At 45.3% G+C, this 71,822-nt stretch overlaps 2 protein-coding genes across 4 annotated transcripts in view; one reads left to right on the forward strand and one right to left on the reverse strand.

The window, feature by feature from the left end:
- Positions 1 to 429: 429 nt before the first annotated feature.
- Positions 430 to 22,129, forward strand: PROSER2 (proline and serine rich 2). The gene is made up of 4 exons (XM_012642187.1): positions 430 to 488; positions 11,996 to 12,213; positions 18,871 to 19,123; positions 20,745 to 22,129. Exons 2-4 carry the CDS (start codon positions 12,076 to 12,078, stop codon positions 21,773 to 21,775), a joined length of 1,422 nt encoding a protein of 473 aa, XP_012497641.1. The 5' UTR covers positions 430 to 488; positions 11,996 to 12,075; the 3' UTR covers positions 21,776 to 22,129.
- A 28,680-nt stretch (positions 22,130 to 50,809) lies between these two features.
- Positions 50,810 to 71,822, reverse strand: part of UPF2 (UPF2 regulator of nonsense transcripts homolog (yeast)) — a 137,625-nt gene continuing 116,612 nt past the window's right edge. For all 3 annotated transcript variants that reach the window (XM_012642200.1, XM_012642199.1, XM_012642201.1), the window contains exons 19-22: positions 69,139 to 69,306; positions 59,889 to 60,030; positions 58,053 to 58,173; positions 50,810 to 52,095 (exon numbers count right to left, since the gene is read on the reverse strand). In XM_012642200.1, coding sequence (XP_012497654.1) covers positions 52,086 to 52,095; positions 58,053 to 58,173; positions 59,889 to 60,030; positions 69,139 to 69,306 — 441 coding nt within the window. In that variant the 3' untranslated portion in view covers positions 50,810 to 52,085. The remainder of the gene's footprint in view (positions 52,096 to 58,052; positions 58,174 to 59,888; positions 60,031 to 69,138; positions 69,307 to 71,822) is intronic.

Consider the following 71,822-nt stretch of genomic DNA (forward strand, 5'->3'; position numbering starts at 1 on the left):
CGTATCCAAGGGTATAAGAATTCGATAAATGGCAGTTAGTGTTATTATCATCAAATATAAAATAACCTCTCAGAGTAACGATAGTTAATAATGATAATAATAATAATAAAATGAAAGTCGAGTCTCATACAAGCCGCAAACGCACATCCCTATTGCTTTTCTCCAACTGGGTAGCTCGGTGGTGGGGGCTGTCACGCGGATCGTCCTCCAGTTCACACCTCACACCTGGACCGAGCACCCCCATCCTCACCCCCGATTCCCTCCAGGCGGCCGGTAGGGCGCAGGGCCTGTCCCTTTAAGTGCCGCGGGCGCGCGCAGTGCGTGTCCGGGGAGCCAGGGCCCCGGCGGCCGGGGGAGCGCGCACGGGCCGGGAGCGCGCACACGGGGCGAGGCGCGCGCGGGCGGCCGGGCTGGCGGGCCGTGTCTCAAGGGCTGCGGGCGGCGATCGGCGCGGGCACCTGCGGTCCCCGCGCGGGGGCTGGCGCTGGGTGAGTGCGGACCCTCGGACCCCGGCAGGGCTGGCGCGCCGGGAGGGCGTCCTGGCGGCGGCGGCGCCAGGGCTGGAGGAGAGGGGGGCGCGCGGCGGGCCGTGTGCGCCCCCTCCCCGGCCCGGCTGCGCGCTCCCCGTGCGCCCCTTCCCGGCGCCGCACCTGGGGGCGCCGCGATCGCCGAGTGCGGGCCACCCGGTGCTCGCTGCGCGCCTTGGACCCCGGGCTCCGGGGTCTGGGGAGGGACGCGCTGTTTCCGACTCCGCCGGGGTCTTCCGGGGGGTGGGCACCGTGGTTGTGGCGGGTTTTCTAGCTGTGGGCACGGAGCGTCCCCGCTGTCCCCAACGCCCCGTGCCCGGAGCCCTGCGAGGGACCCGGCGCCGCACTTCCCACCGGGGACCCCTGTGGGTCCGACATTGGCGGGGGGCCGTGGGGGGTGGCCGGAGCCACCTGCTGACCTGACCTGAGGTCCTGTGCAAAGTGATCCGTAGGTTTTCGTCCCCCCCTCCTCGCGCCCGCAGCAGGTAAATGAATCACGCGGGAACGTGTAGGATCTGCCCAGTGATCCGGGGCGGGAGGGATTTAAAAAAAGAGAAGAAAGTGTGGCTAATGTGATGAAATTTAACAAAAGCCAATAAAATAAGCTCCAGTATTTCTCCAAGGCTTTGAAAGTTTCCCAGTATTGTTTTACAGAGTCTAAATTTAGGCATCTAGCTTTTTTCCCCCCTCTTAACCGCAGAAACTAACCTCAGAAAACTTTTTAACTCTTTGGCAGAACCTGGTTGGTGCAGGGCAGAAAATTTAGAGGACAGGAACATGACTTTGTGTGTCTGTTTTTCCCCCCTGAACAGAGTAAAATGTTCAGATCTGTCGCTGGAGCCGGTAGGAAGAAGGTTTCTTCTGGCCTCAATTTTAATGGAGAACTTTTTTTTTTTTTTAAATCTGTACTACTGAAAGGTATAGAAACACCAAACCAGGTATAAGGGTGAACTTGAGGGAAATGCTCACAGGAGAAAACTTTATTAAAAATACTTTTCTACTTCATTTTTTAAAAAGCACAACATACTGCTCCAGCAGGCACTAAAAAGTTTGCCCTCAAAGTTCCATGTCTGAATGTTACTGATTGTTTTTCTAGGTGGAGGAGGTATTTTCGTTCATGAAGCCAATGTGGAAATACAAACAAATGCCCTATTTACTTGGGATTGGGTGGGAAGGATGGAAGCTGTCTAAAATCTTTCTTGCCAAAGTCGACAGCGTATGTATGGAATCTTGTATGTTTTCTTGCCCAGACTAGTAATAGCCATTTTTAAGTGACTGGGTATATTTCTTGGTAACAACACCTTCAAATGAGCTTCTCTTTGAAAATTTTGGACGCTGATGATTTAGAAGTAACACATTTTCTCTATCACTAGAAATAAGAAATCCAAAATAAGAGTGATAATTGAGAGGAAGCTGGAAACAGGAGGGATGCTTTTAAAAAAATTCGAGTATGTTTGACTCCTCTGTCAAGGGTGGGGAGTTGCCTGTTTTATTGCAGGTCTGGAGTGCTCATTAATTCACTCAGCAATATTTGCAGAGCGACCACCTACGGTGTGCTGAGCCCTCGCTGGCCACTGGGCATACAATCATTTCGTAACATAACAGCCATATGGTCCAAACTGATTAAAATCAGATCAAGTAAGCCTTCATCAGGAGCTGAAGAGATACCTGGCCCTGGTTCCAAAGTTCTCAGACACCTAAGGAGGCTAGAGTTGGCACCCCGTGTTGACTGTGAAGATCATCTCAGATAACTCCAAGAGCTACAGCTTGGAAGCCCAAGGGAGAGAGGAGAAAGGGTTGGGTGGGGCAGAGCTGAGAACCAGGGATCCTCTGGAACAAAAAGTTCAAGTGCATCTTATCTGCATTGTTGTGGGACAGCCGCCAAATGGCCCAGAGGAATCCAGGGGAATCCTAGGAGCATCCCAGAACCCGAGCTCTTTTCTCCGATGGTGAAGGGCAGCGTTTCGTTTCAGTTTCTATTGCACTTTCTGGTGGCAGTGTAGTAGCTGCATAGCTGCCTGTGTGCTCTCAGAGGATGTCCCTGGCAACTCTGCCCCTGAGAGACCACGGCCTTCCCCCATTGATGCTGAGTGGTCTGTTGGCTGCCGCCGGAAGGCCTCTGTTCACGGTGGCGCTGCCCTCCGCACGGCCGTGCGCGAAGGCATCACTGATAACAGCCTCTGTCTGTCAAGACCCACAGGGAAGCCGTACTTCTGAATAATGCTTTGTCCCCCTGCTAGACTCGCAGCATTCACCTTGAAACCTAAGAGTATTTTAAGAAAAGTCGGTGCTGGGTTTATAATCTGTGCAGTCAGTATTGGTAGTAAAGGAATGTGCAGGGCAGAACAGTCTGCCTTACTGGCCAGGAATGGGAGAGTTCTTTACGAATGAGTATCTTCAGCCTGGATACATCCAAAGACCCCTAGCACTGTGAAGACGCGACTCTCTTTATTTTTTTATTGTAGTGAAATACACACAACATAAAACTTACCACTTTAGCATGCACAGAGCAGTGGTATTAAGTACATTCCATTCGCAATGTTATGCAACCACCACACTATCAAGTTCCAGAACTTTTTCATCACCCCAAAAGGAAACCCGTACCCATTAGGCAGACAATCCCTTTCCCCTCGCTGCCCCAGCCCCTGGCAGCCACTAATCTCTTTCTGTCTCTGTGGATTTTCCTATTCTGAACGTTTCATACAAATGGAACTTTCAGTATGTGGCCTTTTGCATCTGGGTTCTTTCATTTAGTGTAATGTTTTCAAGATTCATCCATATTGTAGCATGTATCTGGTCTTCATTCCTTTTTAGGGTTGGATAATATTCCATCACATAGATATATCACATTTTGTTTATCCACTCATCAGTGGATGGATATTGGTTGTTTCCACCTTTTGGTTATTGTGAATAGTACTGCTGCAAACAATCGTGTACAAGTTTTCGTTTGAATACCTGTTTTCAATTCTTGGGTCTATACCTGAGAGTAGAATTCCTGGGTCAAATAGTAATTCTATGTTTAACTTGCTAGACTGTTTTTCGCAATGGCTGCAACATTTTGCATTCCCATCAGCAATGTGAGAGGGTTCCAGTTTCTCCACATCCTTGCCAACACTTGTTATTAATACTTCCTTTTTCTTTTTTTAAATTATGGCCATCCTACTGGATGTGAAATGGTATCTCATTGTAGTTTTGATTTGCATTTCCATAATGACTAATAATGTTGAACACCTTTCCACAGGCTTGTTAGCCACCTATATATCTTCTTTAGAGAAATGCCTATTAACTTCTCTTTTGTATTAGCTTTCATATCACCAAAGTTTACGTGTGAATATAAGTGCAGTTATTTTCATAGAGCTCGGTTTGTTTATTATATTCCTTCTCAAGCCTTCATTCTGTTGCGGGCATTTTTCTCCCCTGCTTTCTCTTCCAGGCTTCTAAGAAGCCAGTTGTCTGACTAGTGCTTTGAAATATTTCATATTCTGCCTGTTTTAGTTATGGATCCCAAGGCGGGGTGTCCATCAGTTCATTCGGCAATACAGTGTTTGCTGCCTGTTTGACGACCCACAGTTTGCCGAGCCCCGAGCAGGGCGTATGGACACACCGGTCCTCATATACTTCTCTCTCTGATGCGCACAGATTACATTTTATTCTTAAAAACAGGTTAACAGCACCTAGGGAGAAAACACAGTACTGCACTGAAGGCGGAGGGGAACCCCCTCGGATACTCACCAGATAGTCGTGTGACCTTAGGTTTCACCACTTTACCTTCTGGAACTTGATTTTCTGGTCTCTAGAATTTGGGGCAGGACCCAGTGACTTCTCAGGCCCTTCTCAGACCCTGAAACCGGAGATTCTAAATTACCGATTGACCACAGTTTTCCTCTATAAACCTAATTCTGAGGGTATTTAAAAATAGTCTGTTTTGCACAAATTACTTAAAGGAATTATCTGTGTGGGGGAAAAAAAAGTCTGCGCTCCTTTATAGTAGGCTATAAACAGGTGACAATGGCTGCCTCCCGAAATGGTGCATTTGGTATTTTCTATAAAGAATCAGGCCAGGCGTGGTGGCTCACCCCTGTAATCCCAGCACTTTGGGAGGCCCAGGGAGGAGGATTGTTTGAGGTCAGGATTTTGAGACTAGCCTGAGTGATATAGTGAGACCCTGTCTTTACAAAAAATAAAAAAAATTAGCCTGGCATGGTGGTGCGTACCTGTAGTCCCAGCTACTCGGGGGGCTGAGACAGGAAGATCTCTTGAGCTCGGGAGTTTAAGGCTGCAGCGAGTTATGATGATGCCACTGCACTCTAGCCTTGACAACAGAGTGAGACACTGTCTCAAAAAAAAAAAAAAATCATAGAGTTTAGGGAGTTTTCATGAACATTGGAGTTCCAAACATGCTAGGCATAATTGGGAACATAGAGGTGAATAAGCTATGGTCCCTGCTCTCAAGAAACTGTGGTCTATGTGATGCGAGGAACAAATCAGGTAGGGGAAAAAAAAAAAAAGAAACTATGGTCTAGTAAAGGAGATAAGATAAATATCAAATATGAATTGTTAACAAGAGGCTCACAAGTCCTTTGCGAACAGAGGACAGAGATGTCAGAAACACCTCCTGGAGAATGTAACATTTAAGCTGGGCCAACAGGGGCAGGATAGCGGAAAATCAGGCTAACATGGTAGAACTGTGGATTTGATTATCATGCTGAGAGTCTGGCCTTTAATTTGGGGGCATTAACCTTCGCAGGGTTGTGAGAGGAAGGTGGTGATCACAGACCTCGGCGCCTGGCTCTGCTGTGCCGTAGACATTGGCAGCTGGAGGCAGTAACTTGAACAGGATGGTCAGGATTGAGGAAGGGAGGACAAGAACATGAAGATATAAGATGGCACGAACACAGGGAGACACCTGAAAATGTCAAACAGAATTCTTGGTACAAAAAATGTTTCTAGAAGCATTACACTAGTGAGCTACAACGAGCTCTGTGGGACTTGCCCAACTGACGTAGAGGCTTTGTGCCTCAGTTTCCTCAGATGCTAAAGATACATTGTCCTCCATATAACTAGATAACCTGTGAATTTATTGCGTGAGCTCCTCCTAATGCAATTAGCAAATCCACTTTATGAATCAAGAGTCTTTCAAAAGACTGTGAGGTGAGTGTGTTCATTTCTTTCCCCTGTCGACTCCTGTTTTGATTTTAGAGATATCTTCTGAGGAAAAACATTTTATAGTAGTATCAACATATAATAAAATCACACTTAAAATTTTATTTCAAGGAACACTTCCCGTTTTTACAATGTTAATGATCAATTCAACCATCAGAATGTTAGGTTAACCGTATAAAATTACCGATACTCAACGATGACCTACACAAATGACACCTTCGCGCGATGTGGTCCAGTTGTCGGGCCTTCCCTTTGCAACCACTGTAAGAATTTCAAGTCAGTGAACTTGGAAAGTCACAGAAAAAGGCAGTATATTTAAATATTGTATTTCTTAGCAGATTCTCGTTTCATCCGGAGGTTAGTTTTGTTTTTGTTTTCCCAGGTGCAGAGGTTTATGGCCATAGCCCTTTCCATTCCTTGAGTAATTATCAAGCTCTGCTCTTGGCAATCCTTGAACTTCTGAAAATAACAACATCTTAACTGTCTGTTGGAGTCATACAGTTTCTTTTTTTTTTTTTTTTTTGAGACAGTCTCACTCTGTTGCCTGGGCTAGAGTGCCGTGGCGTCAGCCTAGCTCACAGCAACCTCAAACTCCTGGGCTCAAGCGATCCTCCTGCCTCGGCCTCCCAAGTAGCTGGGACTACAGGCATGTGCCACCATGCCCGGCTAATTTTTTCTATATATTTTTTTAGTTGTCTAGATAATTTCTTTCTATTTTTTTTTAGTAGAGATGGGGTCTCGCTCTTGCTCAGGCTGGTTTCGAACTCCTGAGCTCAAACAATCCGCCCGCCTCGGCCTCCCAGAGTGCTAGGATTACAGGCGTGAGCCACCGAGCCCGGCCCATACAGTTTTTTTCAACCAACATTTAGTTGCCCTATTTCTTGAAAAAGTGCTAAAAACCCCTTGCTGCCCCCAATCCCCAATTAAAATGGGGGTCTGCCTCTGTGCCCACGGGCCTGGAGTCGGAGTGAGTGGTTTGAGTTTGTCAGTGGGCTCCCAGGAGGTGCAGGGAGGAGAAGGGAGGCTCTGTGTGTATTCATCCCCACGTAAAATGTTCTTAGTCCTCTGCCCTGAAGTGGGCTAGCAAAGAGATTTTGGAAGATGAGGTTAAAGGTTTGACACAGGAGGTTGACGCAGCAGGAGGTCTTGTGTGAGCTTAGCTCTTCCCCGGTTTGGACTGAGATCTGTTCAACTTGAGATAAGATATGTAAATCAGATCAGGGCTGCCAGTCTAACCAGGTGTTATAAATACCATTGCTAAACGAGCGTGCTCTAAGTCAGCTTTATTTTCATTGTAAGGGTGAACTAAAAAATCAGCCAAGAATTTTGAGCTTCTCAGGGAGAAAAAAAGCACTGTAAAACAATAAAGTATAGTTATTGCTTCCAAGTAAGAAGTACGACGTTTTATCTCAGCAGCGTGGCACATATTGTGTGCTCAGTAATGCCTGCAGAATAAGGGAAGAGAAAGCACACAAACTTGTTTTGCAAAAGAATACCTTACACTGGAATTTTCTTTTCTTTTTTTTTAAATTTGCTCAAGAATCCAGAAATGTAATAGGCATATTGACTGATGAGCTAAGAGGAAAAATTTGCGGTGTCTGTCTTTGCAATCATTTCATCAGCTAGAACTGTTCTCCCAGCTAGATTTTGTTTTTGTTGATAACTCTGTTTGCTTCCTTGTGGGGCGTTACTTTTTGTCACTAGGAACCAGTCAGACGTAGGGTCAATCCAGACAACCAATCTCAGGTGAGATTTGACTTTAGGAAAATCTGATTTTCATATCTGATTCAGGGATGGCAAACTGGTAATAGGAAACTTCTTCCCTCAGGGCCTGTTAACCTGGCCTACCTAGGTATGGTGACCTGGTGAACTTGTTTGCTTACATGTGGGCGAACCAATTGCTTTCATGTGGTGTTCAGCCCTGAGTAAATTATCGCCTCCTAGTCATAGTTGAAACTATACACAATAGAGACAGTTTGAAATCAACTCTTGTTTTTCTACATTGTTCAAAAAGAGCTTTTCAAAAAATAAATACATGAAAGCATGATCATCCTTCCAGGAAGTAAAATTACCAGCCTTTTTAAATTTTTAATTGTACTTAATACGCTTGAGTGCCAGATAGAGTTTAAGGTCCGAAGTTCTTACATAAGAGTTTCAGAAGTAAGAGGAAACCCGATTCAGAACAAAATCATAGGAAAAGGTTGCTAAATAGTGACCACGTCAATATTTTAAAACTCGAGAACAAAACTAACTCCACCACGAGCACTCCCAACAAAACCGGCTTCCAACGTGGGGTTTTTCTTTGATCTCCAGGGCTGGGATGCAGTCCTAGTTTGCTTAGTGAATACTTTTGGAAGCATTCTTTTCTTTCCAAGCTTTTTTTCCCTTGAAATAGAGAAACAGCCCAAACTCAAGAGTAATTCCTACATATTTACTTTGCTTCAACCTGTTTATGCGCAGGCCTGTTTTGGAGGTTAATTGGTCATGGACTACACATTGACATTTATTACCTGTCAGTATTGGGAGGCGTTACTGGTTTAGTGTGTTTAATGAATTTATTGGTGCCAACTTTCTAATCTATCATTATTTGTGAAAGCTGAGTTAAGCATCTCTTCTGTGGCTGTGTATAGTCATTCCCCTCTTCCTCCCCATTGGCCCTTGATTGACATCCATAAATTGATTGAGATTAATTTCTCTTAAATTTGAAGGATTTGATCTTTAAGTATGATACAGGGAAAAACGATGGTTACTACAACATGAACGTGCTTGAAACCACTTCAAAGGGTTTAAGCTTTTCTTTTAGATCAAAGGTCTGTTTTTAGGATGCTTTCCTTTTTTCTCTATGTAAGATGTTTTTAGGGTTTTTAAAATAGGAATTTCGGTTAGGTAATGAATATTGACTGTCTGTATTTTGTGATGAGTGTTATCCAAAATGTTGGGGCTCTATTTTTTTTTTTTTTGAGACAGAGTCTCACTCTGTTGCCTGGGCTAGAGTGCCGTGGCTTCAGCCTAGCTCACAGCAACCTCAAACTCCTGAGCTCAAGCGATCCTTCTGCCTCAGCCTCCCTAGTAGCTGGGACTATAGGCATGCGCCACCATGCCCAGATAATTTTTTTTTCTATATAGTTTTAGTTGTCCAATTAATTTCTTTCTATTTTTAGTAGAGACGGGGGTCTCATTCTTGCTCAGGCTGGTTTCGAACTCCTGAGCTCAGACAATCCTCCTGCCTCAGCCTCCCAGAGTGCTAGGATTATAGGCGTGAGCCACCGCGCCCGGCCTGGGGCTCTATTTTTTTTAAAAAAGAGCTTTGCATACAAATGTATCATCTCATTGAGGGGAAAGAAGAAGAATTACATGCAGAAACCTGATGTGATTGGTCGTCTGTGAGTGACAGAGATGGCCCGTTAATGAGTAAGCGGTGGAGTGGCACAGTGTGCACGGAGGTCAGGGGGAGGGGCAGGGAGAGGTGGAAGCGGGAAGGGAGGTTTGGGGGGTGTGGCACAGGCATTGAACTGGGGGTTCACACTAGGAGGAAAGAGACCACACTAGGAGACTCTGCTCATGATATAGAAAGTGAGGTGGAAGAGATGGGAGAGGAACCCTAGACCATATGTATATAAATTTTCTTTTTCAACCTATCTTGGTTTCAGATGAAACAGAACTTTTGGAAATTTGCGTTTTGCACAGTTTTGCCCTTATTCTAGAAAAAATACTTTTTATAGTACATACAGGTCTATTTTGATGGTTCTTTTCTCAGTCTTTTGGTTTCCATTACCGCTGTTAGAAGAAGTCAGTCATCACTTCTTTGAAAATGATCTGTCTTTTCGTTGAATGTTTTTATAACATCTTATTTAGTTTTTAAATAGGTAATACATTAATATGGTTAAAAAATAAAAGGTATTTATATTTCTAAAAACTCTTCATTCAACTCTTCCTCCATTCACCCCTTCCCCTCACACCTAGCAATTGTTCGCAGTTTCTTTATGCATATGACAACAAATACAGATGTACGTTCTTATGCCATAATCCCTCCTTTTTGCACAAAGCATAGTATTTTACATATGGTCCTAGACTCTGCATTTTTTACCTAATAATATACGTGGAAATACTGTACTTAGCAGCACACAGAGAGCTTCCTCCTTCTTTTTACAGCTGATTAGCATTCAGTTGCATGGATATACCCCTGGTTTATTTAACCAGTCCCTTACAATAGACACTTAGGTTATTTTCAGGTTTTTTTTTTGTTATTACAAATAATCCTGCAGTGAATAACTTTATACATAGATCATTTTGCATGTGTGCAATTTATCTGCAGGATAAATTTTCCCCAGTGGAACTGCTAGGTGCATAGGGATTTGTATTTTACATTTTTGATAGATACCTGATTGCCTTCCACAGGGTTTCTACAATTTATGCTCCAACCAGCAGTGTCTCTGAGTACCTTGTTTCCCTCAGTCTTTTAACTCCTGCTTTGTGGCTGCTTTAAATTTTTCTTGTGTTTGGTGTTCTGCAATTTCATCCTGAGTGTCTAGTTGTATGTTTTTAAAAAAATTTATTCTGTTTGGGACACCCTGGAATTCCTCAATCTGTGGACTGATGTTTTTATCAGTCAACAGGACACAGACGGTCCACTTGAAATGAATAATTGAGGGAAGTTGAATAAATGGATGATTTACAAAAATGTAAGTAGGGTTTAGGGAAGGCAACAGGGGATGGCTCAGGATAGCGATGGGGCAGAGGGAGGGAACCATTGCTGGAACTTGGGGGCAGGACCTGGGTGATGGGGACATCTGACGGGGCTGTGCTCTTAGCAGAAGGACAGACCACCCTGCAGGACCTGGGAGAGGGGAGCGGGACTCAACGGCGAGCAGGTGGCCGGGGTGCTCACTGGATGTTCCTGCTTCCCAAGGCAGGGCAGGAAGGCTCCCGAAGAAAGGAGGATGGATCTCGAGGGGTGGGGCCCTCAGACTGAAAATGTCCCATATAGCATCTGTCATCGATTCTGAACAACCCTCGGCCATCGCCTGCTGAGACATAACTGCTGCCTCTCCAGCTCCCCTGCCCTGGGCAGCTCCGTTAAACATACAGCTTTGCACCCGGCGCTGTTTCAGCTTCTTGTAGCTTCTCACATCCCTCTGTGCTGCAGTCCAGACAATGCATGGATCTCTTCACACCTCCCTTCCTTCCTTCCTCCTCTCTCCAGCTATACTGAATCTTCTGTTTACCCCACCCATTGAGTTTTTAAATGGTTACTACATTTTTCTCTTTAAAAAGTTCTGTTTGGTTCTTTTTCAAATTACCTTGGTTATTTTTATGAGGATAGCGTTTCCTTCTGCCCGACCCTGGAAGAGGTAGTGGTCACAGGTGTCCGTATTTCATCCAGCAGTGACACAACTTGCAGCAGGCTGTGTGGCCGCCGGGCTGTGTAGCCCCCAGCCTGCCAGAGAAGGGTTTTCTCTCTGGGGTTTTTACCTCCTCTTTTCCCCAGTGTCTCTCCCCTTAGCGCTCTCTCTCTGTCTCTCTCTTTCTCTCTCGGCCATGTGATACTTCCGCCAGGCTGTGGTGCAGCAGGAAGGCCCTCACCAGATGTGGCCCCTCGATCGTGGACTTCCCAGACTCCAGGATCTTGAGCCAAATAGATTTCTGTTCATCATAACTCACCCAGTCTCAGGTGTTCTGTTACAGCAGCACAAGACAGAACATGAGGACCGTGGCCCTGGCAGTGATGCAGGCAGGCGCTGGGCAGCCCTGAGCTAGGGAGAGGGGAGGAAAGGAAGTGGACGCAACGGACGTAGCAAAGGAAGAACCTGCAGGGCTTGTGAGCTGCAGGGACGGGAGAAGCCAGAGGGGTCCCCACAGCTCGTTTGTGCGACGAGGGGCTTGCAGGGGTGGGTTTGACCAGCTGATGGAGCTTTGGAGTCTGAGTGTGGAAGAGTGTGGAAATATAGACCCTCGGTGCCCAAGAAGGGGCCAAAACATTATTCTGTCAAATTTCCAGCACCAAAGTCATTTTTAATACATTCATTCTTTCCTTAAAAATTAATTCAGCCTGGACAACAGTGCAAGACCCCTTTTCTAAAGAAAAAAATTAAATTATTTGTATGTCTTGTGGCTTCAGAGTGGGTAACACCATACAGGAGAAACGGAAGCCAGCATCCCCAAACACACTGACTCAGGGTTTCCTGGTGATTGAGCCTGTGAATCGAGATGACTCTCGCTTGTGCAGAACCTTTTCTTTCTGAGGGATGAGGCACTTTGCTTACTAGGCTCGCTAACCAGTGTCGCTTTCTGTTTGATTTCTCCAGACGTGACCCACTCCCTCAGGATGGGATACTGACTCCTTCTGCACGTCCTGCGATCACGCCGGGAACGGGTTTCTGTGGGGATGCCTGTGACCCGCCAGAAGTCAGACTCCTCGGGGATGGACTCCGACACGTCCCCCGGCTGCAGGCTCAGGGATGTGAGCAGAGGTGGGAGTTTGGAGAGTGGAAGCAGCAGTTCTCGGTCCAGAAGTTTCACATTGGTGAGTAGCGCCTGTCTTTGGAGCTTCTGTGTGCTCTGGTCAGTTGACTCTGCTCCTTCTCCCCATTAGGGAATAGCTTACAAAATCCTTTTGGGTCAACTAGCTGGATGTTTTGGAATACTTCTCTGTGAAATGGCATTTCATTTTTTTTTTTTTTTTTGAGACAGAGTCTCACTCTCTTGCCTGGGCTAGAGTGCCATGGCATCAACCTAGCTCACAGCAACCTCAAACTCCTGGGCTCAAGCAATCCTTCTGCCTCAGCCTCCCGAGTAGCTGGGACTATAGGCATGCGCCACCATGCCCGGCTAATTTTTTCTATATATATTTTTAGTTGTCCAGCTAATTTCTTTCTATTTTTTTAGTAGAGACAGGGTCTCGGTCTTGCTCAGGCTGGTGTTGAACTCCTGAGTTCAAACGATCCATCCGCTTGGCCTCCCAGAGTGCTAGGATTACAGGCATGAGCCACCGTGCCCGGCCAGCATTTCATTTTTAATCATCTTAAATTGTGCACAAACCCAGAGCATCGCCCACAGCAGTGGAGCAGATCTCTAGCTGTGGCCGATAACTTAGGGCTGCCCAGACCTCTGAAGGCGGAAACAAACCCAGTTCAGTGACTGGAGGAAGAGAAGCATCTCACAGGATGGAAACAATTTACTTTTAAACACATTTTTTTACTGCTTTACAAACAGAAATGGGCTTCTATTTTCTTTTGTGTCCGTTTTTCTCAGAATTCAGACTCTGACATAGCTTTGGGAATTTCACAAGAGTCTTTGGCTAACTTAGCCCCCAAAGAACTAAGTAGATAGAAAATGAGGATAAACAAAACAGCAGCTTTCTTGGGGAAACAATGAGTTGGAGAAAACATGTTTGTCCCCATTGATTTGGAAGGTAGAAGGCTTACAGCAAAAAAAAAAAAAAAAAAAAGAGAGAGAGAGAAAATCCCATCCTATAAATAGTGTTTTTAAGGTACCAGTTTGGATTATGGAGAAAATAGAAGCCCTTTAAGGCTACAAATATCCAGATGCTAAAAGAATGATCTAGAAAACCATACCTCACCCTTTCTGTACCACCATGCTGACTTCAAGAAATGTCAACAAATCTGAGGGAAACATTGCTTTGCTTCAAGAATGAGAGAAATGTATATTTCTACCTAATGTTGTGATTTTGAAGAAATAATTTCTAATGCATTCAAACCAGAAAATCCAAAATGCCACATATACTAAGGACATTCAAATGCACACCGAACAAGCCCCGGCCTAGCTGAAGTCTACTCGCTCCTGCGCAAAGACAACAGAAGAAAGGGTCTTTCCAGCCCCATTCAGGCTCTGAGAAGAACATCCAGATAAAAAGTTGGATGACAAACTTTTAAAACACATGCCAACAATAGTAACACAAGTCAACAATCCTAGATTTATCTGTGTTAGTACAGATTTGGGATAGGAGTTCTGTTTTTAGGGAAATAGAGAAGAAAACATTTGGTTGAACAAAAAAGTTGAGAAGGCTTAAAATGCTCGGACTAAAATAACCCCTACCTAAAAAAACGACTGAATCTTGCTTCAATAATTAAGTTCTTAGGCTTTTTCCTTTTCTGTTTTGCTTTTTCTTTTAAACAAAGAAATTTTAGTTTAACTGCAGACTATAGACAATTGTGGCAACTCCTTGCGAGGGATTAAAAAAAAAAATCAGCAGAACTCATCTCTATTCTAGATCATAAAAACCATTAAAAAGAATTATGGTGGCTAAGACAATTTCTCGAGATGAGCCAAGCATCTCTTAATCACCAGTCTCCTAGGTAGGCAGCCCAGGGCATTTGTTTTGGCAGAGTGTGATTTGATGTTCACATCTTCTTATGGACACCAAAATTATCTCCCTGACACCGGAGCAACACTTTATTGATTTCATAATCTAAGGTGATGAGAGACCATCCCCCGCAAGCTAAAACAGGACAGGGGCAGAGAGAAGAAAATAAGCCCCTTCTTGCATAGTTTTAGTGTGTGCACTGCCAAAGCAGGCGCCCTTCTTGCCCAGCCTTAAATATCGTTAAATATCGTGTCCCCGTCAGCAACCTCGTAAGAGAGACCATAAGTGCGCGTGGCGCTGCCCCAGTTTCAGGATAAGGGTTTAATTATGGTTATTTCTAACTAGACACTATTGTAATTTTTCACCAGGGCTAACTTAAACCTGTACTTGGGGCAGGAAGGAGACACAAACAGACCAGGGAGGGATGAGCTATGTGTACAGTTCTGACTACAGAACTAAAGAAAAACGGCTTCCAAGGCTTGCAGTGAGGGTCCTGCTGCCTTAAACTGGCGACATGGATCCGGACCCCTCATCCGTCTCTCTTACAAAGGGACCTCTACTAAGATGGAAACACCTCGGGCGTGTGGTGCTACAGGTGTTCCGAGACCCTCCTGAGCTGTAGCACGTTGGCCTAGCTCTTCAAGGGCAGTATTGCCACTGTGTTGTGAGTTCCTAAAAGGAGTAAAACAAGTTCTGTTCCATCATCTCATCAACTCTTGTATGTAGCAAGCATTTACAGAATGTTTACTATTTAGCTATGTCCTAAAATAGCTGTCTGACCGGGCCAGTTTTGATAGGATCTGGGTGAGAAGTCAGAGGAAGGCAGGACTGGGTTACTTACTGACCAGTCGGCTTCTCCCTCCTCCCTCCTCTGGTTCCACTTCCTCTCCTCGCGATCACAGAGCAGATGGCCATCAGAGTCCTAGTGTCCTCCGAGCCTGTGGTCCGCCCCAGCTATGGGGAAAGCACCCCCATGCTGGCTCTACCGTCTATTCCCTGAGTGATAGGTGAGGCCAGAGACGTCGAATGCTTTAGAGAAGGAAGGGGGTGACTCAGGAGCTGGCACCTGACACATCATGTGACTGTGGGGCCACAGCATTTGTCAGCTTCGGGAGAAGGGGGGGTTTCAAGATAGCTCATTGGACAGTGTCTTTGCCCAAGTCAGAAGTAAAAATGAACAGGGAGTATGCCTGGGATGTCCCCAACCCACTCGCCAAGAAACAGACCCAGTATTAGAGTGAAACTTCAGGACGGTGTGTGTGAAGAGCTTCCCACTCTTCTCAACCAGCCAAACCGTTCCATTTTCTTTTTTTTTTTCGAGACAGAGTCTCACTCTGTTGCCCTGAGTAGAGTGCCGTGGCATCAGCCTAGCTCACAGCAACCTCAAACTCCTGAGCTCAAGCGATCCTCCCACCTTGGCCTCCCAGAGTGCTGGGATGACAGGTGAGCCACTGCGCCCGGCCCACCATTCCATTTTCTAGAAGAAGCTCTAGTATGTCTGAAGGGCAGAGCAGACTTCAGGAACACACTTAGAATAAAAACCTATGAATACCAGCACCAGGCAGCACTCCGTCCTGGCAGCGCACCCAGGGGTTTTGTGAAAGGGTGTGAGCACAGGAGACACCAGCCTTAAGGGTTAAGAATGTAGGTAACCTGACACCCAAAGCCTCCTTTAGTAGCCTAAAGAACTATCACTTATGAATGTCTCTTAAGCCTCTTGAACCTTTTATTTTCAGTCTACATCACTTCACAGGGTAGTTACCAACTTGGCAAAGAAGTGCTGCCCTGTTAAGGTATTAACAAGCATATAGTGTTAGGTTATTAAGTATGAAATGTCCTATTTCCATAAGTACTAAGTGTGACAGTTGATATCTCTGACATTTCACTTTGACACTTCTTGTTTTATTTTTATTGTGAAGGTACATCCTCAGTTCTTCAAACACATAGTTTGGCTTGTGATTATCTTTCAAATTTTTTTTTTAGAGCAATTTTTGTGAAACCGTGAATAAGTCAAAAATTTGTGTTGTTTTCAAATATGAGTTCCATCGTGGAACTAATGCAGCACAGACAGTTCGAAATATCAGTGAAATGTTTGGGAAGGATGTGGTTAATGAACGCACAGTATGTTGATGGTTTGAAAAGTTCCATTCCGGTGAGTTTAATCTTGAAAATGAGCCACGTGGGCGACCTGAGACCAAGGTGGATAATGATGAGCTGAAAGCTGTAGTGGAAGCAAATCCATCTCAACCTAGGTGTGAATTAGCAACACGGTTTGACGTTACTATTCCAACAACACTGGACCATTTGAAACAAATCGACAAGGAAAGAAGCTGGATAGATGGGTTCCGTATGAATTAAACCACCGTCAGAAGAGAAATCGTCTTGAAGTTTGCCTTTCTTTGCTGTCACAACATAAAGGCCAACATTTCTACACCGTATTGTTACATGTGATGACAAATAGATTCTTTTTGACAATCACAAGCGTTCGGCACAATGGTTGGATAAAGATGAAGTGCTGAAACATAGTCCAAAACTGAATATTCATCAAAAAAAGCTAATGGTGTCTGTTTGGTGGTCCAACGCTGGTATTATCCACTATAGTTTCAGAAAACCTGGTCAATCGATTATAGCAGATGTCTGCTACAACCAGTCGGATGAAATGATGAGGATGCTTGCGATTAAGCAGCCGAGATTGGTCAATAGACACAGGCCAATACTCTTGCAAGATAATGCTCGACCCCATGTTGCACAAACAACGCTGCTCAAACTACAGCAGCTGGACTTGGAAACTCTCTGTCATCCACCGTATTCACCAGGCCTTGCACCAACTGACTACCACTTCTTCCAGGCTTTGGACCACTTCTTGCAAGGAAAAATATTCAGTTCTCAACAAGCTGTGGAAAATACCTTTCGCGATTTCATCACCACTCGCTCTCCAGGCTTCTTGTTGCTGGCATAAACACGCTACCGTTAAGATGGCAACACTGTGTCCATAGTTTAGGTGCCATACTTGGATTAATTGTACTGTTTCTTATTTGAGATAAAATAAACTACACTTTTGATTCGAAATTAGACACTTCATATTTAATGACCTAATGGAATGAAACGTAAGTGATTATCTTCATGACCACGAAGTTGGTAGCGGTTTCTTAAATAGGGCACAGAAAAAGTTCTGTGAAAGAAAACATGGATACATTTATACTACATTAAAATTAAGGAGTAGTATCAAAAGACCCCATAAAGAGAGAGAAGAGCTGAGATACTGAGCAAGAAAAGATATTTGTAATAAATGTATCCAACAAAACATTTGTATCTAGGCTATATAAAGAACTCGTATACATTGTATTTTTTAAAGACAAGTTGGTAGAAAAATAGAAGAAAGACGTGAACAGGCATTTTATTAAGAGGATCTCCCGTCGGCCAGTAAGTCAGGCTGAGCATCTGTATAAAATCTGAAATGCTCCAGGATCCGAAACTTTTTGAGCACCGACGTGACGCCACAAGTAGAAAATTCCACACCTGCCCTATGTGATAGGTTGCAGTGGAAACACCGGGACTCAGCACACAGTTTATTCAGTGTCCCCAAGGGAAAAAACTCTCCCAGCCCCGCGTAGCTGCAAGATATCTTTTCTGTGTGTGCCAGATACGTATGTCTTATTTTTTACTGTTAAGGACGTGTGTGTGCATAAGTGTAAGAACATGATAGCTGAGCAGCGTGTAAATTCGGAGTCAGGAATGATGGTGAAGCCAGACAGCCACAGATGGGCCATGTGGGTGGCTTTCCTATAAGTTGCTTTTTTGTCTTTTTGTTTGCTTCCATATATCTTTCATATTAAAGTTTTTCCTCAAATGCTTGATGATTCTTAGATATCCGCACATACTCAAGAGTAGGATATTAAGAAATCGATGAAAAATCTGCACTGGGCTTTGCTGCCGGTGCCCTTAACTTGGGGCAATCTCGCCGGGGAGCCCTGGGCATTGGCCTCGTTTGGCTCCTGGGCCCTTCAGACCCCCCAGAGACCCGCGCAGTCGCTGTGTGGGGGACCACTTTGGCTTCATCTACTCCCCACGTCTTTCATGCAGTCTTTCCCCGTCAGCTCTGCCTCTAAGTTCCTCTCGGACCTTGTTTAAGAACAAGTGTCCAGTTTTCTGCTGGGGTGAGTGTGTTGCTCCTGAAAGGGACCTTCCGCCAGTCCCGCTCTTCCCACTGTCACTTTCCCACGCTCCCAGAGCCACTCAGGACGTCCAGTGCCTGCGCTCCGGGCAGCTCTGCAGGGCGGCAGGGGGTCGCTGGCTTTCCCCAGCTGCCCACGCAACACTCAGTTTTCTTGGGTCTTCTCAGTCGGTTTCCACCTGTCCTGCTTTTGTTGCTGTCATCTCTTTCCCTGTTATTTTTGTCTTTATGATTTAGGCCTTTGGGGGAAAATCTCTCTATTTCAGTGGAGTTTCTGGAAGGAGGGGAGATAAATACGTGAGTTCAACCCACTGTCTTTAACCGGAGGTTTCTTGTTGTTATTGTGGAAACACAAGTGTGTCTGACAGCAGTGAGCGGAGAGCAGCTCTCCGAGGCGGGCCTGGAGAATTGCTTTCCTGTCCTTGTCTCCCTGGGAACCACAAGGCTGGAGCTCACAGCAGGTTTTCGACAGAATTCTTTTCCATCAGGTACGATGGTGAGGATGCCCAGGCACAGTCTGTCAGTGGGGTGACGTGAACGGCAGGGACTTTTAGAAATCAGTGAATTCCACCCTGGGCTCTATATCCACCCCAACTTTGGCTGCTTTCACTGGCTTTTTTCTCTTCAGTGAAACTGCTGTTTGTTTTATCTCTTCTGTTCCAATCTCCACCCCTGTCTTGCAGGACGACGAGAGCCTGAAGCACCTCACCCACGAGGAAAAGGACGTCATCCTGTTTTTTGAAGAGACGATCGATTCCCTGGAGGATGACTTCGAGGAGCCCATCCTGTGCGACAGTGGCAACCGCTGCTACTCCTCCCGTTCTCTGGAAGAGAGCACGTCCAGTCCCTCCGAGCCTGAAGATGTCATCGATTTAGTGCAGCCACCGCCTGCTGCCGGGGAAGCCGAGCATCTTCCAGACGGGCCACAGGCAGCAGGTGAGGAGGAAGCACAGGTGCAGACCTGTGCCCCGGTATGTTGGACTCTGCAAGGCAGAGCCCCTTTCGTGGTGTTCTGGGTTTGCAGTGTAGACGCTGCGGAGGCTTTCCAGAGTTTGATAGGGGAAGAGCATTCTCTTGGTAGTTTGATTGTCCAACGAAGGGGAATGCCAGAAGGACTGGGATAAAGAATGAGACTAATTGGGCATATAAATAGATTTCCTGTGTTCATGTTCATATTATACATGTGGAAGAAAAGATGGAAAACTGGAAATCGCTTCCAGGTAATAATTCTGTTCTACAAAGAAAATATATGAGGTACTTGTATTTGAGTGCAAGATTATGCCCCCAGTTCTGTAGCATGACTTTCCAAAGTGGGCGCACTTGAGCTGAAAAGCCAGCCGATTCAGGAAAACAGAAAAAAATCAGCCTCTGCTTTGTCTGTTTTGCTGGATTCCGAGTGACGTCAAAGTGAGTCCTGGGATGGAACGGGAGGGAAATGGAGAGAAATCCCTCCAGTGTCTCTCCCAGATTGGAAAGGATACTGGAAACAAACATGGCCAAGGGGACGAGATTGGAAAAGATGAGGACGAAACAGAAGGGAAAGCACTTTTCCTCTGGCGACTACAAAATGCTGCCATTGGTCATGAGCCTCTAGAAATGTGTGTATTTTAAGCAAGGCTGTGTACTGCTCAGAACTCCACAGACTTCAGCTGTGGGTTCCGTGGAAATATGGAGCTTGGTTGGCCGCATCTCTTCAAAGCAGAGACCTAATATGAATTTCCCATTTTTATCACACTTCTGCTTTGAAGTATGGTTCCTAAAAGTAACTTCAGCCAGCTGATCCTTTTAAAATGTCAGATCCCTTAATGATGCGGAGGGAAACCCTTTTTGAAAATAAGTTGCCCTCTCCCGTCGAGTCCCTAACATGGTCTCTGCATAACAATTTTAAGTGCCTGCTCTGGCAGGTGTCGTGTGAGATGCTGAAGCTACGAAGACGAAAAGACGTGGCTCTGCGTTTTGGAGCGGGAGACAGGTGTGTACGTGCAGCAAAGTGTCAGGTGGTCTGCGGTTGACATATGTCACGTTAGGAACATAGGATGGGCTCAAAGGCAGGCCTGGTAGATTCCACCCGGGGCTGTCAGGAAACGTTTCTGTGTCACAGGGGAAGTGACACAGCCCTGTGTCCTTCATCAAGGAAGACCTGCTGAAGTTGTCAGTGTGTGCCACATGCTTTCCGGCCTCAGTTTCCCCTTTATGAAATCCCCTGATAAGTTAGTTGCCTTTGACTCCATCACTTCCTGTCACCGGCCTTGCATGACGGACCCTCTGAATCCTGCTTTGGCAGGACGTCTCCTGGCTACTGCCGGTTTCTGACCTGCGGGTCTGTCACCATCACCATCACGGATTGGCTCGTTCTCAGCATGGACTCGTGAGAATAATCTGCTTTCTCCCTGCCTAGTCCAGGGCACGGGGATGGGGTCGTTTCACTTGCAGGGCGCACTGTGGAAGCTGGTGTTGTGTCCCTTTGAGACTCTTTTGAATTCGGGGAAGAGGAACGTCGTGCATTTACTTTTTCACATGAGGTGGTAGCTTACGAGGCTTTTCCCTCCCGCTCCAGGGGCCGGACCTGCTAGGAAGGAGGGCGTTCCTGACCTTGACTGCGGGAGACCAGATGCTGAGGAGGCTCGGGCGCCAGACCCCACAGCTCCAGAGGCCCTAGCTCTGCCCCTGGCCCCGCCTGGCCCCTCCGCTCCAGCCCAGCCCCGGAGGGAGCTGCTCTCCCCTCCGCCCGCAGAGCACCCGAAACTGCCCCGCTCCGTTCCCACCCCCCTGGTCATCGCTCAGAAAATATCTGAGAAGTTGGCAGGGAATGAAGCCCTCTCGCCCACATCCCCCTCGAAGGAGGGCAGGTCTGGGGAGTGGAGGACGCTGACTTCTCCAGCCCCTCGGAATGGCGACCACGTCGTGTGGCACAGACACACGGCGCCCCCTGCGCCCAAGGCCCACCGCTGCTTCCCCAGCAACATCAGCGTGACCAACAGCTCGGGGAAGGACTTCAACAAGACCATCTCCAAGGCGGCCGTCAGCGTGCAGGAGCGGAAAGCCCAGGTCTTGGCCAACATCAATGGTGTCTCTTTCCTCACCTCGGGAGACAGGGAAGATCGGTCACAGAGGAGTGACCTCGCCGAGCAGAGAAGGAGCTTCTCTCCAGAGCAGGTGATGTGTGACCAGGACAAGCCAGGCCTGGTGAAGGAAGCGGAAAGCCCTTGGGTGGCAGGGCAGGCCGGGGGGCGGCAGTCCAGAGCCGTGCAGACGGAGCCATCCCCGGCACTGGCCAACGGCTTCCAGACCATCCACGACGTGCTGAAGAGCGAGCCCAGTCCCTTTGTGCCCACTGGAAAGACCATCACCTTCCGTCCGGACCCGGCCCTCCCCGGCAAGCTCGCACACCAGGGTGCCAGCAGGAGCTGCTATGAGCCCCGGCCCCCAGACTGTGGCCAGGACGCTAGGAGGCGGTCAGGCTCTCTCCCCCGCGCCGGGGGGTTCAGGCCCCAGGGCATCACCGTGCAGTTCTCTGGCCGGGGCTCCTCGGAGGAGGCCCGCCGCGAGGCCCTCAGGAAGCTGGGGCTGCTCAAGGAGAACTCGTGACAGAGCCGCACCTCGAGCCAGCCAGAGCCAGCAGCATGGCAAAGGGGGGAGAAATGAGATATGTTAACATTCACACAGGGCGGGAGCTGTTTGGCCTAAAATGGATGTAAAGAGCAGTCGCCAGGGTCCCTCTGCTGTGCCCCGTTGGGGATAGAGCTGAGAGGCACCAGGCTTGGTGGCCATCAGGCTGAGCGAGGAAGGAGAGAGTACCGACCGGCCCACCCTGACCAGAGAGTCCTTCCCCAAAGAGAATCCGGATCCCTATCTTGTCATCTTCCTTTTTCCAAGAACTCAGAGAGAGAATAACCTTTAAAACTTGGCGTTGCAGTGGCTCTCTGTAATCCTAGCCCTCTGGGAGGCCGAGGCAGGAGGATCACTTGAGGCCAGGAGTTGGAGATCACAGTGAGCTATGATGATGTCACTGCACTCTAGCCAGGGCAACAGAGTGAGACTCTGTCTCAAAAAAATAACAATAAATAAAATAAAATAAAACTTACAGGCTTCCCTGATCTGTAAATGCCACATGGTTTCGGATTTGGGAGGAAGGGGCTGGGGTCTGCGTTGTCATTCTCTAATCCAGCCTTTCATCCTGAGTACGTGATGTGGTGGCCAGTTTAGGTCCCTTATACTCAGGGTCTTCCCCGCCTTTTCTAAGAAAATAAAAAAGAAATGTTTGTTAAATTTTTATAGTGTCTTAACACACTTTTTTGGTTTTTTGTGTTTGAAGGGTATAAAGGAAAGTACTTCAGCCCTAGATATGCTTCTGTTTCTTGATACAATTTGGTTTGCTCTTTTTTTTCATACTGAAAATTGAAATGAAACCTTTAGAGTATGATCTACTATAATTTTGAGTTGTGGGAGCGAAATAGAAGGTTGGGTTTGGGAAAGGTGGTAATTTTGAGAGAGCAAGTCTCAGACTACAAGGTCAGAGTTACTGGGACATGTGCACAAGCCTGTGTTGCATGTATATATGTACATAGTAAATGTCTAGATACATACATGTTAACATTTACACACATAGGTAGTGTGTGTGCACACACACATTCATTATAAATATAAGCTTCTGGAAATCCTCCTGAGCAACTACAGAATGCCAGCACTTCCTATTCTCAGCAAGGTGTTGATGATACAAGAAATTGTTACTCTTCCTAGCTTGGAAAGTCTCTTAAGGACACATCTCCACGATATTTTGTCAAACCAAAAGTGCTTTTTTTCTCAACAGTGTGTTCCCCCCTTCCCAATTAAAGTAATATTCCCTGCTTCCAAATGAGCAAGATAGCTCCTTTTTAAGGGAGGAACATTTTAAAAGATTAATCTCCTTTAATTTATCACCTGATTTTAGTTTTGCATATTCAGGGTAGCCAATAAACAGAAGAAAACAAAAGATTCTTAAAGATCCGTGATTGGCTACATCCCATGTGGAAGATCTTGGGATTAATTTAAGAGGAAAAAAACCAGAGAACTAGGCTACCCAGCAGGGGAAAACACTGGCTTCTCCCAGACTACGTCTGACGTGCTGAATCGTGCCCGCAAGCATTATTATCAAAACTATTTAAGGCTGGAGTCTTAAACCTCTAAAAATAGACAGGAGGGGCTGCCCTGAGAAGCCACACCCTTGTGTTTGTGTTTCAGCCAGCCCCGGGACAGTCTGTTTCTTTCCTGTTGAATATTATTTAAATTCATTCAGACTTTTAAATGTGCTGTGAAGGATGTTTTTCACAGTATTCATTTTGCCTTGTAAGTTACATCAAATGAATGATGATTTTTTCGATAGAACTACATACAGTATTTGGTGTCTCATCCAGCTCTTGTTCTCGTGAATAATAATCGTCTCACAGATTCTTGATGATCCTAATTTAAATAGGTGCTTTGATTTTACAGCTTTTAAAAGTAGTTACTTTTAATTTTACTTCTGTTTATGTTGGATTTGTTTAAATGCTTCATGAGGGCTGTGTTTCCTTTTTACAAAGTGAGATGCCGTACAGTGTTTAATGAAGGTTTCGATGTGACTAATGTTTTAAATATTCTTTATAGGTGAGGATTGTTTCTTTTTATCTTATGATTTCATTGTGAGGAGGGTGAACTTGGCTGCATATTAGTATATTTGTTCTCATAATCACATTTCTGAAAAATAAATTGCGAGTTTTATCTTCAGCATAAGCAACTTTTTTTGGCATTATGTACTGTATTTGCAATTACTGTCTTTTAAATTGTTATAGCCTTTCTATTTATTCATAATTTCACCTATTTATTCATAATGATACTGTTACTCTAGTCATTCCTTGCACCCAAAACCCTAGTAATTAAAGCCATATGTTTTGTATGAAGTTCAGATTATAGCTGCTGATGAACTAACCTGTATGTGTATGTACCATGTTAACAACAAATCCAGTTTGCTGGAGGGCATTAGTTTCCTTGCCATAACTAAGTGATGTGATGTTCTTAGAGGCCATCTGGTTCAAGGTCATTTGAAGAACGATACATGTTTCAAAGCAAAATTGGAATGAAAAGGAAGGATGAATCCTAAGTGTCCAGGTTTTTCTTTTTTTCAAGTGATACTTGTAAATCCATCTCCATTTTTATGAAACTCTTAATACTTAAATCCCCCCCAAAAATACTGTCCTTTGCTTTTAGGAAGGTGTGTCCAGATGGCCAAAGCAGAGCCTCCTCTGCAAATGGTGATACTGTGCAGTCGCCAGCGCGACAGTATTTGCTGCGAGTCTCTCCGCCGCCTCATCTCCTGGTTACGTGGCACCTAGCGCATGTACTCATAGTCACAGAATTGGCAGTTTTGACCTTCGCTCCCCCTCCTGTGAGGCTGGGTGAGGAGAAGAGCCATGGGAAAGGTGCAGTGACACCTCTGGGATGCTGCCCCTCTTGTGAGGGCCATAATATCATAAGAGAGCCCCTGGCTTTCTGCATCCCCACCGCACTTGGAGCCATTGAGGATGGCTCCAAGCACAGGCTCAGAGTGCAGGGCCCAGGGCGCCTTCCTGGCCTCCACAAGCCGACTTCGGGCCATGCAGCACCCTTCCCTTGGTTCCTGGTAGGTGTAGCTCCCACTGTAGGACGCCCAATGGAAATGGGCATCTTCCTTGGAGTTAATAAGTGAGGCCTTAGGAACCCTCAGGCTTGACCTTGTTATTTAAAAAATAAATCAGAAATGCATTTTCTTTGAATTCCCACGACTCCAGCTATGAGGATGCCGACCTTTCAAAGGATTTGGTGGTGACTCCTTCTATAGAGGTGATCTAAGAAATCAGTTCCTTAATGTTCAATAAAGAGGAAGGGAGAGAGAGAAATAAGGTGCAGAGGACAACAATTTGCTTTTATACACAAACAGGTGACTGCTGTGCTGATGTTTTCCTGGTGGCTTCGCGCAGAATGGAGGCATTGTTCCTCTGTGTGTGTTTTATCGCTGTGACTCGGCAAGATTAATAAACCTTTTCCCCCCTTAAACTGCTCCCTTGGGTTCTTAAACTTTCGTCATCACATAATGGTGTTCTCTGAATGAGCCTTGTTTTTCTGTGTTTCTTCTTGTTCCGGCCTGTGGTCCCCTCCAGGGTGGGAGGAGGAAGGGGAGGAGTCAGGTGTGTTCACCTGCCAGAGAGGTTCATGTTTTCATTGAAATGACAAGTTACCAAACAGGTTTCGTGTCTTCTCTTCACAACAAGGCTTTTTGCCCCTGCTTTAAAGTATGGGGAACCAGTTCCTATATCCCTTTCTAATCTTCTAGTTGGACAAGCCCTACTTTCAAACATCTGAGAGAAGAGAAGCTATAAGCCGCAGCGTCCCAGGGAGACTGGAACTCTCTGGCATTGAATTTGAAACAGGCACGGCTGGGAACCAGGGTCACCGCCTTCTGCCAGCCCTGTGGGGGGGGGGGTCTAGTAGTGTCTGCAGGAGAAGAGGCCCAAGGCCATGTCCCACCCAGGCTTTGTAGCACAGGACCAGTCAGCCTTTGTGTATGACAGGCAAAGGCCTTCTGGAAAAAAGGAATAGCAAAGCTCTGGCCTCCGCGTTCCAAATTCACAAGACTTGAGAAATGCCAGTCCTCCGGTTAAGCAGGCTCACCTCCATCTTTATTGTCCTGGGGGTAGGGTGACAACCCTGGGATTGAGGAAGGATTTCTTTCAGGGTTTTCATCTGAACTGGGGGGACTTCCCAGTTCACAGCCAGCTAAAAGGGGAGGACATCATGACCTCCAGTAATGATCTAAAAAACCTCTGTGGCAAACTCGGCATTCTCCAGCCTGGAGAGGAGGGGACACAGCGCCAAGCTTTGCCATCTGCCTCCTGGGTTCCTTCCCAATCCCACACTTGTGCTGCAGGTCCCCTCCCAGCCCTGTCTGCTCTGGGGCATGCTAGGATCTAGAGCAGGCCAGGCCGGGAGGGGTCCTCACCTGTGTCACTAGGTGGGTTGGATGCAGGTTTCCTGATTCCCAAGGCTGCTGTGAAACCCTCAACGCCAGCTGCCCCCCCTCACTCCTGGGCCTCCAGAGGGTTTGGAAGGTGAGACCCACTCCAGCTGCGCGGGGCCGCGCCCCTGGCTGCTACCAGGCACGTGAGCCCACTCCCAGCCCCTGCCTGTGGTCAGTCAAGCCAGTCGCCGTGACCGTCCCTGCCCCCCATCCCGCGGCAGGTAAGAATTCACATTTGGAAGCTGAGGCTAATGGAACTCAGTTGTTGATAAATAGGTCACACTTCATAAACTTTAACCTCAGAGTATTTGTGTATGAAACAATGCTGCCGACCTGCGTTCTGGAAATACCTTTCAGGGGTGGGGCTGAGGGAACCAGGAAGCCATGTGCCATGCTGCCTGCTCTCACTTTAGGGGGCCTGTCTGATTTCGGGCCTTGGCTGGTTTTCCAACATCCCAGTCAATCCTGTGAGCTTGCACAACGTGGATGAGACCAGGCCTGCGGGATATGACAACGTTCATTCATTTGTCCTGCAAATCTTCGTGTCTTTCCTGTGTGCCAGACCCTGAGGGGCGCTAGATGGTGTCTCCTTTCTTCGTTACAGCCACGTGTAGGTGGGGCTGTCACGGCCACCAGCTGATGGGATTGTGGAAGTCTTGCTCTCTTTCCCGGGGCTCCCTGGGGGCTGCAGCCGCCCTGCCCGAGTGGCCTGGGCTGCACACTCCTGCTCCCACGTGGACGAAGAGCATCTCCTGCTGTCTTGTTTCCCTTCTGCAGTGCTTTCCTCACCTCCCAGAGTCACTTCCTGTGCTGTCCTGCCCCCTTCTCCCCAAGGCTCTGCCCTGCTCTGTACTTAGGTTTCAGCTAAGAGGGACGGGTGTCCATGGGGGTAGGAACGAAAGGCAGCCGGACATCGGGTCAGGCCTGGGCCTGCACAGGGCTCAGGGGGTGGGGGTGGGGCCTGTTTGAATCTTTTGTTTGAATTTTTGTTGTTGTTGTTGTTCTAATAGCTTTATATTTATTAGCTCAGGTAATCTTCAGAAGAACCCTAAAGTAAGCGCCATTCTTACCACCCATTTTGCAGATGAGAGAACAGAGGCACAGGGGGCCTAAGGGGTTTCCCTGCAGTCACAGCTAACCAGTGTAGAGCCAGGACTGAACCCCACCAGTCTGGTTCCAAGGTCCATGCTCTTAGCACTCCAAGACTCCAGGTGGGTTCACCTTCCAGAAGCTATCCATTTTGCCATACACCAGGGACTGGTTCTGCCTTTTGATTTCATTGATGTGGTGGATGTCGCTTGAGTTCAGGTGCTGCTCGAGCACAAACCCCAGGAAGCTGCTGTCTGGGGTGTGGGGAACATGGTACAAAACTGCTGAGGGTTCAGATTCCATTTTCCCCATGGGGTCTTGTGGCCTTTAGACTGGGCATCGTTAGCATGATTAAACTCCGGTTCTGTGCCGAATGAATCCATGTGTCCTGTCCTTGCCTGTGGCGTCGGCCTTGAGGGCTCAAGGTAGGTCCTTTGTTGACCTCCGTCTCTGGCCCTCCCCTTAGGACTTAGTTCTGGAACCTGGACTTGCCCATCAGAGTTTCCAACACTGACACGTGGGACTCCTACTTGCAACACACCCGAGTCCACCCAGGGGTGCCTGATGCGCTCCCTGGCAGGCCTTGGAAGTCGTGGTTGTTGCTGGAAAGGCAACCAGGCTTCAGTGGAGAGTCCACGGGGCTGGTTCCGACCGTGCCCAGGAGGGCTCCACGACACCCTTCCAGCCACGTTTCCATTGTGACCCAGTGCCGGGTGAACCCGTGGCCCCTCTCCTACTTGTCGGAAATCATTACAATTCTGCCAACGTGGCATTGCTCGCATTTTTATCTCCGTTTTATCGGGATGTGCCTACTCTCAAAGAACTGAGCTCGTCCTTGCCTTGGGAGGCTCTACACTTCGTCTGATAACATTGCTAATGTTTAAATTGTCTTTGTAAATTTCTTCTAGGAATAGCTACTTTCGGGGCCAGTTTAGGCCAGGTTTTAAAAATCGCTCAAGTTTTCCTTTTAAAGCAAATTTTTTCTCAGCTCGATCATCCACCTCGTACAGTTTGGATTCCAGGTGACTATGTGCTGTTTCTAAAACTCAGATCCACCTGATTGCAAAGGCACATTTTGCTCTGAGCACACTCGGCTGGACTTAAATTCCACGTCGAAGCTGTCCTGCTTCCCAGGGAGCACAGAGGAGCTGCTGAAAGGACTGAGCACACTGACCCTGGAAATAGGAAAGTCTGGGGGGTTGTACAAGGCTTAGAGGGCTGTCATACTAGGTAACTCTGTGTGGCTACAGAGAGGACAGGAAGAGACATTTCAGCTCGCTATGGAGAACCGTTGGGCACTTAGACTGGAACAGAGTGAGCAAGAGTGCCAGCTCCACAGAGCGCGTGAGCAGTGGACCTGCCAGTCCTCGGGGATCGGCCTGAGTGCAGTCATAGTGTCACACACTTGGCATGACCCTGGCTCACACCTTCCTTATCACCATAATCACCACAGGGGCCTGCCACCCTGCATCCTGGTCCCCTCCCTGTAGGCAGCCGGTGGGGACACAGCAAAGAAGTCACTTTCACACTGAAGCTCCACCGGCTGCTGGGAAGCAGGGCTTTCCTACTTTCTAAAAATAGGTGTCCAGAGTTTATTTTCCTTCTCTGGGGCCAGGCAGGTCTGGCCTCCTGCTCAGACATGACACGGGAGGAAGCCGCCCACTGAAGCACAGGCTTTTCCATGTGTCCGGTCCTTGCCCGTAGACGTCACAGAGCTGTTCCCAGAGCTGGCCTCTTCCCGGGGACCCAGGGATGTGGGCCTCGCTGAGCCCTCCGTGGGACCCCAATGCGCTGTGCCCACAGACAGCAGGCAGACCCTCCCCGAGGTGCGCAGCAGGAGAAGCACTTGATGCAGGGGTGACATCCTGCAGGCGAGGACCCTGCTGTGACCACCTTGGCATCCCCAGTACCTGGCGTGGCACCTGGCACGGCAGGTGTTCGGTGAACAGGTCTTATGTTGAATCCGCCTGTGAACGCTGAAGATAAGAGTAGCTCAGAAGCCTCCCAATGAGCGTAGGTGACTCTTACAATTTAGGAAGAAGATGGCCCAGTTCGAGAGAGGAGACTAGTAGACGTGGGTGCTTTCTTGGTCCTGAGCGTGACCATGATGATCGAGGAACCCTCTACCTGACAGGGCCAGGCCACACTTCCTGCCTCCCCGGTACGTGACTTCTGGGGCTCCCTTGAGTGGATCAAAAGGTTCCACGTCAGCCGTGGGCAGCCTGTGAGCACTTGGGAAGCTGTTACGCGCAGTCCCGGGGCTCTCTCGGGGATACAGTGAGAGCAGGATGGACACAGCCCCTTCCTCCCCAGGCTCGCAGTCCAGGGGAGAAGACAGACACATCAGCTACTGGCAGGAAGGTGTGGCCGTACTGTGGAAGGGGAAATGGGCCAGGGGACCGAGTGCAGGGCAGTGGTCAGGGAAGATGGCCAACCTGAGACTCAAAGCACTCGAAGGCGAGCAGAGTGTGTTCTAGGCAGAGGGCGTGGCCTGCACAAGGCTACAGTGAGTCAGGAGTTAGAGCAGTTAGGAAGGGGAGGGTCTGTGTAGGGCTGTCCGTGCCATGGGAGGGGAGCCCTGCCCACACAGGCCTTGCCAACTAGCAGTCATTCGACAAACACTTGGGCAGCATTCTAGACACTGGGATACAGTAAAATAAGAGCAAAATACGAAGCGAGACCCTACTCTTGAGGAGCTTATACTCCAGGAGTAAAGACAGAAAACAAAGCCAAGAATGGAGAGGGTTAAGCAGAAGTGGCGGATGTGATTCCTGCCCAGCAGAGAGCAGGTGGGGCCAAGGAAGTTGAAGGCCGGCCGGTGTCATCACCAGGCAATTAGGACTTAGGAATGTGCCAGCTCACCCCTCAAGTCACACCACCACTCGGGGCTCTGTGACTACAGCCCGACTGTTCAGCAGCCCGGGTTGCAATCAAGGAAAGAGAAGATGCCCAGCTTTCAGGGGAGGAAGGAACAAAACCAAAAGAATGCCGTACACACTGTCCCCTACTGCGCATATTATCCTCTCGACGTGCATTACTGCAGGAAATAACTGAATGCCTCCCCCCGACCCACACGTCAGTCTCTGTGAAGCTACACTGAGGCCTCTCCAGCTGAGAACAGCGAGCCCCATTTGCTCTGCTCAGCCTCTGGGGCCCAAGCCCTGTGCCCCAAGAGTGTCACTCCCAAAAATGGTTCTCTGCCCAAGAACCCGATCTGCTCCAGATAAGTTCAAAGGAAGTGGTAAATGACAAAGCCAGGGTGAAACCGGGCAGGCTAATCACACTTAATGGGAGCCTGAACCCCAGACACCGGCCGAGCCGGCTGACCCTCTAATGACAGAGGATGCTGGGCGGGTGCACCTCCGGGCTTGGCAGCCTTGGGAGGCATCACCACAACTGGGTCCTAACCAGATACTGTCTGAAATGGGGCTTTAAACAACACCCACCCCATAGTCACACGTTATTCTGTATTTCAGTAAAAGCGTTCAGGGGGACAGAAACAGAGAGGGCCACACATGGTGGCTCACATCTGTAATCCTAGCAGTCTAGGAGGTCGAGGTGGGAGGATTGCTTGAGCTCAGGAGTTCGAGACCAGCCTGAGCAAGAGTGGATCCCGTCTCTACTAAAAATAGAAAAATTACCCAGGCGTGGTGGTACACGCCTTGTAGTCACAGCTACTTGGGAGCCTGAGGCCGGAGGATCACTGGAGCCCAGGAGTATAAGGTTGCTCTGAGCTGGCTGACACCATGGCACTCTAGCCCAGGTGACAGAGTAAGACTCTGTCTCTAAAAAAAAAGACAGAAAGAAACAAAGAGAGGCAGGACATACAGTGAAAATGAAGATGGGCCCAGGCCTGCGCCTGCCATAGACAGGGTAGCCAGCCTGGCCCAGGTCCCCTCCCATCTCAGCTCCAGCATCCTCCTGGCATTAGTCAGGATGGGTGAGGCTGTGCAGCGGTAACAAACAGACCCCCTCATCTTTGTGGCTTAACAAAACGAGTTTACTTTACTCACATCACTTAGTGGGCCTGGCTTCCTTTCTCCATCATGCAGCTGTGCTAGCAGGATCACATGGCCTCCGCTGTCCCTGTAGCAGGGGAGGAAGAGGGACGTGGAGGGTCTCGTGGGATATACTGGAAGGCAGGCCTGAAGGGGGCTGACATCGCGCCTTCCACATATCACTGGACTGGACTCATCGCACAGCCACACCCCACACAGGAGGACTAGGAAATGCAGTCCCCTCCCGGGAAGAGGAAATGTGACAGTGTGCATGACACGGTCTTCACCCACTCGACCATTAAATCCATTCATTCATTTGTTCCTTCAGTTTAGGTGCCAGGCGTTGTGTTAAGTGTTGGGGCCACAAAGATTTCCCTGTCCTCAAGAAGGTCAGTAGGCGAGACATACAGATGTCGTGTTACAGTCCTGGACAGGTTATTGTGGGAGCAGCAAAAAGAGGCGCTAACGCCACATGGGGCAATGGGGTGTGCAGTGGTGTGCTGCTTACTGTTTAACAACTGGCTCTCTGGAGAAAAAAGAATGCATACATGTACATACAAGTGTTCGTTGTAAATTCTACTGATATAAAGGAAGTAGGGCACACAAGTTATAAATAATACCAAAATATCCAACACACTGGAAATTCCACATAGCCAACTGATTCTCATAGAACTTGTGTATTGATTTTTAAAAATTATTTGTTAATTGTTTATTTATCAAGAGAAGTTAGCTACCTATTCACGTTTCATAGCTCAGGAACACATGTCAGTGACAAACTTCTATGTAATTCAAGCCAAAGAAATTCTTTATATTCCAAAATCACTTTGCACTCTGAAAGATATCAGCCTTCCTCATTTCCTCCAAATCTTTCATGGGATCGTAATTTCTGTAGAAATCTGCACACGCAAACATACAGAGAGCTGCAACCCCCAGGGAGACAGCCACTGCTCCAACAATATGAAATTGCAGGTGTCTGTCAGAAGGCCACGCATCTGGGGTTTTGTCAAAGCCCTGGCAGCCATGGTCATTACTGTCCTTGACAGCTATGTCAGCCAGGGAAGGACATAGTGGTGGCCAGTGTGGAGGGCACTTTTTGGGAAGCTGGAATGAGGGAGGGCTCTGGAAACCACACACAGGCCGGTGCCAGAGGAGAGCTCCTCACAGGGAGGCACTGGGCAGGCGGCTTCCCCAGGGGAGCAAGGGAGCCCCATGTTCCCTGCTATACTAGGCCGTCTGTTACACACTGTCCGCCTCCCAAAGCTGCTAGGGAACAAGGAAAACAAATACACATACAATTCAAGTGCTTTGGCACCCAGCTTCCCACACACTGGAAGAGACGGACAAGATGGTGCGAGAGGGGTCCAAATCCCCCCACTGTGGACCCGTGTGGGAGGCCTGGGATTCCCACCGGCCTGAGAGTCTCCTCGGAGACTGGAGCGTGTGGCTTGTCCCACCAGCCAGCAGCCCTCCTGCATGCCCAGACCTAATCCCTCCCGAGCCTGAGCCCTCCTGGCCTCATTCTCTCCCCTGCGGGGACAGGGCACAGCTGGCCATTCCCGAGGACACCGCCAGGTCTGGCCTGCAGGCTTCCTGCTTCCTCTGCGACAGACATGCAAGCACACGTGTGTGCAGCAGCCAGGCCAGGCCATTCTCTGCCAAAGCAGCCCAGGACAGCAGATCCCCAAATCCCAATGTTGTCAAACCTTTCAAGGCTTTCAACCCGTGACTAGATAAGGCAAAGCAGTTAGGGGACAATCTCTGGCCTTGGAAGATAAGGAGAAGTTCAGGGCTCTCCAGGATGCCAGGCATGTGCCTTTAATGGTGGCGTTTTATAAAGAGCGATAAATGGATAAGGAATACATCTAAGTGTTGCTCTGAGGACTCTCTCTGTCTCTGAATACCTTTATGTCTATCTAGAAAGTCATTTAATCCTCACATCAACCCTGTGGGGTAGGTCCTATTGGAGGAAACTGAGGCACAGAGTGGTTGGGTAACTTCCAGAATCCCGCAGCGGTAAATGTCACAGCTGAGATTTGGACCCCGGCAGCCTCACTCTGAACCATGGCTCCGAGCCTCTGCGCCCACACAGGAGCCTTGTCCTCCACCCTGTCCCTGCCCTCTGGGACACACAGAGACCGGGAGTGTGTTGTAGGTGGCATCGGATCTGGGGCAGGCCCAGGTCACAGGGCTGCAGCTCAGATACTCCAGGGGCCACTTTGTCAAGATCAAGACCACAGAAACTGTGAAACGCCCAGGCGGTGGCGGCAGCCCCGGCCAGGAGGGAGCCTGAAGCTTCCGCAGCCTCATGGTGGATAGGCCGGCTCTGGTGCCTCCCGGTCACCTGTGCCAGGGCTTCCCGGAGCCTTTACCACCCACTGCACCTTGTATTTCTCTCTCCTCCAGGAAAGAGAAATGATATTCCAGAAAGCCAGACAGCAAGGGGGTCTGGAGGGAAATCCAGAAATAGCACTCATTGCGGAGTGGCGCCCTGGGTGGGGCCCTGGCGCCCTGAGTGGCTCGGGGTGGGGGTGGGGAGGAAGCCCTGGCAGCAAGTGACCAGAGGAAGATGCGGAAAATCTCCCGAGTTAATGTGTGACCTATCCAGGGTCAGGCATGCGGCCCAAAGCCAAAGTGGAAGGAAATGACCGGAGGAAAAAAGGGCCCGTTCCCCTTTCGGGCGCCGTCAATGGCTTTTCTTTGCTAAGAGGCATAGACAGGGTCACAGACGCCCCAGCCACACAGCCCTGCCCTGGGGGAGCAGTCTGTGTGAGGTGTAGCCACAGGCTGCATCTTGAGTCTCGCCGTTTCAAAACCCACCAGCACCAATGACTAGAATGTTCTGTGCCACCAAAAGCTCTCAGCGGCCCTTCTCCCCCTCCCTCTCACTTCCCTAATGATGCGCTGGGCAGGGCTGGGCACCCCCGGGTTGGGGCCTGACACCAGCTCAGGGGAAGTTTGGGTCCTAGGGCCCAGCACGGGGTCTCAGAGCCAGGGAGAGGGAAGGTGTGCAGCGAAGTGACCAAACAGGTGGATAAGGATAAATACGCTCAAATAAGTCAACTGGGACAGTGAGAGCCGGCTCTTCCCTGTCTGGGAAGGGGTTACACATACGCAGAGGACTCCGGAGTGAACCCTCTAGTGTGGGGTTGGAATCAGAGATGCTGACATGAACTTGCAGTTTTCAAACTATGTCGATAGATACAGAAATAAACGTGGGTGTGCACGTATGTACGTGTGTGTGCACGTGTCCCCAGCTCAGCCCACAGAGGGGCCGAGGGCAGTGACACCGCAACATCCATGCGCATGCACAGCACCCAGGCACTGACTCCGAACACTGTTCACTCTCCACTGAAAAGAATCGGGGCCGCCAACTCCAGAGCTCAGGCAGGGAAAGGACAAGATGGGCCTGGAACATATTTTTGGCCCAGAAAGTAAGGAAGTGCTCAAAGAATGATGGGGACACGTCAAAAGGACACAGAAGCCAGCATGAAAGGGGTCCCACTGAGCAAATCTGGCATAATTTGAGCATAAAATAAATAACATAATGATAATAGATTGTAACCCATGATGAGCCACTGAATAAAATAGGAAAGCACAGGAGGCCACGCTTATATTAATTAATTATATTTGCTAGTTATACCCATATAGTCATAATTATAATTAACTATGATTATTATTTGATGAGTAATGGGAGATCTGCATAGTTTTAAAGTACCTCACCACAATTATTATTTCCTTAATAATTATAAAGGAAAAATAACTTCACGTGGAGGAGCCCGGCAGATTCTACCTTCGTCAAATGATGGGGGTTCATCAGGGACTGCGCAGGTGGAAATTGCGTGTCCCCACCAGGAGGCCATGAGGACACAGCATCACTTCCATGCTGTTCCCACCAGATTGAAACCTGCATGCAAGCATGAGGACACATCAGAAAACTCAAACTGAGGGACACTCTATGAACAACAGTCTGCCATGCTCAAAGTGTTCAGATCCTGCAAGTCAGGGACAGACTGGGAACTCTCCCAGACTGAAGGAGGCTAAAGAGACACCACAACCTGGCATCTGTCAGTCAAGATCATAAGCGACCCAGGGGGTTGTCATGTGACCACAGGACACACCTACCAGTCATGGGCTGGAGTGATCTCGTAAGATTATGCCCCTCTGAGCCTGGAGGGAGCAGATTTAACTGCCGTATATATAGAGAGATTTTTTGTTTTGACTTTAAGATTCAGGCAACTTCTTTCTTCTCTATAACATGCTTACGTTTGTTTTAATAGGTGATTGTTTTCTAATCATCTAATATTATAAAACCAATGTTCCAGAAAGGTGCACCATGTTATCCTGTGGCTTTGTTTACCCCCTGGCACATCACCAGGTAACCCCAGGGATCCGTGATCCCAGTTTCAGAAGCCCAAGACTAAGACCATGTGAAGCCTGTTAAAAAGACAGAGGAAGGGGGATGGCACAGCACTGAAGCACCATCAGTCATCTACACTACAGTCTAAATGCACCCCCTTTCCTAAGGAAAAGGCTTAAGATGGAGAGAGAAGAGAAAGCAGAGGACAGGATGAGTGAGGGCAGCGGCAAGAACAAAGGGAAGGAGGGAGCTGGGATTGGCAAACTCAGCCTTCGCCTCTTTGCGCTGGCCCAGAGCCAGTCCCGATCCTCTGACATCACTGAGCAAGCGTTTGTAGCACTTGTTACACACCTGTTGGTCCCAGAACATTCCATTCTGAGGCCCCTTGCCAGGGGAGGACTGCATTCTCTGGCAGGGGGTGAAGCCCCAGGGAGACAGAGACCCCACTGGGACCTGGCTGCAAGTTCAAACCACTGTGATTACCAGCCTGGGTTCCGCCCTGGGATGGGGTGGCTGGGCTCACCCAAGAGGTGACTTGCAGGCCAGGCTGAGGAGAGTCCCTCATCCTAGATCAGAGAGATAGCAAATGACAGAGACAGGACACAAACCAGTCATCTCGCCCCATCTGTCCTCTCTCTGGACCCGTGTGCTCCAGGTAGGGTGAGCTGCCATGGGCTGAAGCCCGCAGTATATAGTTTAGGCAGTGTGGACACAGCCCAGGTCACATGGGTGGGTCAGAGCCCAGAGGCAGAGAGAAGAGTCCCCTGCAGTGGACACTCTTTCCTACCCCCACTGCCCATCCCAGGCCTGCGAGAACCTCCCAAGGGCGACCTTGACCCCAACAGACTCCCCACAGCTCCTCCTGCCTGCAGGGCCTGACCTTGCCCTCCAAAACTTCAGCCCCTGTCTGCAAATACACACAGAAAGGGCGACTTATCTGCGTTGCCCAACCAAGGCAAACAGCCCTTCACATGCCCAGTCCCTGCCCTCACCCCCAAGGTCGAGCTGCTGGTCCAAAGATTCGCACAGGGAGATTTTTTTCTGGTGACTGTTTCCTCTTGGCAAGACTTCTGGAGGTTTCGGTTCAGTTGTTTCCTCATCGCTGTCCTAGAAACCTACATCTAGAAGGATCTTTAAGCAGTTATGAAGCCCATTCCCAAACTTTGCCAAACTGACTGCCATTTTCAGAGCTAGAAACCTCACACTTGCTACTGTGCAAGCGTGACCGTGTGTTCCAGTGACTCTTCTTTTCCAGGCTTCAGGAAGGGCCTGCTACCCGAGAACTGCCCCTGAAGAGCACCCCTAGGGCAGGCCCGACCCTTCATGCCAGCCAGAAGGCACTGTCCTTCCCTTCTGGATGGGTCACCAGGCAGCTGTGTGGCCTTGAGCAAATCACTTAACCTCTTTGAACCTTAGTTTTCTCATTGGTAAAATAAGGGAGATGAACTAGAGAATCTCTTAAGCCTCATTACAGAATGAATTGTGTCCCCCCGAAACTCATGTTGAGGCCTTAACCCCCAAAGTGACTGTATTGGCAATGGGGCCTTATGAAGGTGATTAAGGTAAAAAGAGGTTGTAATCTGATAGGACTAGTGTCCTTATAAGAAGAGGAAGAGACTCTAGAGTGCTGCCCACCTTAGACCCCCACCCAGGCAAGCCCAGATGAGCGGCCATGCAAGGACACAGCCAGCGGCTGGGCGGCCGTCCACAAGCCAGTCAGCAGACCCAGTTGCCCAGCCCTTTGCCCGCCAAACTCTCTTTAAAAACCCCTTCTCCCAAATTCTTAGAGTTGGATTTGAGAAATTCCTCGTCTCCTCGCCTGGCACCTGTGATATTAAACTCTTTCTCCGCCGTGACCCTGCTGTTGCAGTGCATTGGCTTCCTCTGGAGCAGCAGGCAATGAACCTGGCTGGGTGGGGCCACCACCTTTGAGAGTCACGAAAGTCAGAGCCAGCAGCCCCAGCCTCTCCCGAGAGTCCCAGCAAGGGCTCCTGTTTCTGGTATCATCTCCGCAACCAACTTCTGCTTTTGCTGAATTCTTTCAGTTAGAGATTGTTTGCCGTCCCTCGATGGCCCTGACACACCACCCAATCTCCTCCTTCACAAAGGCCCCTGACCCAGACCTGGAGAGGCAGAGACAGAGAGAGATGGAGAGACAGAGAGACAGAGACACAAAGAGACAGAGTCACAGAAACACAAACACAGATGCAGAGAGACAGAGACAGGGAGAGGTGGAGAGACAAAAAGAGACAGAGAGATAGAGACAGAGAGAGACACACAGAGACAAGGAGAGTGAGAGAGACAGAGAGTGTGTTCAAAAGAGGTGAGGGGGACATTGTGCACAGCGCCCAGTGCACTGCCCCCCTTCCTACAGGCCTTTTCTATCCCCGAACCCCTGCCCTGGCCCCACTCCCTGCTCCTGGTCATCTATGCCGAGTACCTCTGCCCTCTGTTTTGGGGCCTTCTCCAAACCTTGCCGGTTGTATCTTTTGGCCTGAAGTACCCGGCAAGGCATTGGGCTAAAGGCAGCCACCTCCCAGTCATGTAGTGATGTGAGCCTTGTCCTCCCCAGCCCCCTGTGGTGCCCTGAGCCCTGGTCCTCTGGCTCTGCCCCAACCTCCTCCCAGTCCCTGCATTCCAGGAGCCCTGTGTCCCCTCCCACCTGCTCCTTCATCACCTCCACCTACATAGTCCTCCACCCAGCGTGGTTCTCTCCCTCTCTGGTGTCTCCATCACAGCCCCTGGCGGTCACACCAGGCATCTTCCCCAGCCCTGTGACTCCTGTGGGCCTGGTCCACCCCATGGCTGCAGTGCAGACTGCTCCCCTCTGAGCTGCCCTGGGCACTGTCCCCCTCCAGGTCACTGTCCTGGGCTCCCTCTGAGCCTCTTCCTTATCCCCCTGTCCCACTCCATTGGTCCCCAGCCCAGGTCTATCTTGAGCACTGGGTCTCCTTCCAGTTCACATCCTGGGCTGTGCAGTACCAAGTCGAGGCTCTAGCACTTGGCGGCGGCGGGAGCTTGGGCAAGTCACCAACCCTCTTCAAGCCTCGGTTTCCTCATCCTGACAGGGGACCCCACTCCCAGCATATTCAGAGAAGTCCCCACAATGATCTGCAGAGAGCACTTTGTAGGGCACCTGGCATGTGTAAATGTCACTATTACTGCCTCTGGTAGTGGACGCTGTCCTCCTGGCTGATGATAGCCTCCCAACTTGGGCACAATCCTGAGAGAAGGGGACAGGGCAGGACCTTGCGCTCCTGCCTAAGCTGGTTTTCCAATGTCCAAGTCAGTTCTGTGAGCTGCAGAACATGGACGTGACCAGGGACCTGACCGGCCCAGCTCGAGTCTGGCCTTCTCTGCCTCCATCACCCCCAAACTCCCAGTAGCTGCCTGTACACACCTCCAGTTTCTGCTCAAGCACTGCCCTGATTGGACTCTTCTTCACCCAAATAATTCCCACTGTTCCTCTGAAGTTCCCAAGGGCCCCTCCTTCAGGAACCTCTTGCCACCCCAGGTGTGTTAGGTGTCTGTGCACCCATGAAACCCTACACATGTAACATGTGTCCATCAATCCCACTGGGCTCCCTGGGGGGAGAAAGTGGGTCATCTTCATCCTTCCCAGTATCTGGACTATAATATGTATCTAACAAATATTAGTGGATGGCAGATGGATGACAGGTGGATGGATGGACAGATGAGTGGGTAAATGGGAGGGTGAATGGATGGACAGATAGATGAATGGACAGATGGATAAATGGATAGATGGGTGGGTGGATGGATGGTGAATGGGTGGGTGGATGGATGAACAGATGGATGGATGGATCGGTGGATGGATGGATGGATGAACAGATGGATGAATGGATTGGTGGACGGATGGATGGATGAACGGATGGATGGATGAACAGATGGATGGATAGGTAGGTGGGTAGGTAGGTGGATGGATGAGTGGGTGATTGGGTAGGTAAATAGGTGGGTGAATGGATGGATGAATGGGTGGATGGGTGGTGAATGGGTGGGTGGATGGATGAACAGATGGATGGATGGATGGGTGGATGGATGGATGAACAGATGGGTGGATGGATCGGTGGATGGATGAACAGATGGATGGATGAACAGATGGATGGATAGGTAGGTGGGTAGGTAGGTAGATGGATGAGTGGGTGATTGGGTAGGTAAATGGGTGGGTGAATGGATGGATGAATGGATGGATGGATAGATGAATGGACAGATGGACAGATGGGCGGGTGGATGGATGAGTGGGTCAATAGGTGGGTGAACGGGAGGATGAACGGATGGATGAATGGACAGACTGGTGGATGGGTGGATGGATGAGTGGGTGAATGGGAGGGTGAGTGGATGGATATATGGACAGATGGAGGGGTGGGTGGATGACAAAGCACTCTGCCTCTAGTTGCCCTTGCTCTAGTCTCTTCTTTGAGTGATTTCCAGTGTAATCTTCCTAAAGTCGGACTTGGCTCACTTCATGACCCAAATACCTTCACAGGTCATGTGTTGCCTGCCAAATACAGCTCAATCCTTTCAGCCTGGAATCTGGCCCTACCCACATTTACAGCTCTTCTCTCCTCCCTCCCACTATTCTCTGGCCAAGTTGAATCAGGTGTTCTCTGCAGTTTGGCTACTCAGAGCGTGACCCTTAGACCTGCAGCATCAGCGTCACTGGGCAGCTTGTCTGAAGGGCAGAATCTTCAAGCTCACCCCAGACCCACTGAATCAGAATCTGCATTTTAAAAAGATCTCAGATGAGTCACATCCACCTGAGAGTCCGAGGATCACTGCTGTAAGGGGTCCCAAAAGCTCCCACCAGTCATCTGTCAAAATCTAGTACATCTTTTAGGGCTCAGCTTGACTGTGCCCCCTCCATGTAACCTCCCACCTGCCCTAACCAACCCCCCCACACACATGCATGTGCACACATGCACACTGATGTGCTTTCACCTTTCTCAGAGTGACCACAGCGCATGGTCTATGCCTCTTTTTCCCCAGAGCTCACCTTTCCTAACATGTATTCACCCTCTGCTACAAATTACAAATGTCTGGTGGGTAAGGACCTTGTTGGTCTAGCTCATCTCACACCGTGCCTCAAGAGATGCCTAGCACATGGCCTGTGTCACACAGATGCGTTAAATGAATGAGTGGGTTAGTGGAGCGGCAAAAAATGAAGGGCAGGTTCTTAATTCAGGAAGCAGGCCGGCAGGATTCTCACTGGTAGCAGCGGCATCAGGAACCCTGGGGCAAGGGTGTCATCAGGTTGGTCCTGGCTTTCTTCCCCTGAGCAGGAGGGAGCATCTCACCTTGCCTGGCCCCCAGCCAGAGTGATGGGAAATGAGATGCAGCCTGTGGTGGGCACAGGAACCTTTAGAGACCATGGGGCCATCCCTCTCATAGGCACGATGGAGGGAGAGAGATCTACTCTCCCAGAGGCCCAGCAAAGCCTGCACTGGCACCAGGAGCCCCGAATGAGCCCTCTTCAGTGGTCAGTTCTGGGACTGGGGTGTGAGGGCAAATTCACAAACTCCCTGCCTTCCGTGAGTCTGTCCCATTCCAAGCTCATCTCTTAAGGGAGACTTCCCGGACCACCCTTACCTGACTTCCCCTTTCTCAGGATCCTAGCGCTTGGTAGGTATACGATTTTCTCTGTCTGTACTGCAGGGTGAAAATGGAATGCTTTCCCAAGGATAGCACTCCCACTACTTCATTGTGCCGGAGATTCTAGCCAGTGCAATCAGGTAAGAAAAAGAAATAAAAGACATCCAGATTGGAAAGCTGGTCCATCACATGATACTGGATGAAGAAAATCTTAAAGAAGCCACAAAACAACTACTAGAACTAATTAAAGAGTCTGGCAATGTCACCGGATACAAGATCAGTGTAGAAGTATCAATTGCATTTCTATATATTAGCAATGAACAATCTCAAAATGAAGTTAAGAAAATAATTCCATTCATAATAGCATCAAAAATAATAATGCAATTCCTATCAAAATCCCAGCAAGATACTTTATAGACACAGACAAGCTTATTCTAAAATGTATGTGGAAAGACAAAAGAACTAGATTAACTAAAACAATCTCAACAAGAAAGAATAAAGTGGGTGGAACCACTCTACCCAATATTCAGGCTTATGACACAGCTATAGTAACCAAGGCGATGTGGTCTTCACGGAGGGACACTCACTCAAATCAATGGAACAGAATAAAGAACCCAGAAATAGGCTCACACAAGTGTGTTCAACTGATTTTTTTTTCATAATCCTAAATTTTTTGCACCAACTGATTTTTTTATACCCAGTGAAACCATATTTCAAAACTGAGGACAAAATAAAGACATTCCCAGAGGAACAAAAGCCGAGAGGATTTGCTGCTAGCAGACCTACCTTACAAGACATACTCTGTTCAACTGACTTTTGACAAAGGTGTAAAAGTGGCTCAAGGGAGGAAGGAGAGCCTCCAGCAAATGGAACTAGAGCCTGGGCAGCCTGGGCAAAAAATAATCCTCAGCCTAAACCTCACTGCTTGATATGAAAACTGACTCAAAATGGATCATGGACTTACATGTGAAACTTAAAACTTTGAGGAAAAAAAAAAAAACAACAGAAAATCTTTGAGATCTAGGGCTAGGTAGAGTACAGTTCTCAGACATGATGCTAAAAACACAATTGATTTAAAAAAAAAAAAGGTAAGTTAGATGTCATCAAAATTGAAAACTTTTGCTAAGTAAAAGATGTGTTAAAAGGATGAAAAGACAAGCTACAGACTGGGAAAAATATTTGAAAACCACACAACTGACAAAGGACTTGTTTCTAGAATATATAAACACTTCTCAAAACTCAATGGTAAAAACACAAACACAAGCTTTGCTTCTAATTAAATTAGAAAGTGGGCAAAACACATCAACAGACATTTCACCAAAGAGGAGATGTGAATGGCAAATAAACACATAAAAACATGTTCAACATCATAGCCATTTGGAAAATGAAAATTAAAACTACAAGAAAGGCTGGGTGAGGTGGCCTATGCCTGTAATCTTAGTTCTTTGGGAGGCCGAGGTGGGAAGATCCCCTGAGGCCAGAAGATTGAGACCAGCCTGGGCAACATAGAAAGACACTATTCTCTACAAAAAAAAAAAGAAAGAAAAAATTAGCCAGGCATGGTGATGTGTGCCTGTAGTCTCAGCTACTCAGGAGGTTAAGGAGGGAGGATCACTTGAGCCCAGAAGTTGGAGGCTGCAGTGAGCTATGATCATGCTACTGTACTCCAGGCTGCATGACAGAGTGAGACATTGTCTCTAAAAAATAAAGTAAAATAAAAATAAAACTATGAGGAGATACCACTATACACCTATTAGAGCAGCTAAAATAAAAAATAGTAATAACACCAAATAATGGCAACATCGTGGAGAAAATGGATCTCTCTTATATCGCTGGTGGGAATGTAAAGTGGTGTAGTTACTCTAGAAAAGTTTGGCAGCTGTTTCTTACAAAACTAGAAACAAATCTTATAAAATCTTATGTACTTGCCATATGATCCAACAATCACGTTTTTGGGACTTGTCCCAGAGAAATGAAAACTTACGTTCACACAAAAACCTGTACATTTACTGAATTGTACACTTAGAAATGGTTAAAGTGGTAAATTTTATGTTATGTATATTTTACCACAAATATTCACAGCAGCCTATTCAGAAGAGCACAAAGCTGGAAACAACCCAAATGTGTCAGTGGGTGAATGGTTAAACCAACACTGGTACACCCATTCGTGGACTTCCACCAGCAATAAAATGAAACAAATGGCTGACACGTGCAACGACTTGTATGGATCTCAAGGGTGTTATACAGCCATACCATGTACTCCGTTTATACAACATTCTCAAAATGACAAGAGTATAAGGATGGAAACCAGACTAGTTGCCAGGGGACAAGGACGGTGGTGGTGTGACTTCAAAGGGGCAGTACATGGAGTTCCTTTGTGGTGGAAGATCAGTTCAGTATCTCAGGGTTACACGAACAGTTCTGTATCTGTGCAGGGTTCCACAAACCTATACACGGGATCTCACTGTGTAGAACCACACACACCCCCACCACACACACATACGAAAGTGTACGTAAAAATGAGTGAGACTGAATAAGGTCTGTAGTCTGATGATTGATAGTACTGAACCAATGTCAGTTTCCTGGTTTTGACTATTGTCAGAGAAGATGTCACCAATGAAGCTGGCTGAAGGGTTTGCAGGACTCTATTATTTTTGAAACCTCTGGTGAGTCTACACTTCTAAATCAAACGTTTTTTAAGAGTAAAATGTGATTAGGGATTTTTGTCCGTATTTCGGCCTCCCTCTCCCCAGTTAATAACGTTGCCACCTTTCATGCCTTTGACCCCATATCTGTGCCAGTTGGAGATGGCAGGACCGAGCGCACTGGGAGCCCGTGCGGGGCACACTGGCTGACTGTGGAAGGGGCAAGGACCCAAGGTCACACAGGGCTGGCAGCAGGGACCTAAATGCTCTTCACCTGCAGCCTCTGTCTCCTGTGGGGCTGAGTTAGTCACCCAATGCTGTGGAGCCCCGGGGAGCCATGCCCTGGCACCTTCTCCCATCCCTGCTGCGGTGGGCAGCAAGGCGGAGCAGCAAGGAGAAGGACAAGAGCAGAATCGAGGCCTGGGTGGGCGCAGCTGGACGCTCAGCCTCGGGGAAGCCAGGGGTGGCTGAGCGAGGCTCGGATCTCAGGGATGGCAGCAGCAGGCCGTGGCTGGAGTCCTCAGCCAGAGCCAGGTGTGTGATGCTCGCCAACGCCATCAGCCTGGGCCGCTGCGGTCACGCTCCCGAGCCTCTCTCAGGAACAATGCAAAGCACATGCCCAGCAAACAAACAAAGTCAAATGAAAGGGAAAGGAAGATCCAGGTCAGGCGGAACAGAGGGAGTGTCAACTCACGGTCAGCCCCTTTCTCACTGTTTCTGTCCCTGCTTCGGACGGTCCCTTCCCTCCTCAAGACCCATGCCCAGGCCTGAGGGTCCTGAGAGGTTCTGGAAGGGTCGCTGTTTACAGTTGTTCTGGAGGGAAGCCCTGCTCCACACACCCCGGTGCCTCCTTTGCTTTTCCCAGGGCAACGTGATATCCTCGGCTGTCTGGCGAGACCTCCGCCTGTCCACCTGCCACTGGGAAGTCTCCAGAAGCCAGGCCCATCTGGCAATGGCCACTCTCCCTGGAAGCCCATGAACACATCAAGTGCGGTGCCAGGTCCTGCAAACCAGGCGAATGGAGGAGGTGGGCGGCCATGAGTGACACCACCGGGAACCCTGAGTCCCTTCATTCTATCGGCCTACATCGAGTCCATGGCCAAGGCCTGCCAGCTCTGCTTGGAAAACACTCCCTAAGGTTCCTCCCTTCCTTCTCTCCACTGTCTCCCTGCGGTCTTTTGTCCAGGCTCCTGCCCTCCCTCCTCCTGGACCTCCCATCCCACCTCAGCCCTGCAAGCTGTTCTCCACCCGGGAGCCACAGTGACCCCTGGAAATCAGATCAAACCATCACTGACCCAAGGAAGAAAGTCCAGACCTCCCCAACACGGGCCCTGCCTCTCACAGCTCTTCTCCCGCTTCCGACTGGCATCTCCCACGGCTCTACCTCGTTCCTCACATCAGCCACGCTCGCTCCTTTCTCAGATCTCTTCTCCTGGACAGCGCTCGCCACCCAAGAGCCGACTCCTTGTTAATCAGGCCCTGCCTGAGCCCCTCTTCGTGGGGTAGACCCCTCTCCACAGGCCCAACCTCAAGAAGCCAATAAGACACCCTGAGCTGCGTGACATGGGCCCAGCGACAGCCCCCTGCGCTCTGCGGTTGGACCCGCCCTTTGGAGCCTACCTCGGGCCAAGGCATGGGCGCTTGTGCTCCCACTCTGATCAGTCTTTGCACAGGGCCTTCCCTCCCAGGCCACCTCTGGCCACGTCTGCAGCTGAGACCATTCCAGTAGCTGAGCACTCCTGGCAGCTCCTAGAACAAGCCCTTCAGCAAAGGCAGTGGCACAGCATGGTATCCATCATAACTGACCCCTATTAGTTTTCTTAATTGTCACTTATGTGTCTCTCCCTCCCAGAACCAGGACTTTCTCTGCTGTGTTTATCACTGTAACCTTCTTTATGACAGGTAACTAGCACACAGGAGGTGTTGGATGAATGTTTTCCATTCAAGTTTCATAATCACCCTGGAACATTCAGAATTTATTCCCACTATACAAATGAGCTATAAAGAGGCTTAGGTTGAGAAATTTACCTAGTAAGTGGCAGGAGCAGAATTCAAATCCAGCCTTGCTAGCGCTGCACCCAGCGCCCTTGCGCAGCTCGGCAAGGATGGCAGAGGGGCAGGTGGGCGGTCGGTCCTGTGCTGAAGGATGAGGGTACACATTCCAGATGTGGCTCAGAACAGGATCATAAGCTGCTAAGGATTTCAGCTATACAGTCTCAAATGTTAACACGATGCTCCCTGCAACATGGAAGTCGTAGTAAACATAGGCTCCTCGATTTGAGCACCAATCCCCACACCCCCTTGTGCTAGGCACACAAGCAGGTGGTCAAAACGGGCTAAACTGAACAATTCTGCTTATTTCAAAACTGCTTCGCGCTTTGCTTCCTTTACTTATTCTCTGCCAATACCCTCTCAAGGAGCCCACTGAAAATCCCATCTTCAGACTCAAAAGGACTTTCGAGTATTATCCTGGCCCACTCTACTGAAAAGGTCACCGGCACCTGGGGTTTTAAGGATCCCCTCTCTTCCAAAGGGCATCTTGGGTTTTGTCGGTTCTGACTCCCACCTGTGAGGTTATCTCAGAAACCATGGGTGGTTTGACCCTGTCCAGGTGCATTGGAGGGCTCAGAACCTGCCATGATACTTTTTGGATGCAGGAGTCATTTACACTGGGGACACCAGGTATTTCTCCTTAATATTCAAATAAGCCACCAACCCTTTGTCATTGGGAGGAAAAAGACATACATAGATATCATCATGTAATTTCACAGACTCATTCACATTTCTTAGGTATCTGTTTCCACACTAGAATGTTAGTTCTTGAGGGCAGCGACTTTCCCATCTCTGTATCCCCAGTGCTGAGAACAGTGCCTAGTATACAGAGTGAGGTCAGTATTTGTCAATTGAATCTCTGTCTTCCCATGGTCTCTAAGTATCCACGTAAATGTTTAAATCCATAGATCCAACATAAAACTGACTATACAGCCAAAAACCAAAGTTTTTCCCTATCGTATAGGAAGCTAAAGAGTAATATACACATTAGCATTTGCACATGTACATGCACACATGCGACAGCATTTTATATGCTTTCCCCAGTAACTATAAAATTAGAATAGCTTCCAAGGAAACAAACACTTGGGCAATAATAATCCAACAATTTTCAAAGTTACTCCTCCAGAAACAAACATTCTACTGAGATAACACAAGATAACTGAATGTCCTTTGTACTTCCAAAGGTTAAGAAAAATTCACATTTAAATTAAGAAATGCCAAAAACATGATTTTACTCATAGCATGCTCTTTAAGATTTATATTAAATTGATTTCACCTCTATTTTACTTTTGTTCAAAACAAAACTAGGGAAGATTACTAGACTAAGATTTAATCTAAATCTTGGTGCTAGCTACACAAGGAGGAATATTTAGAGAAGTTGTATGTAGTAAACATTTGAAGTTATTCAAAAAGCAAATGTAAGAGGTTAAATTTATAGCTTTGTGGGAAACCTCACATCTAAAATCTACGAGAATGTCAATTCCAGATAATTGAGTGTAGGAAGTGCCCCTCCCTCATGTAGTTCATATGGCTTCTGGGAGAGCTGCCACGATTTACAGGACCCCACCTCCTCGACCCAGATCACTGGTCCCAGGACAGATGCCCAAACCACGCTGCAGCAGCAGGTCCTTGGTTGCAGAGGTGATCAAGTCTGTCTGCACCTGTGCACAATACAGAACTCAGGAGTTCACAGTGAGTGTTAAGGACTGAGCTGTGTTCCCCCACCATCCTCTTCCCCAAGTCACATGTTGACGTCCTAAGCCCCAGTAATTCAGTAAGATTGGTGTCCTTATAAGCAATGGAATAGACACCAGGGATGCCACCCACGGAAAAAGACCATGCAAGGACACAGCAAGAAAGCAGCCATCCACAAGCCAAGGAGAGGTGCCTTAGGAGAAACCAGACCTGCTGACACTCTGGTCTTGGACTTCCAGCCTCCAGAACTGTGAGACAATAAATTGCTGTTGTTTATATCTCCCAGACTGTGGTATTTTGTTATGGCAGCAGGAGCGGACTAACACAATGAGGAAGAACAAAACTGAAAAGCAAAAGAATGTTTTTGAGAGCTCTGACTGCATTTAGTTATTTCTAAAGCCCAGTGATAATTCTTGTGCTTGTTTTCATACTTTAGAATCCTTGTACTAATCTCCTTTGCATTTAAGCAAATTCAAATTGGGTATCTTTCATTTGCAGCTAAATAACACGTTGGGCTCCAGAGGGCTGAAAGTTTAACCTCTGAATATATAAAAACTTTGAAACCATTTTAGAAGGGAACCTACGATATATTTCATCCCTGCCTTTTCCAAACAATATCCTATGTTTTTCACCTTATGTTTTGCATCATGAACGTATATGATAACGATAGGGTGGGAGTTGTTAGGAAATCTGGAGCCTTACCTCTCTCTGCTGTTGGCCTCACGACTCTGGGACTTCAGCTGACCCTTGAACACAGGTTTGAACTGTGCAGGTCCATTCATACCAGGATTTTCTTCCATCTCTGCCACCCCTGAGAAAGCAAGACCAACCGCTCCTTTTCCTCCACCTCCTCAGCCTACTCAACATGAGGACGATGAGGATGAAGACCTTTATGATGATCCATTTCCACTTAATGAATAGTAAATATATTTTCTCTTCCTTATGATTTTCTCAACATTTTCTTCTCTAGCTTACTGTAAGAATACAGTATATAATACATATACAAAATATGTGCTGATCAGCTATTTATCAGTAAGGCTTCCCGTCAACAGTAGGCTGTTAGTAGTTAAGTTTGGGGGAAGTCAAAAGTTATATGCAGTTTTGATTGCACAGGGGCAGGGGGGTGCCCCTAACTTACGCATTGTTCAAAGGTCGACTGTATTTATTTCCTATAATGAAGTTAATCATATAAATTCCCAAATCATCAATTACTCATCTTACCATACTGAATGGTGTTACATCACTGCACCTCCCATGGGTGATTCTTCGAATCTGTCAAATGAGTGTCTCTTCCGATTCTTATCTTCTAGGTGCTCTAGGATGAAGACCCTACTGGCTTCCTGGGCTTCTTGGGAGTTTGCTCCAAGAGGTGTTTCTCCTCTTTTACGTTTTTGGGCCTTGCTTATGGGTTTTAGTTTTTAGTTTTCTCATCTTGTCCCTGGTTTGGCTCTTCTAGGTGCTGCGTGCTACCTACAACCTTCCTTCTGCTTGGCTGCCTGGTGTAACAGCTACAAGTAGAGTTAGAATATATCACAGGAAAGGAGAGGAATTGACTCTGAAACAGATCCTTAGGCTGCCCAGAGGTCTTTTCAGTCTATCAGTCCCCAAAAAGGAACGGCAGGCTCAAAGGAAGGAGGAAGTCTGGCAATCTGCTTACCTCTGGTGGATCACAAGGGAAAAAAAAGAAAGAGCAAAAGACTAGGTTAAAAGAATCACAAAATTTCCCAAAATTCAGGCAGCTTCTTCTCTAATTTTTTTTAAACAAAAGCAAGCTTCCTGGTGGCTGACACTGACCCTATCTTACATATCGACAATCTTTTGGTCACCAGTAATCTATCTTTAGTATAGTAATCTGACTGAATGAAGTTGTTTAAAAAAAAAAAAAAGAAAAAAGAAAAAATCCTGTTTGGTTCACTTTATGGTTCCAAAAACATTACACCTGCTAGTGGCCTTAGTATTTCTACACGAAAGGTGAATGAAGGTAAATTATCACTGCACAGCTGATTTTTGCATATTCTCTGCCTTGAGCATGATATGTGGTATAAAGGGTGAATTCAGGATTATCCCTGGCTCCCTATAATTTAAAACCTAGAAATAATATAAAAATGACAAAACTTGTACATAATATAAAAATGACAAAACCATTCTCAGACCCAACAAGAGAACAGTAAGTAACAGTGCACAGGTCAGTGATGAACATGTTGACAGGGTTGGATAATAAACTTCCCTTAAGTGAAAGGAAGTTGTGAAACTTTTTAAAAAATAAAAGCCTATTTCTTTTCAGATTATAATGACCTCAGCTGAATTTTAGAAAGTATAGGAATAGAGATTACAGTAACTACATTTGGATTGTGTAAATCATCCTTGAAATTAACACCTGGAAAAAAATGGAAAAACGGTGGTTCTTAGTGTTCCTTTCTGAGTCACCTCCTCCTGAGTAGCGGGGACTACAGATGTGTGTCACACCTGGCTACTTTACAGAGGCTTTTGCCCACCCTGCTGCACATGCTTGGGTAGAATCACAAACGCTGTCTCAGGCCCACATTGTGCTAACACTTTCCACCTTAACCAGTGTTAAGCCTGTCCTAAAAGTGTTTATTCTGTTGGATTGCATAGGCTACTTTTTTTTCTTTGAGACAGAGTCTCACTGTGTTGCCCGGACTAGAGTGCTGTGGCATCATCCTAGCTCACAGCAACCTCAAACTCCTGGGCTCAAGCGATCCTTCTGCCTCAGCCTCCCGAGTAGCCGGGTCTACAGGCATGTGCCACCGTGCCCGGCTAATTTTTTCTATGTATTTTTAGTTGTCCAATTAATTTCTTTGTATTTTTAGTAGAGACGGGGTCTCGCTCTTGCTCAGGCTGGTCTCGAACTCCTGAGCTCAAACAATCCGCCCGCCTCAGCCTCCCAGAGAGCTAGGATTACAGGCGTGAGCCACCGCGCCCGGCTAGGCTACTTTTTGTACTGACCCAAAAGGTAAATTACTGCAGGGACCTAAGAAAGTCATGCAAAGATGGAACCCTTAAGGTGAAAGCAACACTAACATTGAAATGTTAAAGAAATCGTCTTTGAGAATATATTATAAAGCACAAAGATGACCCTGAAAGACACTGATTTACCCATTGTATAGGTTTCTGAAACCCAAACCAAATAAAATGAAACCACACCAAATCTAAATTACAACACTTTATTGCAGCATCGGCAAAGGTCAGATTTCTGAAGCTGGTGAAGATTGGGCAGCATTTCCATGTGAAATGTTACAACTTTACAAATTTTGTTTCTTATTTAAATCTACATGCAGAAACTGAAATATGGTAAAAGAAAAAATGCAAAATAGCTAGAAAAAAAGATGTAATCAAGTTGTAGCATACAGATGTGCTCTTCAACTAAATTAACTACGCCTATTAGAAAGCAAACAAAAGACAACTATCCTAATAAATTAACAGATTGTCAGAAACAGACTAAGAACCCTCATTTCTATTTAGTGGGGGGAAACAAAACAAAACAAAATGAAAACAAAAGCAAAATAAAAGCTCTACTTGTTTCCATACTTTGTTTAGAGATAGAGGCTGTAAACCCATGAAGGTCAACAAAATATTCTGGTCACTTCTTGTTGTCCTTCGTTCGTCTTCTGTGACATGCTGACTGGCACGTTTTTGTTTTCAATGATACTTACAATGGGCTCAACTATATCCCTTTTCTTGGACTGGTATTAGACTCGTCTAAGCCATCTGAATTAATGCTCTCTGTATACTAAAATAGTCTTCACATTTTTCTTTTACCCTAATAGGCAATTTTATTTCACTGACTCTGATGGATAAAACAGATTTTTCTCCCTCATCCCTTGTTCCTCTTGAAACAAATTCCTAAACAAAAGCCTTCCTGGTGGATTATCTGGTATTTGGATATCTTTCATCATTTTGTTGTCCTGCATGTAAGTTTTTACTAGGAGATTTTACTGCTTGCTCTATACTTTTCTACTGTAGTCCTGGAGCCCCCAAATGTATCTTCTTCCAACATGGGATGTTCAATTCAGAGACACTGTAACTCAAATCAAGTTTAAAACTCAAGTTCATTTCCCCCATACCATTACCATCACAACCATTTCTTCTCCGGCTCAATCATCTCATTGACTCTCTTCTTGGTGTAACTGCTCAGTAGTCAAGTGAACCATCTCATTTCTTGACTGCCATTCTCAAGAGAAGATTAACCCTCACGTGATTTCCATTACAAAAGGCCTTTTACCCCTTGTCTGGAAGCGTCGGCTTGTTCCGGTGTTGGCAGAGGCTGGTGTTTCTGCCTCATGGCCCCAGCCTGTCCCAGGTTTAGATTCGCAACTCTCTAGACCGACATGCTGAGATGTGTCCACTGCTCTCATTCAATTGCTGGAGGACTCCACTATCCACAACATCAGATACAGGACCTAATGAAATGACACGTGCTGCTGGATCAACGTCTCCTAAAGGCACAAACAGGGCAACATTATAGAGTGCACTGCCACAGGCAAGGCTTGGGCAAGAAAGCATCCCCTCAAACACTACCAATCACCACTAGTGATTTCTCCAAATTACAGTTGGCCCTTGGTATCCACAGGTTCCAGCAGATCAAAAATATTCAGGGAAAAAAACCCAAACAATAAAATATAATACAATTTTTAAAAAAACAATATAGTATAACAACTATTTTTATAGCATTTACACTGTATTAGGTATTATAAGTAATCTAGAGATGAGATAAAGTATATGAGAGGATTATATAGGTTATATGCAAATACTACACCATCTTCTATCTGGGACTTTAGCATCTGCGGATTTTGGTATCCAGGGGGGTCTAGGAGCCCATCCCCCATGGACACCGAGGGATGACTGTAGCACACATGCTCTCTACCAGACTATGACAAAACAGGAGCAATTCCAACAGTAGCCGGAGTGGATGGTGCCTGTATCTCTTCTATGACTAATTTCTAAGATGCTAAGAATTCACGGTTTGTGTTATGGTTGAGTTGTGCACCCCCAAAATTCATACGTTGAAGTCTAACTCCCAGTACCTCAGAATGTGACCTTATTTGCAAATGAGGTTGGGATATAATTAGTTAAGAAGAAGCCATACTAAGTAGGGTGTGCCCCTAATCCAATATGACTGTGTTCTTATTAAAAAAGGAGAAATTTGGACACAGACATGCACACAGGGAGATGCCACGTGAAGATGAAGGCAGAGACCAGGGTGACGCACCTACAAGCCTAGGAATGCCAAGGATTGCCAGCAAACCCAGGAGCTAGAAGGGAGGCTTGGGACAGATGCTTCCTCACAGACCTCAGAAGGAATCAACCCTGATGACTTCTGGATCTCAGAGTTCCAGCCTCCAGAACTGTGAAACAACAAACTTCTGCTGTTTAAGCTGCTCAGCCTGTGGTATTTGTTACAGCAGCCGAGCAGACTAATACTGTTTGTTTTTCACAGAGCAAGTTACATTAGCAAGAAACTTTCGAAGAATAAGATGCAAATATGGAAAAGTGTATTTTTAGCTGGACATACCCATAACACTTCCAGAAGTGAACTGATGGGAAAAGGGTCCATAACACAATTCCAACAGAATGAAAGAGAAGATATAAAAGTTTCTCCGAAAGTCAAGACAAAGCAGCTATCTAAAATAGAATACTCTGAATAAATGCAATGAATGATAGGGAAAAATGTTCAAAATCTTTGGTAAATAAGATATACTCACATGACTGACTTACGAGCAAATAATCCTTCTGAGTGATTTAAAGAGCTCAAAGAATGTTTATAATATACAGTTTAAATCAAATGTGATTCTAGGAGGGACTATTTTATGACAAAACTATCATTTAACCTTACAATAATGACATAAAGAAAACAATTAATAAAAAATGCAGACTCTCCTTAGGATGGGCTAAAAAGTGGGATCGCATATGCCCCTGTCACACACCAGCAGCTCTGACATCCCCTGGGACCATGTTAGAAGTGAATCGGAACCTGCTTTTTCATGAGTCTAGATGGTTGATATGTATTTTAATACGTTTTAGGACCACTGCAATAACCCTTATCTACTGGTAGCATCTAAACCATGTTAGTACTAACATTTGCCAAAGATGCTAAGTTTTTCAACACTAGCCGAAGAGAAATCCACCTTGCTCTGAGCTACAGAAAACCTGGAGAATAGTTTCACTTAGAGCAATCACTGCCATTTAACTCATTTTAACCAAATGCCAGTAATTTGACCAAAGGCTGAAATTTTAATTTCTGTTCTTATTTCAAGGATCCCCTGATTAGAAAATACACAAATCATTATAGTTAATGTCTGGGAAGCCTATCAAAATTCACAGGTAAGAAATATTTTAAACTACTTTAATAGCCAGTTTCCAAATAAATTTCCCTTTATCTGCCATATCACACTGCCAATATTAATAATGGATTTTTTAGAAAAGTACCAGCCAAGTTAAGAATCAACTTGAAACCAGTTTCTCAGACTTCACTCACTGACATTTCCCTCCTACCTACAGGAATTCATCACTCCAGCACGTTCTTAAGGTTTCCAATGAAGCCATTGCTCTAAGTGCACAGATTTCTACTAAGTCTGACCCAGGGTTAAAAACAGAAGTAAATAAAGAGGAGCCAAATCACCAGGAGATTCCACCCCATTAGTCTGTACTTTCAAATGACGACATTTCTTCACTTAAAACTTAAGTTTAAAAAATGGCAAATAACATTTGGTATTCTGAAAGGCTCGAAAACTCATGTTTACACATTTGCTTGTTTTTCTACAATGTTTGTCCATACCTACATTTTAGGAGCACTGGCTATGAACAAAGCATTCATGAGACTTTCCAGAGCACCAGTCTTAAGAATGATGGGCAAGTTAGGATTTTTTTTTTCAAGTTACGATTTTAAGAGATTTAAAACAGGTTGAGAGGCTAGCTCAAGAGTTTAGACTCTCACCAAAAAAAAAAAAAAAAAATTGTCAACAAGAGGGAGGAGCTTGTGAGCAGAACTGGAGAGAGAATGTTTATGAAATGACTAAACGTAGATCATAAAAAGTTCCTTTCACCAAATATTTACTAAACATCTGCTACGAGCCAGGCACCAAGAGCTGTGAAGGAGATCTAATGAAAAGCAAGATAAGACTTAGTCCCTGCCCTCAGTCTCTAATCTCATGGGAGACAGAGACGAGCTACCAGGTGATTAAGTAGGACAAGGTCTATGGAAATGCAGCAAGTCACGGCAGCATGTCCTCATGGACCCATGTCAGACGTGAGCACACCAAGGCAGACCTGACAGAGGAGCAGGAGTTACCCGGGGGAAAAACAGGCGACTGTTCCAAACAGAGGAGGCAAAAAGAACACACTCAGAAGAACCAAAGGCCAGTGTAGCTGGAGTAGGGGAAAGAGCAGCGTGAGGTGAAGCCGGCAGGGCAAGTATGCCCATATCACGCAGGGCCTTGTTCACCAAGTTGAGGAGTTTAGACTTAATCCTACAAGGCAAGAGGAGCCATTGAAGCATTTTGAGCACAAGGGCTCACATAGTTAGATATCAGATTTGCATTTTAGAAAGAACACTGGGGCTGGGTGTGGTAGCTCACGCCTGTAATCTCCGCATTACCGGAGGCCAAGGTGGGAGCATCCCTGAAGCCAGGAGGTCGTGATCAGCCTGGGCAATATAGTGAGACCCTCATCTCTACAAAAATAAAAAATAAAAATATTAGCTGGGCGACCGCCGCTTGAGCCCAAGAGTTCAAGGCTGCAGTGAGCTATGACCAGGCCACTTCACGTCAGCCTGGGTGACACAGCGAGACTCTGTCTCAAGAAATAAAAAAGAAAGAACACTAGGTACAGCAGAATGAATTGGAAGGGGTTGAAATGAGACGGAGAAGTTGAGGAGGCGGCTGCGGCAGTCACCCAAATGAGAGCGATGGTGGCCCGACTCACGGTCTCGGCAGTGAGGGCAACTCAACAGGCAAGTGTGAGAGCCGTTTGGCAGTAGAATGCAGAGGATCTATTAAGTCACTAGATCTGGGAATTGAGGGAGAGGGAGGAGTCGAAAATGCAACTCCTCTTCTATGGACGAAGGGGAAGGCAACACTCCTGGACTGGAGACCAGGGGAGAAAGGGGCAGAGGCACCAAGGCCTGGTCTCTGAGAGACATGGCTGGGCAGAGAGGCAGAGAGGAAAACGTGAGGTCTAGGCTGGAGATCTGGATAGGATCCAAGCCACAGAGGGATGCTGCCTCCTCCAAGAGTGGAGGAGGATGAGGCGCACGACACCTACACACCTAGGGGCCAGCATGGCAAGGAATAGAGGAGAAAGGGAGGACCAGAAGCCAGGGGAGAGAGCCCATCATGAAAACAGGGGGCCACAATGACAAATGCAACCGAGATGAGGCCACAGGAGGCAGAGGGTAACCCCGGTGAAGGCAGCTTCTGAGAACCAGCAGGGGTAAGCCACAGTGGGAGTGGGGAAGAAAGCAAGTGTGGCCAGTTCCTCCCAGTGGGGATTGGAGGGAGGAAAGGAGAACAGACAGCTAACAAGGAACTTTGAAAAACCGCTGAGTAACACCGGCAGGCAAACAAGAAAGGCACGCCTCTGTGTTCACATGCACTTCCACTAGAGCATGTGTAAGCTCTTGCACAGGCTTCCCTGTATTCATCTTTGCTCCTGACTGCCTTAGAAATGCCTATACTGAACAGACTCTCAACCAAGGCTTTTTTAAAATAAATAAATGACTAGGGCAGAATTATCTTTCATGTGCCTCCACTTGGTTTCCCCAATGGACTGTAACCTTGACGGTAAAGACCTGTCTTCTACTTTTCATCTTCCATCGTGCAGGGCTGCACCTGGCAGGTCCTAAACGAGTATACAGAGATGGAAGCAGACCTCGCTGCAGGTGCCCCCGTGCCATCCAGTGCCACACCTACTGGTTCTGTCAAGTTCTGACACCCAAACATTTAAGACTTAGGAAAAGAAGCTATACTTAATAACATATACACTAAGAAGGGATTAGGGATTAATAAAAATAATAGTAGTAATAAAACAGGCTTCATTAGAGGACTTTAATAAAGTTGGGAAAATTAAAAATAATCTAATTTCTTATTATGCCTAATTAGATAGATCTTTATATCACTTCCAATTTGGACTTTTTTAAAAAAAATTCTACTCATTGGATGTTAAAAAACACATCTCCAAACTGTCATGACAAACCAATTTTCTAAATTACAATTTGATTAAAGTTATTTGAGCAAATAGTTAAAAGACAAATGTCAGGAACACACAAACATGTTCAGCGAGTAAAAGACCAGCGTCCACGTTTTCCACAATCCTATCCACCCCCCAGCCCACTCCCTTCTACAGCTCCTCCCCTGCTCCCAACAACCAAGTGACATTTTGGGCTCTGCAGATTCTCAGTGTAAACACCAGTCCCCTGAGGTAAGTAAGGGCAGCAGATGCCACTGTCACTTTTAACTCAACCATAAAATAGAAAACTGAGTTAATGATATGGGTGTCTCTAGATCACGTCCCTAAAAAAAATTTTGTTTTTTCCTGTTTTTGAGACAGGGTCTTGCTCTGTCACCTGGGCTAGAGTGCAGTGAGGTCACCATAGCTCACAGCAATCTGAAATTCCTGGGCTCAAGCAATCCTCTTGCCTCAGCCTCCCAAGTAGCTGGGGACTACAGACATATGTCACCACACTTGGCTAATTTTTCTATTTTTAGTAGAGATGGGGTCTCGCTCTTGCTCAGGCTGGTCTCAAACTCCTGAGCTCAAGTGATCCTCCGGCCTTGGCCTCCCAGCATGCTAGGATTACGGGAGTGAGCCACCGCACCCGGCCCCCCAAAAAACTTTAAAAAAAGATGAAAGAGGTCTTATTAGAGAACATCTTCAATGTGAAATTCTTTACAGAGTTTTAATTTTCTCATATTAAATAATTCAAGTTTAATTTTAAGTGGAACTGCCATGGATTCCATTAGGAAATTTTATAATTAAAAAAAAAAAAAATAGCTCACAACAAACTCTACCTGTACACTGGAAAGTCTAGTTTTTGTAAACATTGATACTAATTAACCCTGACCTGAGAAATTCTAAATTCTAACACAAAGCCTACGATTTCTCTAAAACTCACCTATAACTAGTCCTTTCTATTAAGGCAAAAGAGAAAACACAAAGAAGTCCACTCAGAGAGAGTGAAAGCCAAGATCTGGGTGAAACAGATGACTTCTTAAAAAACAGATGTAACTATCATATCAAACAGATTCTTTTCCTCAGATACCTACAACTAAAAGACTTTTCTATTTTGCTAATAATTAGGCCCTTTATCAATAGGCACAATCCAGAATGCTCTGATCTTTTCATATGGACATCACAAAAAATAAATAGCTAAGGAGGAAATAAGTCAAGGCTGTTTTACCTCCCACCAGTCTTAAAGATTAGATCTGCATTAGGTGCTCCCTTTGGATGTTGGTAACGAGGCCGCCGCTCACGATTGGTATTGGCTGGAGCTGGGCGTTGTGCAAGAGACTGCAGCATTTCTGTAATCAGGAGCGAAAAAGAAAGTGCTGTTAACTCTCTTGTAAAAGTACTCCCCCATGAAGCAAACAAAACGTTGGTTAGATCAAGATTATCAGTCCCGTCAGGCAGCTAAGGAAAAATAACCATTATACAGACAAAAATGATTATGTTCTGAAAGATTAAATCAGAGATGAGATTCTTTTAATACCCCCGGTTCCCCTTACTGTGGATGTGGCCACCACACAGGTATCTTCTTCCGAGGCAGTGAAACAGCCTACGAGGCAGGATCGTACACAGCTAAGAGTACAGTGTGCAGAGTGAGACTATACTGGTTAAAATGCCAGCTCTGCCACTTACTAGCTATGGCACTTTAGGGTCAGTTTCCCTCCATGTAAAATGCAGGTAACAACAACATTTATCTCATAAAATTGTTGAGAGGATTACAAGTTATGAAAAACTATATAAAACAGTGTCTGACTACAGTAAGCACTTAGTAAGTATTAGCTATTATTATTAAGAATGTTGGGTATTAACTGAGAATTGGGAGAGAAGATTCTAGAAGTGGAATTAAAAGACTAAAAAAACACAAATATTTACACATACTCTCTTGCACAAATAGCAGTTTGTTCAATACAATCCCATATAAGTGACTATGTTATGGCTCTAAAATCTGGATAGCACAGCAATGCCAAAAGGCTGGCTGAGGAGGTGTCCATGGACTCTATGTGTAAGGTTCCAATTGATCCAAAAATGCTGATTTAATTGTATAAAACTAAAATCCCAATTTGAGTATTTCCCCAAATCTTAAGGAACATGGGGGTCCTAAACCCCAAGACTCCAAACAGACAAAATGAGATAAATACAGTCACACACTGCATATCAATGTTTGGTCAAGGATGGCCTGCACAGACAATTGGCCTACTATATACCATATAGTCTAGGTATGCAGTAGGCTATACCACCTAGGCCTATGCAAGCACACTCTGTGGTGTTTGCATGATGACAACACTGCCTAACTACATATTTCTCAGAACATTCTTCTGTTGTTAAGTGACACATGTTAAATCAATTTGCTCACAACTGGCTGGCAAAGTGAGGCAGTTAAAAATTGGCTATCATCTCCCTTGCAAACACAGCTAGCAGCAGTAAGTAATCTAACAGACTTACGGAGTTAGCAAAATAGGATAAAAATTATATTATTGTTACTTGACAAATAAGTGAGAGAAATATATAGAATGGAATTTAAAAACCAATTAACTTCTCCATATAAATACATAAAAATATGACATGAAAAGGTGAGGAAAAAACAACTTTGATAGTCTATATTTAAAACATTCAGGCCAGGAGTGGTGGCTCATGCCTGTAAATCCTAGCACTCTGGGAGGCCAAGGCAGGTGGATCATTTGAGCTCAGGAGTTTGAGACCAGCCTGAACAAGAGCGAGACCTCCGTCTCTACTAAAAAAATAGAAAGAAATTAGCTGGACAACTAAAAATACATATATAAAAAATTAGCCGGGCATGGTGGCGCATGCCTGTAGTCCCAGCCACTTGGGAGCTGAGGCAGTAGGATCGCCTGAGCCAGGAGTTTGAGGTTGCTGTGAGCTATGCTGACTGACGCCATGGCAGTCTAGCCTGGTCAACAGAGTGAGACTCTGTCTCAAAAAAATAAAAAATAAAATAAAATAAAACATTCAAACAGTGGTGAAATTTCCCGCTTCTCTTGTGATTTCATACCTTGATAATCTTCTTGTTCTTGCCGTTCATTGATATCTAGTGTGAGCTTTTTCATTCTCATCCTCTCTTCTTGTTCTGCCTGCTGTTGGTTCCAGTGATTTGCAGCAAGTTGGGAAGACATGGGTACATTAAGGATCTTAAACTGAAAAAATAACAAAGGAATCACAAATAGCTTGAGCAAATTGAGAGAAAGAAAAAAGAGACTCCAAATAATATAGCAAGTATAATTAAATGAGTTTATAAAAATAATAACGTCTTTACTTTACTATGATCAGCACCATGTAAGCACACACCTAAGAACAGATACTAGGATTACTCTAACAGAGACAAAACCCATTGGGGCTGCATAGCAAGTGAAAGGCCACCAAGTTCAACCTCCATGAAAAACAGATGTTCCTCTCTGCAGCACCCCATTTGGAAGCACATATTTAGCAACAGGGGACAACTTTTCATCCTGTAGACCCTGTCACGTACGGATAACTGTCAGAAAGGCTTTTATACAGCAAACTGTCATCAGCATCCTTTTTGTTGCTATCCACCTCCTAAACCATTCAGAGCAAATCCGGCCCATCTTGGCACTACTAGCCCTTCCTACTTGTGAAGACAGCTGCGATGCCGGGAAGGAGGCAGCGTTAAGTAACTGACCCAGAGAGACCTAGTTCTGTAATGGGGAAAGAGTGTGTCCTTACCTAGGAAGGCTTCTGCTATTAGCAAGATGGTCTTTGTTTAGTACTGCTCATGGAAACACACCTAAATGGGATCTATGAATTTATGGGTCATGGCTCCCTGAAAAATGTTAAGTAAGCAATGTTACCATCTAAGCATAAAATGGAGATATTTCATAACCTAATTTTCTCTGCTATCTGATAACCTGCATCTATTACTCTGGACCAAAAGCATGTCTGTTGTGGAAAGGAAGAATTTGGGGAGATGTGCTCAAGACCCCAGACCTTTGTCTGTTTCATCTGTGCCTTCTGTATGCTGGCATCCTTTCTTGGTTTTCTCTCTCATGATGCACTGCAGTTAGTCAGTGTTTTCCTTAAAATGTAATTTCCAGAACACAAAACACACTAGGCCCAATACACTAAAAGGAAAAATATTAAGTGTGGGTGAGAAACTATCTACAAACCCAACTACCTACATTTCATATTTGTGACAAAAGATAATTAAATATCTCATGTATCAAAATAAAAACATATTAAGGTAGTCCACTTAGCTACCAGCCTAGTAAACTCACCCTTCTTCCCCAATGAACTTAGCTTGAGAGAACTTACACTCAGTGATCTACTACTGACTCCTTCCTTGTAAACTATCACTTCTTTTTAAAAAGCTCAAAGATTTAAAAAAACTTTAGTGAGGTACACTTCACCTACAATAAGCTACACATATTTAAAATGTTTAATTTGATAAGTTCTGCTATATTTACATATCAGAGAAAACCTCTCCACAATGGAGATGGCGAGCATATCTGTCACCTCGAACCTTTGTAAACATCTTTCTCTACCTCTATCCCCAGGCACCCATGGATGTGCTTTCTGTCACTACTGACTGGTGTGCATTTTCTTTCTCTCTTTTTTTTTAAGAGATGGGGTCTTGCTAAATTGCCCAGGTTGGCCTTGAACTCGAACTCCTGGGCTCAAGCAATCCTCCTGCCTCAGCTTCCTCTGTAGCTAGGATTATAGGCCAGCTAGTTTACATTTTCTAAATTTTTAGATAAACTGAATCACACAACATGTACTTTTTTGGTCTAGCTTCTTTTGCTTAGCATAATAATTTGAGATGCATTCATGTTGTATGCATCAGTAGCTCGTTCCTTTTTATTGTAGCTGTATTACGCTGTATTAATATACCACATATCCATTCAACTACAGATAACATTTGGGTTGTTTCTAGTTTTGGGTTATTACAAATACAGTTGTACGATCATGTATAAATCTTTATGTGGACATGGGTTTTCACAGATCTGAAATGAAAAATGCTGAGAATGGAATAGCTGGGAATATCTCGTGTGTTTTACGTTTCAAGAACTGTCTGTTTTCCAAAGTGGCTGCACCCTTTTACATTACATTAGCAGTGTTATGAGAGTTCCAGTTCCTCCACGTCCTGTCAAAACCTGGTATGGTCAGTCTTTGAAATTCGAGCATTCTAATGAGCATATACTGATATTTCATTTGGTTTTAATTTTCATTTTCCTAACAACTAAAACCACCTGTTTTAAAACTCAATCTAGAATTATGCTAAAAGTAGACATCGAGTTATTGGGCTACATAGTTTTTAGAATGTATTTTTTGCTTGCTTTTGAAAAAGGCAATATTTGTCCACTATGAATCTTTTGTTCCATTCTGAAAGACTTTTTATAAATTTAATGATAACTGCTCTAGGATTACATATGTAAGTTCTTTCAGTCCTCCAGGATATAATTTGTTTATACCTGAAGACTGGGACACATTTAAAGTAGATAATTCCTTCTGAAATTATTTAATTTTATACAATCTTTAATCTACCTGTTCTAATAGAAATCTTTCTTCTTGATAAAAGGGACTACGAATAGTTATTTTTTCCATCTCTCTCCACAAGCATTGGGATTACCTTTCTTTGTTCATATGGCTCCAAAAGCAGCCTTTTAAAAAACTACCTCCTAGCCCGGGCACAGGGGTTCATGCCTATAATCCCAACCCTTTGGGAGGCTGAGGTGGGAGGATTGCTTCAAGCCAGGAGTTCAAGACCAGCCTGGGCAACACAGCAAGACCTTGTCTCTATAAAAACTGAAAAATTAGCCAGGTATGATGGCATGCCTATAGTCCCAGCTACTCAGGAGGCTGAGGCAGGTAGATGGCTAGAGCCCAGAAGTCTGAGGTTATAATGAGCTATGTTGATGCCACTGCACTCTAGTCTGGGTGAGAGAGAGAGAGACCCTGTCTCCCACAAAAAAAAAAAAAAAAAAAGTACCTCCTAATCCTCTTGAGCCACATCTTCTTTAAAAATTGCCAGCTGTGGGCTGTCTATTTCTAAATTCTAGTGTATATGGTCTGATGATGGCCAATTTTTCCTTCTTCCACAATTACGAATTCTATGGTATCTTTTTCTCTGCCCCTTCCCCACGTTTCCTTCCATTTCCACATTACAATCAGTTCTTTCATGAAATATATACTTGCCAGGCAGTGCTGCAAAGAAACGGAGAACACAGATTTTCGGAGTCAGGCAGATTAAGCTCATATCTCAGCCCTATCACTTATTAGTATGACCTAGCAAATTCCTTAAGAACTCTCTGTCTTTTTCCCATCTGTAAAATGAGGATATCAATACTGTATTTTAGGGTTGTTCTGAAAATTAAATGAGATAAAATATGTAAAGTGCCTAGCAACAGTGGTTACTCTAAAATATGACATATTAGTAATATATTTAAGTAATTTCAAAAGTTTGGAATTAACAGCCTCCCTCATTGCTTCCTATACATTCTAAAAGTAAAATTTTTAACAAAATAAAGTCCTAAGATAAATTTTAAAAAATCACTTTCTTAGCAGAATGAGATTTACAACCAGTAGTCAGAAAACAGAAATCCTTAATTACATCTGTATACCTGTCCTTACACCTATTTTGTCATCTGTATCAGGAATGTATTTATATTACATAGGACCTGCCCTGACTGTTTGTTTCCACTAACAAAACCAACTGAAACAAAATTAAATAAAATGGCCATGATTTCAACAATAAAGCTTTTATTTTTTGAAATTCAGGAAGATAAAGAGTAAGTAAGTGATAAAAGTCCAGCTCAAAATGAATTTTCTGCCAAACTCCTTACATGACTCTAAAGTGTGAAACAAGAACTCCATAATAAACTTACTCTTCTTAAACACTTAAGTTACTGGGAGACATTGCAGTAAATCATAGTGAAATTGTTTACTTTCAGCACTACTCATGTGGAAAGCATTCTGTTGCACCTGTATTTCCAAACCCAGGTGCTAAGAACTATTGGTAGAGAAAAGCTCCATTAAATATACATTGTAAACAGTTTGGCCAAATTATTATGACACCTGGGAGAGGATTCAAATACTACAGAAAAAGATTACAACTTTCTTTTTAAAAAATGAGAATACCATCCAGAACGAGAACTTGAAGCAATGCAATTTTCCAATCTTCCCTTAATAGATCATGAAAAGTAGGCATCAGCATTACATAAAAGGTACAGATACTCAAAGAAATATCTATCAGTATGAAATCAACAAAGACAGAGCTATTATACATAAAGCAATACCTTCATTTTAAAGATACGATTGCATATAAAACAATACTGTCTGGATTACATTAAGAATTCAATACATTTTAGCTATTACTATCCTTATTATTATCTTTATCAAAAGTGGGAATTCCTGGGCAATGTTGAGTATTTTCTCAGTGAAATGTGAAATATCTACTAGATATTTGAGAATGACAGCTAAATTTTAAGTCATTTTCTGTCCCAAGTATCAAATAAGATGCCTTATTTGAGATGGCACGGGTAAAGAAAGAAGTGAAAGTCTGAGTTTCTTCATGTAAATTACAGACTCCAGCATTGGAATCCTCTAAATGAGCTGGCTGGTTTTCCTCTCAGTCTTAAATACTATTGAATTTATGCAAATACAGAGGACTGGTATACTACTGTTCCACAAAACACTCAAGTAAAGCAGCCCAATAGGAAATCACTTAGGCTGGGTGCAGTGGTTCACATCTATAATCCTAGCACTCAGGGAGGCCGAGGTGGGAGGATCACTTGAGCTTAGGAGTTCAGGACCAGCCTGAGCAAGAGGAGATTACCTTTCTACTAAAAACAGAAAAATTAGCCAGGCGTGGTGGGACACGCCTGTAGTCCCAGATACATGGGAGGCTGAGGCAGGAAGATGGCGTCAGCCCAGGAGTTTGAGGTTGCAATGAACTACAATGACACCACTGCATTTCACCTGGGGCAACAGAGCAAGACTCTGTCTGGAAAAGGAAAAGAAAAAAATGTAGTTAGATAATTTCTTTGATCATCATGCAATTGGAAGCTGCAATTCTAAATGCTTTTGTTAAAACATTTAAAACACCCACAAATAAAACAGGGTGGCCATTTTCCCCCTTATTAGCTTCCTGATGATAAAATTTGAAATTTCCTCCATAATTCAGTAATGATGAGCCTAATGAAGATGGTACTAATCATACTAATAAAAGAATATAAAACAGTATACAGAAAATTTCTTAATGAATGTGATCAAAAAAGTTGAAAATTATATAGGCTTTCTATTGATTTATAAGACTAACAATTTCTTCACTTAGGTCTTCTAAAGGGAAACAATTATATAAAAGATGAACAAACACATATTTTATCACTTCTGAGACAAGATTTACAAAAAGAAAAGTTCTCAAGTATTATGTGCTTAAAAGAAACAGAAAAGAGACAATAACAGAGATGAAAAGACAAATTTACTGATGTCACCTTTGCCAAAAGTCTTTACTGTAAAGCTAAGATACTATTGAGATACACTACTTTACAGCAAATTAGATGATAAAAAGATTGAAGTTACTGAAAGTAAATTTCCTGGAACACAATAAAGCAATAAAGGTGATTTAGGCTGTATTTTACAGCTACTACATGACCGTAGATAAAATTAAATATATACACACACACACACACACACACATATAATCTCAAATTACCAAGATAGATAAGTGTTATTATTCCGGTCAAAACATATCACAAATCATAATTTCTTATAAAAATTAATTGCAAAAAAAAGTTTGGGTTTTTTTTTGAGACAGATTCTCCCTCTGTTGCCCAGGCTAGAGTGCTGTGGCATAAGCCCAGCTCACAGCAACCTCAAATTCCCGGGCTCAAGTGATCCTCCTGCCTCAGTCTCCCATGTACCTGGGACTACACACCACCACACTCGGCTAATTTTTTCTATTTTTAGTAAAGACAGGGTCTTACTCTTGCTCAGGCTGGTCTCAAACCCCTGACCTCAAGCGATCCTTTCGCCCTGGCTTCCCAGAGTGCTAGGATTAGAGGCATAAGCCACCACGCCCGATCCCACCCCAAAAAGATTTGTCTGCAAGTATTAGACTATATTATGCATTTGTTTAATTGAAAAGCTCTTTAAAATTATGTATCGGTTCTATTACATTAAAGCTTTTGTTTTAATGATCAAAATATTTTATTTCAATTCACTATTGTAATTCATAAATATTTAATCTAGAAAGCAGCAAATTACCAAAAGCATTATCCTTTTCTTTCTCTTCAACTATTCACTTCATATTCACAAATATTTTTTTTCCTAATGACAACAGAAAGTTATTTCTGGGCACAAATTTGGTGCACAAAGAGATCTTTCACTTAACTGAAGATTCCTATAAGGCAACACATTTCACATTTACAGAAAAACCGTTGCACCAGAAGGGCCAACACCCAAAAGCCAAATAAAGAAATAAAAATCAGAACAAAATATACTTTCTTTTTCAGACCACAAAATACCAGTAATGTTTCTTCAAATAATGTTCCTAAAATTGAAGATTTTCCAAAATTCCAAATAAAGTTTAAAAGAGTTGAAAATTTACTTAATAACCAAGTATGCTGAGCTCTCATTTCATGTGTACTAATATTTTTAAAGCTCAATAAATATATATCCTTAAAAATTAAACTAAATTTCACATTTTAAAAAATTAGGACTTCAAACCATTTTGCATAGTTATATAAGATACAGATACAGTTTATAATCTATCTACTTTGATCAAAAATACCCTCCTAAAATATAAATACACAGCTTTATTTTGATCCACAAAATTTAGAATTTCAGATTGCTGAAGTGAATTTATTTTTCAAAGCACAAATGCTTTCTAAGGCAGGCTTTGATTTAATTTATTTTTGATGCCCACATGTTCTATAAGGATGTACAAGTAATGATTTTTCATGTGTATTTCACAAAAGGGAGGAAGAAAGAAGAAAACTAATTATTTGCTGTTGTGTAATTTAATCTTCAAAGAAAGCTATTCCTGAGCCCCCTTTTAGTTAACAAAAATCAGGGTCCAAGAAGTGTGCAAATGTAATGCCATTATTTAGTGGCTGTGCAGGAGCAGGAACCAGGGTATGTCTAACTTAAGTTACCATGCACTGACCCTTGCAGTTAAAATACCAGATGTGATGGCTCTGTCGGTGTGTGTAAGCCTTAAAATTTTAGAGCTTTATTACTTTTTGAAACTTTACGTGCCACGAAAAGCTGGTGATGGGGTTGCAGGGAGGGAACTAAGAGCTTTTAAAGAAAAAGAGAACAAAGGAAATAGAAAAGTCTAGTCAGAGAACTAAGTAGTCCCTAGAAAAGCAAAGCAAAGACTACGGGATTTGTGAATCCTGGCACAGTGACAAATCAGCAGTTCCAGGTGCTCTGAGAGCAGTCTTGGCAAAGGTCTTAATACAACACCAAGTTTAGGGTCCTGACAAAAAAGACAAGCTCTCATTTTCCCAGAGACACAGTGGAGGATGGAGGCTCTGAGAAAGTACCAGAGCCGGAACCTGGCCTAAAGAGTGGGTGTAGGGAGGACTTTCCTGAAAGCCCAACAAGGCCTGGCTGGAACCTAGGCTAGAGGCAAGGCCCAGTGACGGCACAGTGTTTGAGGAAGACACAGCAATGCTCTGGACACGTCGAGGTTAACTTTTAATAACATGAGTCATTACATAGTCTTTGCCAGCCCTACGCTCCAAGATTCTAATTGGTATATAGATGGCATCTCAAGGCTGACGTGCATTACAGCAAAATAATGGCATGCTGTACAACTCTGATCCCTGTGTATAAGCAAGAACTTACCTGACGAAAGCAGAGATAAAAATTAATTTAGGCATCATCTCCTTGTGGCTGTCCTGATGGGGAGGGCACAGAATATCCCTTCCATGTCAGATGACATCCCCTTGCAGGGATCCTCTCTAAATCAGCAGTCTCCCCCTCACCACACATCCCTTTCCTGTCTCCTTCTCTCCTCTCATGGCGCTTCATTCCCCTTCATAGCCTCTTCCCCAACCTGACAGTACATATTTCTTTACTGACTGCCTCCCAGCACCTGACGAAAGCTCCCAAAGAGGAGGGGCTCTGGCTGACTGCTGTTATGTTCTGCTTATAAAAGTGCCTGGTATACACCAGGTAAACGATAATTATTTGTAAAATGACTATGCAGATGAATGAGGAAACTGTGGTAGCTATTATATTTAATAAAATCTGAGATCCCTCCTCCAAAAAAGTAATTCTTTTTTTTCAAGAGACAGGGTCTCACTCTGTTGCCCAGGCTGGAGTGCAGTGGCTCAATCATAGCTCACTGTAACCTTGAACTCCTGGGCTCAAGCAATCCTCCCACCTTGGCCTTCCGAGGGGCTTGGATTACAGACATATGCTACTACACCTGGCCACATTCCATTAATTCTAAGATGCACCATTATTTTACCTATCAATAAAACAAACAAACAAAAATGCTGTCAATTACCATGAGATTCCATCAACTCTTAGAGGCAGCCTGATTTCAGAAATGTTAAAATGGGGAAAAATTTTACAGAAATGATGCCATATCCTAGAGTTGAGTCTGACAGCTGGCCTTTATTTTCTTCATACCATATTTCACTATCAGCAAACACATGTTTGTCTCTCTTAGTAGGATCTAAGTTCCACAAGAGCAGGAGATTTATCTTGTTCATCAGTGTAGCATCAGGACCTAGACTAGGACCTGGCACATAGTAGATGCTCAATGAATACTTGACGAATGTATGAATCCCTAAAGTAACAGCTCAGACATTGGGGAAACAGTTCTAGGGACCATATGTAAGACAAGGCAAAGAAGAGAGAAAAAGCATAATGAGAATGGAGGAGAAGGACAAGGGGTCAAATGCCGGTGATTTTCAAGAGAAATCCTGGAACCTGGCATTCTCTGGAGCTGTATTGTCACTGTCCTCCTTTCCTTCCCCACCCTAAGTTTACTTATGTAACCTTCCCACTGAAAGTCAAGGTATTTATATATTCTTACCAATCAATATACATGAACTTAACATTTAAATATCTTCTCCATTTATCCATTCTGTAGAAATCAGGTGTGCCTTCTAGATACATAAGGGATAAAAGTATTTTGACTACCCAACACTTGAAAAGCTTTCAACTCTTTTCCCCTTGTAGGCAAAAGATAATTTAAAACCTATCACACCAAGTTTCTCCTTATACTTGATAGCTAACAATCATCTGTAAACACATAGCAGACAGTTTCTTACCTGCTGTTTATTGCCTTTTCTTGTTAACATGACAAATGGCATCGTGTCTGCAGACTCTGCCTCTCCTTCCCCACCACCAAGTGGGGGACCTTTCCTCAGCTGGCTTTTGAGATGCAAAGGAATAGCAACATCAAGTTGGTGCACTTTAACAGATTCGCCACTTCGTTGCTTAAAGACAGAAATGTAAAAGTATATGAACATTCTAGGCTATATATGTAAATATAAACTGCGAACAATTCATTCAGTGTTCTTATTTCTTAAAACACCACAATCACAAGAGCCAGAGTACTGCTTCCAAAATGCAGGTGAGAACAGGGAGCATTTCTCCCCGCCTCCCGCCCCTCGCAACCCCCCCCCCGACAAACACCTTGACATATGACTTGGAAGGAGCTATGTGACTTGGTCCTGTTTACTGCTCCAGCCTCTCCCAAGCCCACAATGCTGCAGGTGCTACTGAATCTCCCTGTTCCGAAAACACACTGTGCCCTCCTATTCATCCTCAGAGCCCACATCTTCCTTCATTATCTCCATCAGGTATCACAATGGCCTGTCCTCTGACTCCTCAACAGAGGGGCGGGCTTGCCACTGTACTCCCTTCACCCAGGCTCCCCAGCAGAGCTTCACATACAGTGGGCACTCAGGAAGTATTCATGAGTGAATGGAATCTATAACCATTCAGATTAATTTCTTGGTTGGTAATATCAATTATTTTTAACATTTACACTGAACTTTTCAACCAATTAATTAAATGAAACTTCCCTGAGGACTTTCCATGTATTATAGGCTTAGACATAGTAATATTAAAAAGACATAATCTCTACCCTAAAAGAGCTCATAAACTTGCTAAGACGGATATATAAATAAATTATGATACATCTGAGGTGCACATCACCTGCGTAGGGATGGAGTGACTGACTGTGCCCAGCTGGGAGTAGGTGGGCACTGAGATTTCATGAAAGGCTGAATAGAAATGGGCCACTTGAGAATGTTAAAGAAGTCACATGACTTCTTCCAAGCAGATGGTAAAGAGCATTTGGGGGATATGGAGGGAATTTAGCAGGGGAAGAACAGGTGCAAAAGCAAGGACATGAAACGGCATGCTGCATTTAGGGAACTGGAAATAACTGTCTATGTCTGATGGATGGAGCAGGAAAGAGGGGAGCACCGAATATGGTTCCTCAAAGGCAGGCAAGTAATGCTGAAAGGCCCTGAAGGTTTTGAAATTGCTCTACCACCATTTAAATAGTCTTTTGATATACGCCTCATATATTCGAGAGATTTGCAAATCAAGCAAAGTGGTGTTTTATTGTTTTTGTTTTTTAAGCTCCAATTTATTAGAATCTGCTTGAAGTCCTCTCAGATTTATAAAGACTTTTTACTTTTACTGAAAATTTGAAAGGATTGTATTAGATGAATCTTGACTTACTGTTTTTTGCTGATTATAAAATTAACACATTCTCTTCATAAAATATTTAAATACAAAAATATATTAATTAATGTATTCATACTAATTCCTCCAGCTACCTCTCCTCCCTACCCCAAGATGCAACAATTGTTAACAATGGTGACGTTCTTCCAGATCTTTTCTTGCACATATTAAAATACACATATAAACACAATCAACCACTAAGCATATTGTTCTATACTAAATATATTTTTTTTTTCTGTTTAATCCTATATTTTGGGCATCTTTCTATTTGAGTATACACAGAGCTGATTATATGGATATGCTCCTATTATTTAATTGGTCCCTTACTGATAGACAAATAGAATTTTTTTCCTATTACAAACAATGAGACATCTTTGTGTATTTAGCTTTATAAAGTGAATTATTAACTAGGGGTAAATTTTTAGATCAAATGGCACATCCATTTGACAGGTTTACTAAATTTCCCTCCAAAAAAGCTGGAGTGATTCACATTTACCAAATACAGATGTTTACCCACAGAGAACCACACTGGATATTATCACTGTGTAAATCTTAATATCTGATGGTCTGATAAATGGGAAAAGCTCATGTTAATTTGCATATATTTTGATTACTAGTGAGCTTTGCAATGACTTTGCCTATTACCAGGCAAAAAAAAAAAAAAAATTGGGTCATTCGTATTTTCTCATTGGTTTGCTATAGCCCTTTGCTGTGTAGACTATAATAAAAATTTTTTCCTGGTCTGTGATTTCTTCAAGTTTCTTATGGCATTCTGTGCTGGAAGACAATAAATAGCAAAATGGCTGGGAACAGATTCCACCACTTATTAGCCATGTGGCCTCCAGAAAGTTTGTCTCTCCAAGTCTGTTTCTTTACCTACGAAATGGGAATACTAACAGTATCTGACAGCACTGTGTGAAGAACAGAGGTAAAACACTTGATGTAGGGCCCAATAGTCTTTACAATTTTTAAATTATTTGATAGATTTGCAATGAGTTCGGGTGTAGAAATAAAATAGAAGTCTAGCTTATATTTTTGTTTATTGGCCATTTTCCCCTAACTGATTAAAAAATATGATCTTTATCATTTTATTAGATTCCCAGGTTTTGGATCTATTCTAAGGACAGAAAAAAATAATTACCCCAAATTACTGTGTCATTTTAAAACTGCTAGATGGAGCTTTTTATAAAATATGGTTCATATTAAAAAATTAACATATCTTGAAACATTAAATAACTGATTTCTCTATTTACAT

The sequence above is a fragment of the Propithecus coquereli genome, unplaced genomic scaffold, assembly GCF_000956105.1.
Source record: "Propithecus coquereli isolate 6110/MARCELLA unplaced genomic scaffold, Pcoq_1.0 Scaffold177, whole genome shotgun sequence".
NCBI classification, from domain to species: Eukaryota; Metazoa; Chordata; class Mammalia; order Primates; family Indriidae; genus Propithecus; species Propithecus coquereli.

What these genes read in the sequence shown, in the direction of transcription:
- PROSER2 (XM_012642187.1), top strand. Translation starts at nt 12,076, where the DNA reads ATGCCTGTGACCCGCCAGAAGTCAGACTCCTCGGGGATGGACTCCGAC. An exon ending in GGTCCAGAAGTTTCACATTG is followed by an intron (nt 12,214 to 18,870) that starts GTGAGTAGCGCC and finishes CCTGTCTTGCAG; the next exon opens with GACGACGAGAGCCTGAAGCA. An exon ending in AGACGGGCCACAGGCAGCAG is followed by an intron (nt 19,124 to 20,744) that starts GTGAGGAGGAAG and finishes CTCCCGCTCCAG; the next exon opens with GGGCCGGACCTGCTAGGAAG.